Source organism: Periophthalmus magnuspinnatus, chromosome 11, assembly GCF_009829125.3.
Source record: "Periophthalmus magnuspinnatus isolate fPerMag1 chromosome 11, fPerMag1.2.pri, whole genome shotgun sequence".
NCBI lineage: Eukaryota > Metazoa > Chordata > Actinopteri > Gobiiformes > Gobiidae > Periophthalmus > Periophthalmus magnuspinnatus.
Window position 1 is genome coordinate 2668798 of NC_047136.2, and position 71953 is coordinate 2740750.

Sequence of the window (71953 nt, forward strand, 5' to 3'; positions counted from 1 at the left end):
TCTGTAACCCTCTCCGTCTCTCTCTCCCTCTGTTTCTCTCTTTCAGTCTCGTGACGATGTCGTTTATATCACGACAAACGTCTGATCCGGCGCCGGCGTCTGGACGGGTCACATGAGCGATTCCTCCACTCCTCCTCCTGACAGTTATGACCAAGGTGCCCTTCCGAAACGCCACGAGAGCCTCGTTCGGCTCTAACGGGGGGAGTAACGGCCCCTCGCGCGCGGCCGCCGTGACGTTAGCGACTACTGCGCTCATTAGAGAAACGCTCGGTGACTATGGAGATGCGCCCGTCTCGGAAAATCGAATTTGTAAAACCACAACAGAAGCGTAGCAATTAGCATAGCCCCCGGTCGGAACGTGTGGGCGAGAATAACGCGGCTAATGAGTGTTTTTGCTTTAATTAGCCGAGTCCGAGCTGAACACAAAGACACGGCGTCGAGTTAAAGTGGACGCGAGGTGATGCCGTTCATAATCCCGGTGACGTTTAACGCGCTCACGGCTTCGTAATCCACCGTGATCCTGCTGTTCCTGGGATCGGAGTGAATGGAGTAGTGGCTAATATTAGCTCGTAACCTTTAGCCGCCGCATATAAACGCGCACTTAAGCCGCGGTTGTATTGTTGTGATTCATTAGAGCAGTGCGTTTAAAGGGGTTATATTTGTCTGTCCTTAAAGGGATGTTTCCATCTGGGGCTAATGTGCAGTGATGTGCCTTTTGATTTGACCTACTTTTTTAAACTTTTGCTCCCTGGCACGAGCTTCTACTTCAGAATACAATGATTTACCGATGTTATTTAACTGCGAGATGTGAGTTTTAATCACGCAGAAGTAATTTAAACAGGTTCTGTCTGAAATGTTTTGATTATGAAACGTGGGCTTCACTTTAAAGGAGAATTATTATGTAAAATATCGTTATAAAGCAGCGTTCTCATCATTAACTTACAATTTTCAGCAGGTCCGTCGGCAGAGATTTGGGGGCCCAGAGTAAGAAACGTCACATGGGGCCCCCCCTTCTAATATAAATTCATAGGAAGAGAGTTCATTTCGGGGCCCAGGAAAACAGACCGTTTGTCCCTCCACTGTTGCCTCTTCTGATTTTCACCTACCCCCTAGCTCCACCCACTTCTCTGTTGTTATTTAAAAAAAAAACAAAAAAAAACTCTAAGTCATACATAGGGTTAAGAAATGTCTGGTAGTAATTTTCAATGCTAAAAATAAATTAATAAAAATCTACTCAGTGCTATGGCAAAACACCACCCCCATTTCTATTATTATTATTATTATTATTTATTTATTTTTTATTTATTTATGATGAATAAAATGTAAAATCTCTGTTCTAATGTCGTTTCCTTGTCACAAACAGATCTGGAGTTGTGTTTTGTTTCATTCACACAAGTTTAAGACACAAACAAACCTGCAGATTTAGACTGAGCTCTTCTCTCAAACTGAAAACACTCCGTTCCACCTTGTGATGTCATCATGTGGCGATACAGGAAGTGCTCCACTGTGTTTTTAAACTCCACACACCTTCATTTCTAGAATCATTTGGATCGTTTCAGCTTCTGGAATTGTCAATCTACAACTGGACTAAAGGTAAAAGGAGCTGTTAAACTACCACTTGATGACATCACAAGGTGGAACGTCGCGTTTTCAGCTTTGGAGATGTTACAGACTAATAATAAAGTGCGACTCAAACATGTGTGAATGAAACAAAACACAACTCCAGGTCTGTTTTTCATGGGTTAACAACATTATAACACGACTTAACGCTCACAATAGTCCATTTTGCGTAAATATAATATAATATAATTTGAAAACTACCACTTGATGACATCACAAGGTGGAACAGATGTAGATGTGAATGAAACAAAACACAACTCCAGGTCTGTTTTTGAGGAAGTAACAGCATTAGAACATGATTAAAAGCTCATAAGAGTCAATTTTATGTAATTTTTCTTTGATATTAAATTCCTTAAATAAAATTATTATACGTCCTCTTTAATTTTTTTGAATGAGAGAAACTGTTGGACACAGAGCCGGTATAAAAGCGCGAGCTCGTAGAAAATCCCCTGCGTTTAAAGGCATTGTACCACACTGGGGGCTTGAACCGCGCCGTCGGGTTTATTGTGCTGAATAATCTCATAAACACGGCTAAGAGGGTCCCAGCCACGTCTGTGGAGCGGAGCAGCTTTCAGGGCTCGTCTTTGTGCTGGTGTGAGAGGGAGGAAAAGCTGCAGGAGATTAGAGCGACTCAAGTGATTTTTGTGCAGAAGACGAGGCCCCGACAAAACAAATACACGGATTAGAGTTTAGTGTAAACCCTGGACAAATAATGTGGAAATACAAGAAAACACAGAATGAGCAGCAGAGGAGGGAGTAAAAGTACAGGTACTCCAGTAAAAGTACAGATACTCCAGTAAAAGTACAGATACTCCAGTAAAAGTACAGATACAGAGGGAAAGGTACTCAAGTAAAAGTACAGATACAGAGGTAAAAAGGTACGAGTAAAAGTACAGATACAGAGGTGAAGTTACTCAAGTAAAAGTACAGATACTCGAGTAAAAGTACAGATAAAGAGGGAAAGGTACTTGAGTAAAAGTACAGATACAGAGGTAAAAAGGTACGAGTAAAAGTACAGATACAGAGGTAAAAAGTTACTCGAGTAAAAGTGTTACATGACAAAATGTATTAAAGTAAAAGTATTTAAATACCTGTTTAAAAATGTACTTTAAGAGAAAAAAGTAAAAGTATTTCTCAAAAGTGTTGCTTAAAGTGTAAACGTAGAGATATTGATTTAAAATGATTCATATTTTGGTCACAGTAAAAATGCAAATCAATTTCTTCATTTTTCTTATGAATTTTTTTTTTTTTTTTTTTTTTGTTTTGTTCAAAGACAAAGTTCGAACTCGAAAACTTTAGTCAGGATGTAGTGGAGTAGAAAGTACAGATACTACTCTCAAATAAAAGTAAAAAAAGTACCCACTGTAAAATGTATTTACATAAAGTACAGATACCCAAAAATTCTACTTAAGTACAGGACTTTACTACTTTTACTTTGTGACCTTCCACTACTGAGAAAAACAGATGTCAGGGGAATGTTGCACCAAAAACTTTAATCTCAGAGTTGTGGCCTAAATATGGACAGATCATTATTCACAGTTTAAGACAGATGCCCTCCCTGACAAAAAAAAAAAAAAAAAAAAAAACCCTTTAGCCCAGAATATCCACCGACACAGCACTTTACCACCTTTAAGTCACTCAAACAAGAGAGAAATGTGAGAAAATGTTAACGCCTGTGTGAGAAAAGTGTATAAAGTGTGTGGTGAGGGGTTTTACAGACAAAAACAGAGAGAATAATGTAAAAAATAAAGCTGATACTTCGCGGATATTTTTAGAACGTGACCCGCGCGGTAAATAATGAAAACCAGCTCATATCCGTGTTCCCGCGCAGGTGTTTCTTTAAAGCCACACCTGCCCTGACCACAGCTGACCAACAACATCAGCACTTTCCTCAGTCGAAATTTAGTCTGACCGCTATAGTGCACTTTAAAGATTCACCTGCACCTCTCCACATCCAAGCTCCGAGTCGCCACGGACAACGACGCCGCGGCCGACGGTACCAGGTGTCACGGCAACTCTTACTCTGATTGGTAACAGTCACACAGCGGCGGCGTTTTGATACCAGGACACAAGAGAGCGGCTCATAGCTCCCAGCACGACCACACAAAAGTTTAAGACACAAACAAACCTGCAGATTTAGACTGAGTTCTTCTCTCAAACTGAAAACACGCCGTTCCACCTTGTGATGTCATCATGTGGTGATACAGGAAGTGCTCCACTGTGTTTTTAAACTCCACACACCTTCATTTCTAGAATCATTTGGATCGTTTCAGCTTCTGGAATTGTCAATTTTCTACTGGACTAAAAGTAAAAGGAGCTGTTAAACCAGTTGAAAACATCCACTTGATGACATCACAAGGTGGAACAGAGCATTTTGAGCTTTGGAGATGTAACAGACTAATAATAAAGTGCGACTCAAACATGTGTGAATGAAACGAAACAACTCCAGCTCTGTTTTTCATGGGTTAACAACATTATAACATGACTTAACACTCACAATAGTCCATTTTGCATAAATATAATATAATATAATTTGAAAACTACCACTTCATGACATCACAAGGTGGAACAGAGCGTGAGACAAAAGTTTGGACACTCCCTCTCATTTAGTGTTTTTTTTTCCCTTTATTTTTACCACTTTCCACAGTTTATATACACAGAAGCATAGACTGTGTACATAAATGGACATAGCTAACGTGCTAGCCGCCGCGTTCCAAACAGGAAGTGATCATGTGCTGCACTTCCTGCTCCTGCTCTAACCCCTCACTCTGTCCCTGCCACATCAGGACTGAGATGTGATTTCGTGATATAAAGGCGAGTTGGTTTGTGTGAGTCTGTTTTGTTTTGCTAACAGTAGCCTAGCGCGCCCCGTTCATTCATAATGAGCAGTTAGCATTGGGTTTTAAACCTGGTTTTCTCCAATGGTGTTTAGACAAATTCTATGAAACTTATATCGAGTATTTTGCAAACTTATATCATGATAAAGCCGCTGTTGTAATGAATATTAAGCCTTTACTTTGTTTATATGAATGTTAATGGTTGTGAGCTCAAACACACGTGCACTTTGTACAGTAACCTGCTCATGATTAATGCTGCTCCGGATTGTACATTGTGTTGAGGTTTGTCATTATTCATTGATGATACGGCTGGAAGTGCAACTGCTACAGATTTGACTGAAATTCAGATTGTGTGTTCACTGAAGTTTGTTCACTGAGGCTCATGGTCCTGTGTCTCATTCTCAGACGACGAGCCACAGACAAAACCTCGAGCCTAAATCTGGAGACTTTTCTACAGTGAACTGCACCTGCTCTGTCGGGCCAGTAGGAGGCGCATCATAGACACTATTTTTTGCCTCCCACCCATACTCCACCCATACTTCACCCCTACTCCACCCCTACTCCACCCATACTCCACCCATACTCCACCCATACTCCACCCATACTCCACCCATACTCCACCCATACTCCACCCCTCTCATATCTATTAGATTATTGAGTTAACTGTTTAATTTAAATCACATTTAGTTCTTTTGCTCCAAGTTTCCCTTTAAGCTTGAATCATTCTGTAACTTTCATTCTTTTCCAAAGGTTTGTTAAGGTCAATCAAATAAAAAGGTAAAGTTGTACAAAACTAAAATGAATTCAGTAAAAGACTGAATCGCTCTGCACTGCACAAAATAAAGTCTCTTCTATGTGTTTGACCCTGAATCCATTGTGTTTGTGCAGGAGTTGGGTAAATCTTACCAGTTCTGATGAAAACTACAGTGTCCAGTAGGGGGCGCACGGCTCCTGGCGGTGCACAGTTCAGAAGTTTCACACAGGTGCTTCTCAAAGTTCTTATTTGGATTCCTTCAAACCACACTTTAAAGGCCTATGATTAAAAAAAAACATAAAATATGTATAAGTGCACAAAATACATTGCTAGATAGTGTTAAAATTAAGAAAATTGTCATTTTTGTCTTGGTTCTTGATAAGAACGTCCGTCGCCAAAATGGCGGACACGACAGGGACAAGTCTGGACAATGAACTTGCAAAGCTTAACACATTTTAGCTTTAAATGCACCATGGGCTTCACCATAAACAAACACATGAATAAACTGTTTTTGCATTTGCATGAAAAGATAGTTACACTGCACAAAATAAAATAAAATGTATTTTCAACTCACCAAGTCCAGCTCATCATAAAAAAACAAAGCGTTTCCAAACAGGGACAGGTTGGAAAAACAAAAAAATAACCTCATCTCACGTTTTTATCTTAGAAAAATAACTTTAATCAACTTTAGACTTGTTTTTCTCTCTCCTTCTCTCCTTCCTGCAGCAGCTCTGTGTTCTGTCTGTATCTCCCTCCTCAAACACGGGAGAAAACACTAGAACAATCTGATTGGCTCCACATGGTCACGTGGTTCACGCAACAACGTGAATTTCAAAATAAAAGTATAGACATTTCAAAACGTAATAAACAGATTAATTTATACATTTGTAACCCTTTAACATACTTTTACATGAAATAAAGTATTATAGACTTTTTTAAATTAATTTCTAACCATTTCAACATATTTATTGACTTTATAATCAAAGCATTTATTACTGTTTTTATCAACATGCTTTTACTTTGAAGATCACACTCCAGGCAATAGTCTCTGCATTTATCACATTAGAGCCACGACATTCGAGAAAAAGAAACATCGTCACAGAGCAGCTCCACCTGCAGCTCCACCTACAGAGACCCTCACCACATGGACCTCCACCACATGGACCTCCACCACATGGACCTCCACCACATGGACCTCCACCACAGAGACCTCCACCACAGAGACCTCCACCATAAACACCTCCACCATAAAGACCTCTACCATAAAGACCTCCACCACAGAGACCTTCACCACATGGACCTCCACCACAGAGACCTGAATATTGTGATTTAAAATGTGTAAATTATATTATAAGGATCGACGGGGCTCACACACGGGGCTCACACACGGGGGTCACACACGGGGGTCACACACAGCTCTGTTTAACTGTGTCCGGTACAGGCTTCTCTCCAGTGACTTGTTTTATTCATGAATTTCGGCCGCGCTCTCGCCGCCTTCTCGCCGCCTTCTCGCCACCTTCTCGCCGTTCTGAGCTTTGGGCTTTGGGGGAAGTGTAAATCTTTCAGGAGAAGTTGTAGTTTTCTAACACAAAGGTGACACAAGGACAGAACTGGACATTCAAACACAGAACACGTTTATAATCCCACGTCTAATTTGTGATGTTTTCAGACGAAGGGAGAAACATCGCTCACATCGGGGTTTGTTTCTCTGAATGTCGCCGCTGCCCTGACACGGCGGCCGCTCTCAGCACAAACATGTCATCGTTTACAGGGCGACGGTGACTCAGTGGTTAGAGCGATGTCCCCCCAACCCGAAGGTCAGAGGTTTCCTGATTCCCATTAGGACCAGGTTCTGTTGTCGTGTCCTTTGGCAAGACACTTCACTCACAGCGTCTAGTGTGAAAGTGACGTGTGTGTGAACGACGGGAGGTCAGATCAGCAGCCTCCATCAGTCTGCCCCAGGACAGCTGTGGCTACAACAGTAACTAAACAAGGACTAAACTGGGACTGAACCAGGACTAAACCAGGACTAAACCAGGACTAAACCAGGACTAAACCAGGATTAAACCGGGACTGAACCAGGACTGAACAAGGACTGAACAAGGACTAAACAAGGGCTAGACCAGGACTAAACCAGGACTAAACAAGGACTAAACAAGGACTAAACCAGGGCTAAACCAGGACTAAACAAGGAGTAAACAAGGACTAAACCAGGGCTAAACCAGGGCTAGACCAGGACTAAACCGGGACTGAACCAGGACTAAACCAGGACTAAACAAGGACTAAACCAGGGCTAAACCAGGACTGAACCAGGACTAAACCAGGGCTAGACCGGGACTAAACAAGGACTAAACAAGGACTAAACCAGGACTAAACAAGGACTAAACAAGGACTAAACCAGGACTAAACCAGGACTAAACAAGGACTAAACCAGGACTAAACCAGGACTAAACAAGGACTAAACCAGGGCTAAACCAGGACTGAACCAGGACTAAACCAGGGCTAGACCGGGACTAAACCAGGACTAAACCAGGACTAAACCTGGACTAAACCAGGACTAAACCAGGACTAAACCGGGACTAAACCAGGGCTAAATATTATATTTTTCTATCTTTTCTCTTTTAATGTTCCTTTTTTGATGATTATTTATGTTTTGATTTGTTGTATTGTGACTTTAAACTTTCTTATTCTGTAAAACATTTTGAATGACTTTGTGGACCAAATGTGCCGTACAAATAAACGTGCCTTTCCTTAATATCATTATCATTATTATTATTATCATTATTATTATTATTATTATTATTATTATTATTATCATCATTATTATTATTATTATTATTATTATTATTATTATCATGATCACAGCAGAGACCAGTTTCAGGACAGACTCTACAGACAAAACTCTTTTTTTCCACTTTTATGTTTCTTGGTCAGTTTGGTCTTGTAGCGCTGGAGCTTTCATCTGGAAACAACATGATTATCCACTCCGCTCTGAAACATGTTTTAATATTTCATTTAATAAACTGTGTAGAGTTTATATGGGACAGAGTCACTTCAAAGACTCTTTTCTCCAAATGTATTTTCTCCAAAGAGACACAAGAATCAGCTCTGAAAGTATCAACACACCAAACTATACGAGATTTACATGATTCAGACGGAAGGATTTTATTTTAATTTATTTTTTAATATTTAATCCCATATATTTAAAGGTTTATTCAAGATTTAACTCCAAAAAATGAGATGAAATTTGAATCTTAAGGCAAATTTTCAGTCAGATCTCGTTTACTCAAATATTAAATAGGACCAAAACTCTACACTCTGTATTTTTTTTAGGATCTAATTTATCCACAAAAAGAAGCAAAACATTTAAACCCGTCTCTTTTTTTGTCACTGTTTTGAATGTCACAAAAATAGTTAATTTTGCTCATAATTTTTACCCATAAAATCCTTGATATGACAAAATTGACATGATAAAAAACTTATAACACATTTTTTTCTTACATTTCTGTGACTAAACCGCAGGAGAAAATTCAAGTTGATATTTCTAAATTTAGACTTTTCCCTGTTCACCTGCAGCGTCTTTTCTCTCACAGAGTCGATGCTTTTGGACCACGGTGTTATTCTGCAGAAGACGTCTCTGCCTCGGATTTTTCTGTCTATTTTCACAGATCTTTGCAAAAAACACTATTACACAAGCAGAATGGATCAAGTGTTTTGCTCATTGACACAACAACAGCACAAACTCATGGGGAGTCATGTTTGTGTCTCCTCCGCTTTTTTGTGGACGACTTTTTCATAATAAAGTGACATCAGTTTGTCTTCAGACGTACTGTAAAAGCATCATCATCATCATCATCAGGAACCAGGAAGTAAAGCTCGTGCACTGTTAGCGCTCTCGTAGCTGTTAGCGCTCTAGTAGCCGTTAGCATTACTTCGTCCATTTTTTTTAAGTTTTTTTTGTTATTTTGAGTAATTTTTATATATATTTTTTATTTTTTGGTTATTTTGAGTTTATTTTTTCCATTTTCTCTTTTTAGTTATTTTGAGGTTTTTTTAATTTTGAGTTTATTTTTAACTTTTCTTAGTTATTTTGAGGTTGTTGTTTTTTTTGTTTTTTTTATTTTGAGCTTATTTTTGCCTTTTTTGTTATTTTGAGTTCTTTTTTTATTTTGAGTTTTGTTTGGGTTTTTTTTAGTTTTTTCTAACCTTTTTTTATTATTTTGATTTTTTATTTTTATTTTACTTTTATTTATTTTTTTGTTATTTTGAGTTAACTCGTCATTTTGGTCTTAAATGTTATTATGTATGTATGTTGTATGTTATTATGTATTAACCCTCTACATGATCCTGGGGTTTTTATTTCACTTTTGTGTCTGTAAATCAAGATATGAACATTAAAAACAGACAAATCAGGCGCTTTCTTTCTCCAAGGTCTTTCCCGCTAGCTTTAGCAACAGATTTGATTGACAGCGTTGCTAAGCGCTCGCTCTCTGCTAAACCAGTGGTGCGGGTGGAAAGGGGCGTTACCTTCAACAGCCTCGCTCTGGATTGGCTCTTTGGTTGCTACGATACTCACGGTCGGAATTGTAAATATGGAACTCATCTCCAAATTCGCCGCTATAACCGCTCTAGCCTCGATGTGCCTCATTTGACTGGAGCTGAACGCCGTGGGTGATGTCACACTCACTTAATCCACGTCTTTATTCAGTCTGTGCGTTGGACAAAACTTCACTCTGGCGTCTGCTGTGAAAAATTGTGAAACATAATAGATATTTACTGTATACATCTTTTTTTATTTAAATTTTTCACATTTTTAAGGCAGTAAATTGCTAAATCATTTCCTCTTTGTGTAATTCCTGTGAGGAGTTTTCCACACACCTGTTCTGCGGCGGCGTGTGGACAGGAGAGGCCACATCCACCTTGCGGAGGTCGTATTATGTAATTCACACTGACCGGTCCAGGGGAATCCATTAATCCTCTCTCTGTGTGAACTCGAGTTAACCAGGACGAGACTCACCAGATTAGACTTCAGCCGTGTGGGAATCAGTGTAAAAAAACGTGTTGGCTTCACCGCCATGCACCTCGGACTGTGACGGAAACGCATTTTTACACGTTGGTTTTAAGTTTCTCTGTCATATTAAAACACAGTGCAGTCGTGATGGCAAATTGGACCAAAAGATGCAGAACTCGGGAAATGTTTACAGTGTTTATTTACAGTTAGTGATAAATGTTACAGTAACGAGGATCGATCTGGCGACGAGCGGGGACGAGTTACGAGCCGGGATCCAGGGGCGGGACGTGGAGCCAGCGGAGACGACAGTGCAGGGAGCAGAGTGAGAGCCAGGGAGCAGAGTGAGAGCCAGGGAGCAGAGTGAGAGCCAGGGAGCGGGGTCGTGGAGTGCGGTGGACGTAGACGAGGTGATCAGAGCCAGGACGAGGAGCAGGGTGCAAGGCAGGGTCCAGTGACATGGAGCGCAGGGACAAGACAAGACAGTACCAGAGCCGGGAGCGCTGGAGCTGGGACGGTCTAGCAAGCAGGATGTTGACACGGATTCAGGTGCGCGCAGGAGGAGCCAGGAACTCCGCCCAGCTCCAGACTCAGGCAGGTGAGGGAGGGGAAGGAGCAGGAACACGTGGATTATAACACAATCTATAGAAGTGACCGAGCGAGCGTGAAATGAAGCTCATCGAAGCCGGAGCAGTTACAGCGGCTAATTTGGAGCTGAGTTACATGTTTAAAATTCTAATCGCAAGTATCATAGCAACCAAAGAGCCAATCCAGAGCGAGGCTGATGAAGGTAACGCTCCTTTCTGCTCACGCCGCTAGTTTAGCAGAAAGCGGGAACTTAGCAATGCTGTCAATCAAACCTGTCGCTAACGCTAGCAAAAGTGACCTCTGGGAAAGAAGGCGCCTGATTTGTTGCAGCGACTGACAGGAGGGACCGAAGAGACAAACTCGGGGAACAGTTTAACAATGTTTTCAGTTTTTAAATGTGCAAATAAACGTAGATCGATCAGGTAGTTGAGAGCGAGGTGTTTGCAGTAGTTCGGGAGTAGAGCGTGAGCGGCGGGGTCTGAGACGAGGTGAGCAGGGTCAGAAGCGGTGAGGTTCGTACCGGTTGTGGAGAGCTGGGTCGGAGACAGAGGAGCAAAAAACATCCAACTTAAAAAGAGTCACAAAATGCAAAAACATGAAACTGAGCCAAGCAGAGTCGTACCACTGTGGATTTATGGACGACCTGGCGCTGAGTGTCAGGTCCACGGTCCCCTTCTCCTCCCCAGGTGCAGCTCGATTATGGATTAGTTGCAGGTGTGAATGGGAGGAGCCAGAATCTCCGCCCAGCTCCAGCCTCTGACACAGAAAGGAGAAGGAAAACAGCACAACAAAAGGCAGGACAGACTGAGATCTTGACATTGTTTGTGTTATTAATGTTCACGTCTTGATTTACAGACACAAAAGCGGAAATAAAAACCCAGGATCATGTAGAGGGTTAATACGAACATTTAAGACCAAAATGACGAGTTTTTCAATGTAAAGTGAATTGGAGCCAGAGTCAATGGAGCTGGAAGTGTGTCTATGTTAACTTCCTATTTGAAACGTGGTGGCTAACAGGTTAGCTACGTCCATTTATATAAACAGACTATTGTGTATAAGCTGAAAAACATCCGGACTGTCACATTCACTGTAAAGACCTTGAAACCAGCCTGTTTTATTGACCTTGGCGAAAGAAGGCGCCTGATTTGTCTGTTATTAATGTTCATATCTTGATTTACAGACACAAAAGTGAAATAAAAAAAAACAGGATCATGTAGAGGGTTAATACGAACATTTAAGAACAAAATGATGAGTCTGACAGCAGCAGAGACAGAGAGAGGGGACACAAAAAAACTCAACTCAAAATAACAAAAAAAATCAAAATAACTAAAAAAAAAAAAAAAAAAAAAAAAAACACTCTCAAAATTACAAAGAAAAGTTAAAAATAAACTCAAAATAAAAAACAAATCAAAATAACTAAAAATAAAAAATGGAAAAATAAACTCAAAATAACCAAAAAATAAATAAATAAATAAAATAACTAAAAAAACAAACAAAACAAACCCCCCAAAATAACAAAAAAAAGTTAAAAATAAACTCAAAATAAAAAAAGAACTCAAAATAAATTAAAAAAAGGAAAAAATAAATAAAAAATAGAAAAAATAAACTCAAAATAAAAACCCCAGGATCATGTAGAGTTAATACGAACATTTAAGACCAGAATGACGAGTCTGACAGCAGCAGAGACAGAGAGAGGACACGGTTTTATCAATAGAAAGTGAATTGGAGCCAGAGTCGATGGAGCAGGAAGCGCACACATGATCACTTCCTGTTTGGCAGGTTAGCTATGTCCATTTACATATCCAGTCTGTGGTACAATGGCAAGTGGATCAAAACGGTGCATTTGCATTTAGATGATGTCGACGACAGAGGGGGGAGCTGTCAGTCACGTCCGGGGCTAATGCTGGACGTTTATATTAAAGTCTGACCTCACGTGTGTCGATTAACAGAACAGCACAGGTGAGGGTTTATTATAAATGTAAATATGTAAATATGTTCACACTATACGGGCTGACACAGTTTACAGTTTGGTTGCCTGGATCTAGAACACACTGGTCAGCTCTGTTTTCAAATGGGCGGGACTGACAGGTGGATTAGCCAATCAGGGACAGGCCGTATTGGGGGAAAAAAAAGGACAAAAACATCACACGGGGCTCAAAAACATGTTGGATTTCTGCAGAATCAAAGAGCGAAGCCTAAACTCTGTTAATCTGAGCTGAGGCAAATATGATTTTATTTGTAAATCACAGCTGACCAATGAGCTGCTTTGTTTCACACGCGTCGCTGAAATAAACAAATCCGATTGGACGATCACGTTTGACCAGAGTTGAGACGCAAAAGAAAACGTGGAGACTAGACTCTTTCTAATCCGTACGAAACGAACAGAGAGACAGAGCCAGAAAAGCGGTTTTATTAACGTGACTTTAAATTCGTACCTTAGTCTGAGAAGTTTTTGGTTTGTTCGGTATTACAGTATCTAAGTTCACTACGGTTTATCAGAGGACGATGAAGTACTCAGTTTTGTTACTTAAGTAAAAGTACAGATACAGAGGCGAAAGGTTACTTGAGTAAAAGTAAAAGTACCACATGTTGTTGTATATATCTACCTTTTTTTTAAGTTTATGCAGGCCCTTATTTGAATTTATAACAGCTATATTTCTACTTTTATTATTATTGTTCAGTGTTTTATGTTGCACTTTATCACCGAAGAAAGTTCCTAGTTTGTCAAGTTGTGTCTGTTTCTGATTCTGAAAAAAATCTGCTTAAGTAAAAGTATTTAAGTACCTGTGTAAAACTGTACTTTAAGAGTAAAAAGTAAAAGTATTTCACACAAGTGTTGTTAATTTAAAGCGTAAAAGTCGAAATATTTGATTTAAAATGACACATATTTTGGTCAACAGTAACAATATGAATCAGTTTCTTAATTTTTCTCATAAATGTTGTGTATTTATTTTTGTTTTGCTCAAAGTTGAAGCTTGAACTCGAAACTTTGGTCAAACATGGTAAAAATAACCCGTCAAATCAGATGAAAAGTACTTTTTACTTTTCAGTCCTGTTCAAAAACGTAGTGGAGTAGAAAGTACAGATACTGCTCTCAAATGTACTGAAGTAAAAGTGAAAGTATCCACTGTAAAACGCACTTGAGTAAAGCACAGATACCTGAAAGTGCAGTACTTTTCTACTTGTACTTTGTTACCTTCCGATGAGACAAAATGGCGGCTGTGACAAAGCAGAATTCTGAGCTCGGAGACGCACAACTTTTCAATTTAACTCAATTTAAGTTTATTTATGAAGCACATTGAGCTTCACGTAAAGTTCAGGTTGAAATCAGGTCTTGAGGAACATAAACGCTTGAGCTTGGACCGTTTACCGTCCACGTTCTTTCTTAATCGGACAAAAAGTCGCCTATTCTTCGCACGCCGGATCCGTTTAATAAGCTGCTATCCCAAAACTGTTTTCATTCACGTCTCGATCGCGGAATCCCAGACGCAATTTACTCTCATAAACCGCGTAATTATAAAAACGCAGAAACTTTTACCAAGGGAGGCAGAGACGAGGCGCGTTTGATATTCGCAGTTCGCGGAATGAAAGTCGTCCATTTCGAGCGAGGTGGAGTTCGGGCCTCGCCATTAGCGCTGATGCATTCGTCTGGCACGTCTCCAGCTACGAAAGGTTATTAAAGACGATGGACGCGCGATGGATCCTCCCACGGGCGCGAGCGAGCGAGCGAGCTGGGAGCGGGGGATGAGTTTGAGGGAGGAGTGGAGCGGGGGTTTTTTTCTTCTTTTATCCATTGAGTAGTACGATGGAGAGTGTGGGCTGCAGGTACGGCCTGAGTCACCACCGAGGGTCTGTGTTTGTGAGCGTGGGACGGACCGCATCAGGTAAATAACAGTGTCGTTAATGTAGAGCGCGACAGAATAGATAGAATAAGAGCAGGGTTTTGTGCGGATTCTTCTCGTCTGTTATTATCACGGTGAGTCACAGCACATTGAGAAATATTGTGTTTAAGTCTCTATAGTTATAATCTGTGACTCTGCAGCGTTTTGTTATAATTTACACGATTTAAATCACAATATTCATCTAAAACGACGTAATAAAAGACATAATCCGCTGACTTCCGCGGCAGAAAACTGACTTCCCTTTATTTTATTCATTTTTTCCCCATTTTTTTTCCAATTCCATTTGTTTCTCCGATTGTTTTTAATTCCAAATTTTTATACTTTTTAACAATTCAACTTTTTTTTTTGCCATTTTTCTTTCAATTCCACATTTTAATAACATTTTTTCCACATTTTTTTAATTTTTTCCTTTTTTTCATTTCAAATTTTGTTCAATTTTTTTTCATTTGCAATGTTTAACAAAAGTTTTTCCATTCAAATTTTTGTAATTTTTGTATTTTTTCAACATTTTTTTCCCAACTTTTTTCCAATTATTTTCAGTTTGAAATTTTTTTACCATTTCCATATTTTTTTCAATTCCATTTTTTCAATACATTTTTTCCCAATTTTTTTCAATTCTAATTTTTTTTCAATTATATATTTTTATATTTTTACCAATTGTTTTCAGTTCCACATTTTTACTATTTTTTTTATTCCATTTTTCGTCAATTTTCCAAAACATTTTTTCATTTCCAATTTTTTTCCTTTTTTTTCAATTCCAAATTTTTACCAGTTTTTTCCTATTCTAAATGACGACGTGACGCTGACGAATCCTATGAGTGTCACCGATTAAGAAAGTAAAACTGGAGAAGGAAGTGCGGACGTCACAGCGGAGGTTAAACGGGGGCAAAATGGCGTCTTGAAAATAGTGAATTAAAGATTAAACTCAAACATGAATCAGTCTAAATACAGAAGAAACGACTAGAACATGGTTAAAAAAAGTAGATTTTGTAGAATAAGCCGCTTTAAGAAGACGACCAGCTGTTAAAAACTATGCAGCTGATCAATAAAACCAAATCAATACGGCTGTGGATTTTAATTTAGGCTTGGACTCAGCGCTAATTAAAGAAAGCATTGTAATTATCGGTCGATTAACGTAAACTCATCTCTCTCATTTAAGATTGACAGAGTGAACTGTTTAAATGTTTGGCACTTTTTTCATCTGGTGCAACAAAGCGCAGACTAAACTGGAGCAGGGAATGTGAAGATTTTTGCCCAGAAAACAAAACTTACAGTCAACATTCAACATTTTTTCCACATTTTTTCTTTTTTTTTTTTTCAATTCTAATTTTTTTTCCATTATTTTTCAATTGCAATGTTTAACCAATTTTTTCCCATTCCAATTTTTTTTCAAATCCATTTTTTGTCAGTTCAAATTTGTCAAATTTTTTTTCCAATTATTTTCCAATTCCATATTTTTTTATTCAATTTTATTTTTTCCAATACATTTTTTGCCAAAATTTTTTCAATGCAAATTTTTTGGCAATTTTTTTTTCCAATTCAATTTTTTTTCAATTCATTTTTTCAATTTTTTTTTCCAATTGTTTTCAGTTCCAAATTTTTACCATTTTTTTTATTCCATATTTTTTCAGTTCTATTTTTTCAAATTGTTTTCAGTCAAAATTTTCCCCCCAATTTTGTTCATTTCCAATTTTTCCCATTTTTTTCCAATTCCAAATTTGTACCAGTTTTTTTCTCATTTTATTCTCATTTTTTTTCAATTCCAATTTTCTTTAATGCCAAATTTTCTATTCATTTTTTTTTTCTCCTCCGGTTTGCAGAGCCTAACTGTTAATCCTCTGGTTGGTGGGCAAACCCTTAACCCACTTCGCTCCAAACACGTCTGAAATGAATCTGTTCACACGGATCACGGCACAGAAATAAAAAACCTGCTACAGTTCAATTCCTGCACATTTGTTTTTCTCCATGATGAACATATTTATTTATATTTACATCTTAGACAAGCCCCATGTGTCGCCTCAAAATGCAAAACATGCAATAACACAACACGAGGCAAAAACACAACACACGCACAAACACCGCCGCCCGACAGTGATTAATGAGCTTTTGTGTTGTGCTGCGTAACACCACATCTGCCGCCACGAGCCTCCCCCGTCCCCTCGGCCCGTTATACAGTGACCGGTCCCACCCCGCCGCGCCCTTTTACCCTCATTATACCGGTGGCACCCGCTCCCACCCCCACGTATGACCCCTGCACACACACACACACACACACACACACGTCCATTATGTGAGTCCTAACCCCCCAGGACCAGACAGCCTCACGATCCAAACCCTCACGAATCTTAACGTCTCTATGGGGCTACGACCGCGGCCTCCGATAGCCCCTCCCCCCCGCAGGCTGCCATGGCGACTGCGCAGGACCCCGAGGCAGCTGCCCGACGCCGCCCGACGCCGCAACCTCCAACCTCCGACACGAAGCTCATTCTACAAACCTTAAAAACGCTCATACGCATAATTTTTTATCGGAAAAACTTTTTAAAAAATCAAATGCGAGTCGATAACGAGACAAGGCGTTGATCTCGTCTCGCAATGGTGAACGTAACAGACTGTAACATGGAACAGCGGAGTGTTTTGTTTCGTTTTAGGTTCATTTACACGTGGAGAGGAAGAATAAGTGAATTTAAAACACTAAAACAGGCGTATAGTGAGCGTAAAAGTCCGATACCACGTGATTAAATTGTGAAAGTAAAGCACAAACGTTTAAATATAAATATCTACTAATCCTCTTTACATGAACGATGTGATTACATAAGCACTTTACAGTCGTCTAAAAGAACGTTTGTGGCTTTACCGAGGTCTTAGCAACCAGCGGGTTTCAGGCTGATGAAAAGTTAGCGCAGTTGCCGTGGCGATTAACAACTTAAAACAAAATGTGGAATCGTTTGAACGGCGGAAAGTCGGCGAAATGTTGAGTAAAACTTAAACCAAATCGTCTTTATTGTGTTGCAAATACGTTTTTTTTTTTGTTTTTTTACCTAAATCATTCCATTTTTACCTTAACTAATTGTTAACAAAGCAGAGTCTGTGTCAAAATGGATAAATTGATTCGGTGAAATAAGTAAATCTATAAATATATGTCATATCCAGCTACTTCCTGTTCCACCTTGTGATGTCACCAAGTGGTAGTTTTCAATTTAACAGCTCTTTTTACATTTAGTTCAGTAGAAGATCGGCAAATCCAGAGCTGAAATGATCCAAATGATTCTAGAAGTGAAGATGTGTGGAGTTTAAAAACACAGTAAAGCACTTCCTGTATCACCATGTGACATCACAAGGTGGAACAGAGAGTTTTTTTTTTTTTTTGTCCAGGTTGAGAGAAGAACTCAGCCTAAATCTGCAGGTTTTGTGTGTTAAACATGTGTGAATGAAACAAAAAAAACCCACACAAATCCAGGTCTGTTTGTGGCTCGTGGCTTGGGAGCGGCACAGCTGACTCTCCGTGTGGGCGGAGCCATGTACCGGGATCACATCAAAAGATCCAAGTTTGGGCCAAATGGTGCAACAAAAGCCGAGCGCGTCTGTTTGACTTTTATGAGGACCTGACGTGTGTCCATCGGGATGAAAGAGACCCCGCCCCCTCCACCCCCGACACCCCCCGACACCCCCGCCAAGAGGACAATGGGGGTCGTTACGTGCACCAGCTGACGGCGGGAGAAATTATTCACAAAACACATTAACATAAAGCTTGACCACTTGGGACGCTGCCTATAAATCTCACGTACAGACATTTGGCAAAGCTGCTCCAAGTAGAAAGCGTTTTTTTGTTTTTTTTTTCGATTAGCAATTACCTCTTAGCATGCAGCCGCACACCCTCGCCACAAAAAAAAATGGAGAGTTTATTTTTAGACGCCCATTGAAGTGGCAGATCATTACAGCGCCGCGCTCGCTCCAGGTGTTTCATGGGAATAAACCAATCGGAAGAATCAGAATGTTCAAGAGTTTACACATTATAGCTATTTATAGACGCCGCGTCGGCCATTTTTTTTTTTTACATCGTTCTGGTCACCGCCGAGAAGGACTGAGTGCGCTGTGGGTTTTTGACAGGTAACATTAGCAAAGAATGAGTAAAGAAGCGACTGAGCGAGCGCGACGTCACCCACAGCGTTCAGCTCCAGTCGAATGAAGCTAATCGAGGCTAGCAGTTAGAGCGGCTAATTTGGAGCTAAGTTTTGACCACGAGTGTCGTAGCAACCAGAGAGCCAATCCGGAACGAGGCTGCTGAAGGTAACGACCCTTCCTGATCGCAACACTGTTTTAACAGAGAGTGGACACTTAGCAACGCTGTCAATCAAACCCGTTGCTAACGCTAGGGGGAGGGACCTCTGGGAAAACAAATGGAAACATAAAACAAATATTCGTGCTTGTAGTTCATTAATTTGTTGTTGATAGTTAAGATAGAGTTCACAGAAAGAATTCCATAGATTTCTTACCCCGGACATGTCGCTGGCTCGTCAGAAATTTTATTGAAAAATGTAAAAAATGGCCTAAAATGATTAAAAAGCAAAATAAAGAAGGAAGCAGCCGGAGGAATCAATGTTCATATTTTGATTTACAGACACAATCGTGAAATAAAAAACCCCAGGATCATGTAGAGGGTTAATACGAACATTTAAGACCAAAATGAGTCTGAAGCAGCAGGGACAGAGAGAGGACAAAAAAAATAAAAATAAACTATTAAAAAAAAAAAATAAATAACGCAATAACTTAAAAAAAACCCAAACAAACTAAAAAACAAACCAAAAAAATCAAAATAACAAAGGTAAAAAAAGAACTCAAAATAACAAAAAAATTGAAAAAATTGAACCCCCCCCCAAATAAACTCAAAATAACAAAAGAATGTAAATAAAATAAACTCAAAATAACTTTAAAAAATCCTAAAAAAAAGAAATTCTAAATAATCTCAAAATAACTTTTAAAAAAAACTAAAAAAAAAAACTTTAAAAAATTTTTTTTTTTTAAATCTAAAAATAACAGAACAAAACAAAAATCTAAATAAACTTAAAATAACTTAAAAAAAAAAAAAAACCCAAACAACTCAAAATAACAAAAAAAATAAAAACAAAAAATCTAAATAAACTCAAAATAACTAAAAAAAAAACCAAACAAACCCTCAAAATAACAAAAAAAATAAATAAAAAATGAACCCCAGGATCATGTAGAGCCGGTTAATACGAACATTTAAAACCAAATGACACAGTTTTTCAATAGAAATTGAATTGGAGCAAGAGTCGATAAAGTATCACTGATTAAGAAAATAAAACTAGACAAGGAAATGCGTACGTCTCAGTGGGCGCGTTAGTGTTTTTCATGTTTTGACAGTAAAAATCATTTGTTTTTAAGCATCTAGACTCAAAATGTCGGTCGATGGAGGTTTGGCCACATTATGTTTAAAGCCACAACTCCCAGTTTTGAAATTTGACCTTCTCTCAAAGACCTGGTCCTAACCGCGACATTAGCACTGTTAGCTCTGTTAGCCACTGTTAGCATAAGTAAACAGTGGTAATAGCATAATGAAGCACTTGCTGTTTCTCTGAAAGCAGCTCAGCGTGATCTCTGGGGCCTTTTCTTCTCTTTTGTGAAGTGCCGCAAGAGCCAAATTACATTCATTTGCAATAAACTGATTTCTGGGTTTCTTTGTGCCAAGATAACGCTAAAATTTACCTCCTTTAAAGGTCCTTTATTGTGCAAATTTGACTCTTGTAGCTTTAAGTCCTGTTGTAATGCAGTTTCCACCTCAAAAACAGACCTGGAGTTGTGTTTTGTTTCATTTTTTCGTTTTGTTTGAGTCACACTTTATTATCAGTCTGTCACATCTCCAAAGCTCAAAATGCTCTGTTCCACCTTGTGATGTCATCAAGTGGTAGTTTTTTCTTTAAGTTAACAGCTCCTTTTACCTTTAGTTCAGTAGTAGATTGTCAATTCCAGGTCTGAAATGATCCAAATGATTCTATAAATGAAGGTGTGTGGAGTTTAAAAACACAGTGGAGCACTTCCTGTATCGTCACATGATGACATCACAAGGTGGAACAGAGTGTTTTTCACTACACACAGTTCTCCCACACAGCGGCTGTAATGACCCGGATGGACCAAACATATTAAACAAGACGCAGGAGTCAAAACAGTTATAAAAAGTTAAATAGTTTTTAGTTTAAGTTCATTTTAATTAACTGTAAAATACAAAAAACCCCTCCCTGCCCATAGGTGGAGCTGATGAGCTGAACATAGATAAGAAAACCCAAGTAAGCAACAGTGTGGGTAGAAATGTCCTCTTTTCTAACTACTTTCAAGGTCACAGGTGTCCACAACTGTCCACTCAGCCTAAATCTGCAGGTTCGTGTGTTAAACGTGTGAATGAAACAAAAAAAACACAACTCCAGGTTTGTTTGTGACGAGGAAACATCATCAGAACTGAGCTCAGAGGAAGTCGTACTACGGCCCTTTAACGTTAATCCTTTAAAACACCCTCAGGCGGCGCCGGCGTTAAGACGTGAGAATGGTTTTCGATCGTTTTCTCAAGCTTTTGAAGACGAGCCATCGCGGTCACGTTCTTCTCTTCAGTGATGTCATGATGGAGGGCGGGGCCTTTGTGACTCTATGGAGGATTCACCCACAAATGTTCGACTTTCTCAGATTTTGAAACAGAAAAAACATGAAACTTTGTGCCAGTTTTTGTTTCACGTGGAGACGAGACTCAATTTCCAAACTCAATTTCGATATTAAGGAATAGACTCGATTGTCCGATACCACAATGACAATAAAAACACAAATTCTTTAGACAATATACTGTGATTTTCCACTTTTTTTTTAATTCATATTTTTATTAATGTGTGAACAAATATTACAATATACTGTCATTTAAAACAACATATACATTCACACCTTTTAAATTTTTATATATATAACAAAACTAAAACTTGAAAAGTAAATAAATAATATAAAATAATAATAATAATAATACAAAAAAAAAATTAATAATCACACAAATCCTGACTGTAAATAAATAAGAAGAGCATCACATAGTAAATAATAATAATAATAAAAAACATATAAATAATAATAAAAAACATATAAATAATAATAATAATAATAATAAAAACATATAAATAATAATAATAAATATAATAATAATAAATATAAATATAATAATAATAATAATAACAATAATAATAATAATAATAATAATAATAATAATAATAATAATAATAATAATAATAATAATAATAATAATAATAACTACACGCACAAAGAAAAAAAAATAAATGTGATTTTCAGCTTTAAATGTTTGTACTTCCCATTTATGGTCTTATATTTGTGAAAGATACAGTTCAAGATCAGTCTAAATCTTCAGGAAAGGTTCATTTCTGTCCTGTGAATGTGACTTTTTTTGTATCGATATCTGCGAAAAATGAGTATCGAGTTTTAGTATCGACCTGTCCTCCATTTTAAAGGTTCTATATCTCACAAAACTGACTCCTCTGAGGTTTAATCCATGTTCTAATGCTGTTTTCTCCTCAAAAACAGACCTGGAGTTGTGTTTTGTTTCATTCACACATTATTTATTTAGTTTATTATTAGTCTGTTTACATCTTCAAACCTCAAAATGATCTGTTCCACCTCGTGATGTCATGAAGTGATAGTTTTTTTTAAAGTCCTTTTTAGCTTTAGTTCAGTAAAAATTAGCAATTCCAGAGCTGAAATGATCCAAATGATTCTAGAAATGAAGGTATGTGGAGTTTAAAAACACAGCGGAGCACTTCCTGTATCGCCACTCGATGACATCACAAGGTGGAACAGAGTGTTTTTGTCAGTTTGAGAGAAGAACTCAGCGTGAATCTGCAGGGTTTGTGCGTTAAACATGTATAAATGAAACAAATGACTTGAGGAATTTGGCGACGACGGCCGTAATGCGCCGGTTTTGAACGACGTAACGCGATCTGAGCTCTGCAGTACCCGTCATCACCACTAAGAGGAGCAGATACTAGACGCTCACACGCACAGACGGAGCCTGTACAGATAATTAAACCAGAGGGAAATTAGAAAGACAAGGCCACCCCTCCTCCAACGCCATGAGTCAGAACTACAGGCCAGTCTGGGACGAGTGCAGCTTAAAAGGAATTATGAGGATAAAACTTGAGAATTTAAAGATTATATTGAGGCAGCTTTAGTTACCATGACGAAATTAGTTACAATCTTTAAATCAGGCCTGTTCTGCAAAATGGACTTTTCAGATGTTTAACCGTGTTCTAGTCGTTTCTTCTCATTGGACCTCTTTAGTTGTATTTGGAGTTTCTCGTTTCTCGTCTCCTCGTTCTCGTCTCCCGTCTCCTTGCTCTTGTCCCCTCGTTCTCGTCTCCTCGTTCTCGTCTTGTCCCCTCGTTTCTCGTCTTGTCCCCTCGTTTCTCGTCTCCTCATTTCTCATCTCCGCTCCTCCTTTCCTCCTCTCGTCTCCTTGTTGTCGTCTCCTCATTCTCGTCTCCTCATTCTTGTCTCCTCATTCTTGTCTCTCGTCTCCTTGTTCAAAGTCTCCTCGTTCTCATCTCATCTCTTGTCTCCTCGTTCTCGTCTCCTCGTTTCTCGTCTCCTCTCCTTCTTTCCTCCTCGTCTCCTCGTTCTCGTCTCCTCGTTCTCGTCTCCTCATTCTTGTCTCTCGTCTCCTTGTTCAACGTCTCCTCGTTCTCATCTCATCTCTCGTCCCCTCGTTCTCGTCTCCTCGTTTCCTCTCCTTTCCTCCTCGTCTCCTCGTTCTCGTCTCTCGTCTCCTCATTCTTGTCTCTCGTCTCCTCGTTCAACGTCTCCTCGTTCTCATCTCTCGTCCCCTCGTTCTCGTCTCCTCGTTCTCGTCTTGTCCCCTCATTTCTCATCTCCTCGTTTCTCGTCTCCTCTCCTCCTTTCCTCCTCTCATCCTCATTCTTGTCTCTCGTCTCCTCGTTCTCGTCTTGTCCCCTCGTTTCTCATCTCCTCTCCTCCTTTCCTCCTCTCGTCTCCTCGTTCTCGTCTCCTTGTCTCTCGTCTCCTCGTTCTCATCTCATCTCTCCTCCCCTCGTTTCTCATCTCCTCTCCTCCTTTCCTCCTCTCGTCTCCTCGTTCTCGTCTCCTTGTCTCTCGTCTCCTCGTTCTCATCTCATCTCTCCTCCCCTCGTTTCTCATCTCCTCTCCTCCTTTCCTCCTCCTCTTGTCTCGTCTCTCGTGACTGTGACGCACACGCCCACTGTGACACGCCCACTGTGACACGCCCACTGTGACGTCCGCACTTCCTTCTCCAGTTTTATTTCCTTAATCGTTGATACTCGTAGGATTCGGCAGCGTCGCGTCGTCATTTTGGTCCAAATGAACAAAAATCCTCTGCTCTAGTGCGACGTGCATCTGTCCATAGGGGGCGCCACAGCTACCCCAGCTTTTTGTTGTGATGACGTTTACGGCGACATCAGCTCCTATTGGACACCGCAGTTTTCTAACACAAATGTCAGCGGATTTGTTTCTTTTATTAAGTCGTTTTAGATGAATATTGTGATTTAAAATGTGTAAATTATAACAAAATGATCCACAGAGATGAGAACTATCAACATCTCCATCATCGAGTCTTTAGTACATGGATAAATATCTAAAGATTTGAAGCTCACAGTCCATTTTGTGTAATATAGGACCTTTAAATCTGAAATACGTGACACAATTAAACCTTTATCCGCACAAAACCAACACATCATCATCAGCACTTGTGAACTCACTCACTAAAACATAATTTGACAAGCTCACGCAGACCCTTCAGCACCGCAGCCGTAATTTTTGGCCAACCACGATAAACCCATAAAATCTAATGAACACATCATTTATGTGACAGGGGAGGCTGACAGGTGCACGGAGGCAGGTGCAGCGAGAGCGGAAAAAGGCACTAACGTCTTTATGAGCTAATTAGCAGCCGTCACAGACTCTCTCCAGCACAAGGACAATGGCCGACCCTGGTGTTTCACTGAAGCCTCTGGTCTCACACTGTAATGTTTGTGTCGGGTCAGATTTAAGGAGTTTCTACGACCGAAGAAAGTTTATCTGAACAGTACAATTTATACACAAAGTGATTCAAAGTAAATCACAGCACAATAAATAAAAACATAAATAATCATCACAAAATTAACATTTAGTCCCGGTTTAGTCCATGTTTAGACCTGGTTTAGACCTGGTTTAGTCCTGGTTTAGTCCTGGTTTAGTCCTGGTTTAGTCTCAGTTTAGTCTTGGTTTGGTACATGTTTAGTCCTGGTTTAGTCCTGGTTTAGTCTCAGTTTAGTCTTGGTTTGGTACATGTTTAGTCCTGGTTTAGTCCTGGTTTAGTCTCAGTTTAGTCCTGGTTTAGTCCTGGTTTAGTCCTGGTTTAGTCCTGGTTTAGTCCTGGTTTAGTCCTGGTTTAGTCTCAGTTTAGTCCTGGTTTGGTACATGTTTAATCCTGGTTTAGTCCTGGTTTAGTCCTGGTTTAGTCCTGGTTTAGTCCTGGTTTAGTCCTGGTTTAGTCCTGGTTCAGTCCTGCTTTAGTCCTGGTTTAGTCCTGGTTTAGTCTCAGTTTAGTCCTGGTTTGGTACATGTTTAGTCCTGGTTTAGTCCTGGTTAAGGTCTGATTTAGTCCTGGTTTAGTCTCGGTTTAGTCTCAGTTTAGTCCTGGTTTGGTACATGTTTAGTCCTGGTTTAGTCCTGGTTAAATCCTGATTTAGTCCTGGTTTAGTCTCGGTTTAGTCCAGGTTTAGGCCCGGTTTAGGTCTGGTGTAGTCCCAGTTTAATCCTTGTTTAGTCCTGGTTTAGTCCTGGATTAGTCCTGGTTTAGACCTGGTTCTAGTCCTGGTTTAGTTCTCTGAGCCACAGGACACATGTGCTCGTACTTCCTGGTTCTAGTCCTGACCCGAGCAGCAGTGTTCTGGATGTTCTGGATGTTCTGGATGTTCTGGATGTTCTGGATGTTCTGTTCTGTCTCGTTTGGAGAGTCCAGTGATCAGGACGTTACAGTCGTCTAATCTACTGGACACAAACGCAGGATAAGTCTGAGTCTGGTTTGGACAGTTTACCTTTGATTTTTGATGTTCAAGTCTGAGTCCATTATTACCTCTGGATTTCTCTCCTGATTTGAAGGTTTTAGAGACAGAGACTGGAGGCGACTGACACTTTCTCTGTGTTTCTGTGGGACAAAGACTCTGACTCTGACTCGAGTCTTGTCTGAGTTTATCTGGAGAAAGTTGTTTTTCCTCCACACACTGATCTGTTGATGCAGTGAGTGAATCCACTGGTTCATATTCACCTGCTGCAGTGAGACATAGATCTGACTCGTCTGCAGAGTTGTGGTAAGACACATTATTGCTGCGTATTAACTGACTTAACGACAACAACAGGGGTCCCAGGATTGACCCCTGGGGCACCCCACAGGTCAGGACCATGTGATCTGAGACATTTTCCAATTTTACCATAGACTATGTGGGTTTGATTACACTGAATAAGGAGAGGGCTATTATATATGGGCTCATGGTAGTTTGGGTATTATATTTGTGAGTAACCTGCCCTTAAAGAGTGAGTAACCTGCCCTTAAAGAGTGAGTAACCTGCCCGTAAAGAGTGAGTAACCTGCCCGTAAAGAGTGAGTAACCTGCCCGTAAAGAGTGAGTAACCTGCCTGTAAAGAGTGAAAAACCTGCTTTTAAAGAGTGAGTAACCTGCCTGTAAAGAGTGAGTAACCTGCCTGTAAAGAGTGAGTAACCTGCTTTTAAAGAGTGAGTAACCTGCCTGTAAAGAGTGAGTAACCTGCCTGTAAAGAGTGAGTAACCTGCCCGTAAAGAGTGAGTAACCTGCCTGTAAAGAGTGAGTAACCTGCCTGTACTGCTGAAGCGGTGGCTGATGGGAAATGCCTGGCTGCTCTAAACACACAGGGTTTAGCCTTTAGCTCAGCGCCGCTCCGCACACACTGTCCGGCTCATTGTCTGTGGAGAGCGCGAGGGCGTGCGGCGGTGTGAGGGAGGGGTGTTTCTATGGCGACCGCAGCGACAGAAGGAACCGGCCGCTGCCTCCTGACCCTCGGCGAGGAGGTGAAGGAGGCGAGGTCCCCGAGAGGAGCCGACTCTCCGGCCTCATCGGGAGACACGTGACTCAGCGGGCGGAGGTCACGTGAGCCGCAGCGGTCAGTCCAACCCGGCGCCGGTCAGTTAGCATTAGCATCACAAAGACATTATGCTAATAGCGTCAAAGGCAGGCGGCTCTGCTTTTGTGCAGCCTGCTCCAACCTAAGGGTCAAATTTTACATTTTCAGCCGCCGTCTCTGTAACATTTTCCTCTTTTATAACCAGAAATGTGGCCAGACGTGTTCAGGGACGTTTGGGAGAACAGATTCAGTAAGTCCGTACAAACAGGAACTCGAATTTAACTTGTAACTGGGTCAATCGCCAGCGTTAGGGAGAAAAGGCAGTGATGTGACGTTGGTGAACGAGTCGGCTCTTTGGAACGGCTCCTTAACGTGAACTGTGGGAATCGGATCTCGTTTTTTTAAAGATCCAAATACATTTTTCTTTCTAGTTTTTATGCATTTTTACTCCGATTAACACAAGAATCAAAACAAAAGCAGAGCAGGCCACACGAGTGAGAGCTTTGTGCAAAAAACAAAAACAAAAAACATATTTTGAACCTTCATAACATTTAGTTTATGAATTATTATTGTTGTAGTGAAGCGTTTTACTTAGATTGTGCTTAATTCCAAAGAGTAAACTCACTCTCTCTCTCAGTTAGAGCCATTTTAAACACTTCTCTGTGATTAGTTTTTTGATAAAATGAGTTCTTACATTGGCTTCTGTCACATAAATAAATAGTAAAAGAGCATTTGCTGTTTTTGACATGAACAGATCCAAAAGATTCACATCCCATAAAAGAGCCAAAAGCCCCATGTCTAGTAAACGAGCTGCTCAATCATCTGTTACTTTCCATTTTCAGATTTGTTGTATAAAAAGCCTCAACACTACACAGTTTATAAAAGCGTCTCAGAAATGTCTCAAAGTAAGATAATAGACTGTGTTAATAGTTTGAGTGGGTGGTCACCTGACACCTGGCGTCTTTCCTTCTCCAAACGTGATACCTGCAGAGCTCACGTCACCTGAGCCTTTGTGTCAGACAAGCTCCGCCCCCCCAGTGTCCCGTTTACAGCACGAAACCAGAGAACGACGAGCCCCAACGCTGGTCCACTGTGTCTTTAACACTCCACACACCTTCACTAGAATCATTTGGATCATTTCAGACCTGGAATAACTGCCAATGCACTACTGAACTAAAGGTAAAAGGAGCTGTTAACTTGAAAACTACCACTTCATGACATCACAAGGTGGAACAGAGCGTTTTGAGCTTTGGAGATGTTACAGACTAATAATAAAGTGTGACTCAAACATGTGTGAATGAAACAAAACACAACTCCAGGTCTGTTTTTGATGCGCTAACATTACAACATGACATGTATTTTTTTTTTATTGTATTTTTTAATTGTATTTTTATTGTATTTTTTATTGTATTTTTTTGTAATTTTGTATTGTATTTTTTAATTGTATTTTAATTGTATTTTTTGTATTTTTTATTGTTTTTTTATTGTATTTTTTATTGTTTTTTTATTGTATTTTTTAAATTGTATTTATTTATTTTTTTTATTATGCCTGCTCAAATAAACAATATTCATTCATTCATTCACTTAAAGCTACAAGAGTCAATTTTGTGTCATACAGGACCTTTAAATCAGATTAACTGTGTGATACTGGTTAAATTTGTGTTACTTTTTTAATCACTAATCTTTTATTTCCATCTGTGAGTTATATAAATTCACTCCAAACACATCAGGGGCTGAGACGAGACACAATTCCCACAAGATGAGAGTCCGGGTCAACGAGAACGAGACCAGGAGAGATTTTGACCTGATTTGTATGAAATAAATTGTATGATACAGTTTACAATTTTGTCCTGAGAATGTTTTTATTTAAATAATTTTATATTTTTATTGTTACTATAGCACTGTGTTTTGGAACTATAGCTTCTCAACTATCTCATCTAGCTAACTCACCTAGCTAAGTAATCTAGCTAACTCACTAACTCATCTAGCTAACTCATCTAGCTAAGTCATCCAGCTATCTTGCTAACTCATCTAGCTAAGTCATCTAGCTACCTTGCTAACTCATCTAGTACTGTGTTTTTGGAACTTTAGCTTCTCAACTATCTCATCTAGCCTACTCATGCACCTAACTTGCTAACTCATCTAGCTAAGTTGCTAACTCATCTAGCTGTCACCTAGCTAACTCATCTAGCACTGTGTTTTATAACTATAGCTTCTCAACTAACTCATATAGCTAACTCATGTACCTAAATTGCTAACTCATCTAGCTAAGTTGCTAACTCATCTAGCTGTCACCTAGCGAACTCATTTAGCACTGTGTTTTGGAACTGTAGCATCTCAACTAACTCATGCACCTAACTTGCTAACTCATCTAGCTAACTTGCAAAACATGGGGGGAAAAACACAACACAAGATCATTTTTGTCTCGTGGCCATTTTGGTTTTTGGAACAAGATCTTGTCCCATCCCGGCGTTTGAGTATATTTCAAAATTATTCAAAACTATTTCTTAACGGGCCCATATTACGCTGTTTTGTGTTGTTGTGTTGTTGTGTTTCTTCATCACAAACAGACCTGGAGTTGTGTTTTGCTTCATTCACACATGTTTGCGCAGCTTCATAAACACAACTTAAACCTCACGAGACTCCATTTTGTGTAACATCGGCTCTTTAAACACACAAACACACACACACAACATGAGTCATTTGTGTTGCTTCTCTCATAATCACACCTGTACACACACACACACACACACACACACACTGAAGCTCAAGTGCTCTTCAGGGACAGTGAAGAGCTGAGCAAAAGGCATTTAGTCACAGGAAAAAAAAAGAAAAAAATGGGGACAGAGGTTACCTTGGCAACGGAGGAGGCGGAGTCACGGTCGGGGAGTTAGGCCTGAGCGCTCTGGAGAGAGGGGCGAGCGGCGGAGAGGCGGAAACAGACAGTCACCTTGAGTCGCACAGAGGAGGAGTGTGAGGACGAGCATCTGCACACGTAAAACACACACGAAAGACACACATAAAACACCAAACATGTGGAATAAACCGTCTTGTTCTTTAACGTCACATGATCACGCCGTCATGTGACTGAAACGCTGCCCTTCACGAGTTTCCGCCGTGAGTCGTTTCCTCGTCGCAAACAGACCTGCAGATTTAGGCTGAGTTTTTCTCTCAAACTGAAAAAAAACAAAACACTCTGTTCCACCTCGTGATGTCATTGTGTGGTGATACAGGAAGTGCTCCGCTGTGTTTTTAAACTCCACACACCTTTATTTCTAAAAAAACATTTGGATCATTTCAGCGAATCTGGAATTGTCAGTCTTCTTCTGAACTAAAGGTAAAAGGAGCTGTTAACGTGAAAACTACCACTTGATGACATCACAAGGTGGAACAGAGCGTTTTGAGCTTTGGAGAATGAAACAGACTAATAATAAAACATCTCAAACACGTGTGAATGAAACAAAACACGACTCCAGGTCTGTTTTTGATGCGTTAACGACATTATAACATGACAGGACGTTTAAGTTTTGCGTAACATTGAGTTTTCCTGTAAAATCAGTCGTTTACCTGCTGATCTGAAGGTTGCCGGTTCGAATCCCGGATGGGTGAGTGGTTCCTTGACGTAAAGCTCTATATAAAAATAAGAGCATTTACCATTTACAAGTTTAATGTACAGACCGAGATTCAAAGACTAGACACAAAATTAGAAAAAATAAATCGTGTTTGAATATAAAGTTTAAGAAAAGAACTAAACCAGGACCAAACCAGGACCAAACCAGGACCAAACCAGGACCAAGCCAGGACCAAGCCAGGACCAAACCAGGACCAAACCAGGACCAAACCAGGACCAAACCAGGACCAAACCAGGACCAAACCAGGACCAAACTAGGACCAAGCCAGGACCAAGCCAGGACCAAACCAGGACCAAACCAGGACTAAACCAGGACCAAACCAGGACCAAACCAGGACCAAACCAGGACCGGACAAAACCTCCAACCAACTCACTTTGTCCTCAATAACTTACACGACCAGACATCAAATATATGAAGTATATTTGATGAAGTTATATGGGCTCATGTCGCAAAGAAAAAAGGTGAAATAACTACAGTTTTTTTTATATTTTACTTTCAAATCCTCAAAGTCTCCTCCTTTGCTTTGTCGAAAAATGTGTACTTTCACTTTTTTTCTTTACTACATAACTCCATGTATCTCGCGTCATATATTTGATGTCTTCTGTTTGTTTATAAAATTTAGAAAGTAGTAAAAAAAATCAGGTTTACGTCTTAAATTCTCCATCCATCCATTTTCTTCTGGTCTATCCGGAGGCAGCAGTTTCAACAAGGACTCCCAGACTTTTCCCGCTCCACACACACGTCCTCCAGCTCTTTCAGGAGGATTCCAGGGCGTTCCCAGGCCAGCCCAGAGACATAGTCCCTCCAGAGTGTCCCGGTTCTTCCCTCACTCCGTCTCTAAGGGAGCGTCCACCCACCCTGCGAAGGAAACTCATCTTTGGCGACTTGTATCTGTGATCTTGCCTTTGGACTCGGCTCCTTCACCACAACAGACCGACGCAGCTTAAACTCTGAGACGTGGACCAGCCCCAAACGGGACTTTTAAGAGACTCGGGACGCTTTCCACACCTGCGTCCTACGTCCTGCACGTCTGACTCACTCCCGCCTCATCTCCTGTTTCTATAACGTAAAGAGGTTTAGTAAATATAACCCATAAACGATCATACGAAACTAAACCCTGAAGCAGAATGTTCCCCCAAACATGTTCTGAATGTGCAAAATGATTAAAAACACAAATGTACGAGGGTCATTCAATAAATAAGGTGAATTTTTCGGTATAAGGGCTTACTTTTTCCCCGTTTTTCACATGGATTTAATTTCTTTCGCAGACAAAAAACAAAACAAAATGGAGAGTTTTGGATGAAGAAGCATGCTCAGTTATCACGTTTTTGTGTTGCTGAAGGTGCAAACCCGTTGAAATTCATAGGAGAATGTCACTGTGTCTGGTGTCACATGTTTCAGCCAAAAAAAAGTCTACAAGTGGCTAAATTGTTTAAAGAAGGACGGAGAAGTGTGGAGGATGAAGGCAGAAGAAGTGAGGCCTCCTGAGATGATCGAACCAAACACAGTTGACATTTTTTTTAATGAATTTCAACGGGTTTGCACCTTCAGAAACAAAAAACTTGATGATTGACCGCTGTTCAATCCTGGAGCTTCTTGGTCGGCCATCTTTGTTAATCGCCAAAACTTTTTTTTTATCTGCAAAAGAAATTAAATCCATGTGAAAAACAAGTAAAACAAAACAAACAACAAAAAAGTAAGCTTCTATCTGTATTAAAAGTCCTTATACCGAAAAAATTCACCTTATTTATTGACTGACCCTCGTAATTCATAAACAGCAGAATGAAACCGCTCAGTCGTTAGTTTTCGTCTGTAATGAGTCACACAAGTTATTTATTTGAACTTCTGTAGCTCAAATCTTTTCAAACAGACAAAAAAAAGAGTGAAAGGAAAAAGTAACATGATAAATACTGACCCCAAAATAATGAGTTCCAGTTTTCATACACTGAACAGAGTTAATACTGGAGTTTCTTTGCCGTTTGACCCACTGTCTCAACACAATGTTTAAAACAAATGACACATATTTGAAAAACCTGTGACACGGAGCATCTGGAATTTACAGCAACGATAAGAAAATAAGATGCTCTTTGTGGAAAAGATATAAAATGACCATATTTCGTCCCTCACAGCGGCTCGTTTCTGTAGCGTTTCCAGTGACCTCAGTGCAGAATTATCAGATCAAACTGTAAACTGAAGGTCGAGTCTGTCTACAAAGTGAATACAGAAGTAAACAGTGATCTGCCAAACACCTGACTGGTCAAATAGAACAAGATACAGGACGTCCATAAAGTGATTTAAAATGTAATCACAAAGGCATTTGATCAGATATATTAATCAGATTTGTTCTATTGTTCTCAGTGGTTGTATAAGTTTAATCACACTGGGGTTTGCATGTTCCTGAGTTCCTCAATCAAACATTTCCAGACCGTTGGATTAGAAGGACCAGCGCGTTCTCCAGATCTCACACCTCTGGGTTTTAAAAATATCGTGTGTGGAAGAAAGATACGGGACATTACTGAACTAAAGCAAAAGATACAGATGTGACTGAACCATTGATGGGGCTCAGCTGCAGAGAACACGCCGAGAAATCCAGTCCCATCTTTTCTTTTTATTGTAAAGAGACTTTACGGACACACTGTAAACATAAAATAGATATAATAGAACATTAAAATGACAAATCAAAGAACAGAAAGACATAGTGAACAAAGAGGCACATTTTACATTGTAGATTTATTTACAAAAGTCTTTTTACAAACCTCTAACAAATTACAAAAAGAATCCATCAGAACCTTTAAATAAGTGCAGCTGTAGAAACTTCAACTTCATAGAAAATACAGTAATGTCTCTGTTGGATCCACTGCGGCTCCTTCATGAGCGAATCAGTGACAAAGAGTTTTCACGTGTTTCTTTATCCAAATCTCTGAAGTGTTTGGCACCAGAGTCACTTAATAAAGCAAAGGCACCGACAGAACAAGTCAGTTTTGAATGTGGCTTTGCATTTGCTTTGACGTGTTCCCGGCGAGAGCGAGAGCCGAGTCAAACTGAGTCAAACCGAGTCAAACTGAGTCAGCTCTGAAAATGCACTCCACAGTACTGGTCTTCAAATACAGGAAACAAATCACATAAGTCACCAACCGCTGCCAACATCCGGGTGAACAGAGGATTTAAAGTTCAACAGGCTGTAGACGGGGTCACGAGGAGGGTGGGGTCAAGATGAGGGAGAGATTATGAAGATGGAGCGGTCACTAGGAGGAGGGTGGGGTCATTAGGAGGAGGGTGGGGTCATTAGGAGGGAGGGTGGGGTCACTAGGAGGGAGGGTGGGGTCACTAGGAGGGAGGGTGGGGTCACTAGGAGGGAGGGTCTTCTGCGCGCATCGCCTTATATTTGGCCATGTCTTCTGGAAACACTTTACTGAGTTCTGAGATTAAAAGGCTCTTGAATTTCTGTAACAGACAAATGAAAATGTGCACATTTAACTTTATTACACAATGACACTCACTGTTCTATGGATATATACGTTTGTGTGTGTATGTATGTGCTTATTATGAAGTTGTTGTTTTTTTCCTCTCTCTCTTATTTCATCATTATGACTTTCACAGATGTGTCTCCCTCTTTCACTTTGACAACGACAAACTTCACTTGATGTTTCTTTGTCACTTGTAAATATGCACTCCATGTTGTAAATAATGATGTTTGCAAAATAAAACATGTGCTGATCTTTGTAATAGTTATTAAAAATAGTTCAGTTATACCAATGTGTTTCACATCGTCGTCGTCTCTTACCGTCATGGTGTCGATTTTGCCTTTGACCTGCTCGTTTCTGGCCAGCGCTCTCTCCAGACACTCTTTCGTGTACAGCTGTGGGTTTCGCCCTTGGTCAATGTATCTAAAGATGAATATAAACTTCAAAAAATGTTCTTAGAGTGCGCTACTATAAACACTCCTCAATATTCCCATTCTTAGGTTTCAGGGGCATGAAAATGAAGTGAACAGTGTTTTTTCTTTTTGTTACCATCATCTACAGATATTAGCAATGACAATAATGTAAAGTGGAATTTATCAAGAGATAGAAATATCTTTTTAACAGTAAAATGCATTTGGGTTGGGAAAATATCCCTGAACTAAGAGTAAACTACAAGCCCCAATGACTTTTTCAAATGGCACTTGTACCATAGAAATTAATGATGCGAAAACTATTTCTTGATACATTTATGCACTGATTTCCATTAAAATACATTTTACCATAATAATAAATAGCATTGACATATGGTAAAATGATCTATGAAAACATGTGTTGGCCTTCGCTGTCTGTGAAAAGAGAACAGCACCGTATGAAATTATTTATAAACGACACAAAACCTGCCAGAATCCTTCACCTGTTTGTTAATCATTGATACGGAACATTTAATCCCAGATCACATGAGCATAAGGCTGAGGACGAGATGCAGCAGAACTGAGACGGGAAAGAGTCTTTTGCTTCACAAAAATAGAACACGCTTCAAGGAAAACTGAAACTGGATACTTTGGTGACACAGTCGCAATTTAATAATCTGGTAACAAACTTTTATACAAACACCTGCTGCTGTTTTTAATGTTTGTTTTAATGTTAATGTAGGTGGACTTGTTTGTTTTTCTGTTTGTATTGTATTTTAAACTTACACCCGTGATGAAGCGAGCCCAGGTGCTCTCATTGTGTTCTCCTGTGTAAATAAAGAAGAATAAATAAATCTAAATATGTCACCTATAAACAGGAAGTTGAAACAAATGGACTGACTGCATTGTAGTAGTTTGATGATTACAATCAAGTGAACTTTAAGCAGGGGGATTCTAACAAAGCAGTATTTCTTCACATTATCTTTTCCATTTCACATCCAGAGTAACAGATTTATGGTAAACTGATTGTCAGAATCTCCATGCTTAAAGTACATTTGGTTGTAATCATCATATGTCTATAATACAGTTAATCCACTTGTTTCAACTTCCTGTTTATAGATGACATATTTAGATTTATTTATTTATACAAGGGAACCAAATGCGAACACTTGGGCTCTATTTTTCCTAGGCGCCCTGTTTAAAATACAATACAAACAGAAAAAAACAACAACAAAAAAGTCCACAAACACCTCCAGAATAACAGATGTTAAACAGATTTATGTTAAACTGTTTGTTAACTCACTCAAACACCTTCAGAATAACAAATTTATGTTAAACTAACTCATGTAAAACACCTTCAGAACAACAGACAGATGTATATGTTAAACAGATGTATATTAAACACATTTATATGTTAAAGTGACTCATTCAAACACCTCCAGGATAAGAAAACAGATGTCCATGTTAAAGAGATTTATATATTAATCTGACTCACTCAAACACGTCCAGAATAACACACAGATGTATATTAAACACATTTATATATTAAACAGTTTGACTCACTCAAACACCTCCAGAGGGACGTTGATCTCGTGCAGCTGCTGACGACACTTCTCTATGTCCTGCAGTCCAGAAATCATAAAGTTCCTGTAAGAATGTCACACATGAGCACAAATCTAACGCTTCAGTTCGTTTTTAATCAGAATAACAGAGTTTAACTGACAGTTTCTGGTTGAGGCCCGCCTGGCTGCTCGGCTGAAAGTCGCTCACGATGATCCCGAGCTGACGAATATTCTCGATAAACTTCTCCAGATGCTCTTCCAGGTTGTCAAACTTCTCCGCCATTTTGTCTGACACTGTTAACTCTGCGATGTGACTGGAAAGAGAGCGGGGGGGAAGACTTTTGTGAGGAAAAATGCGTTTAAAGAACTAACAGCCGTTTCCACCGCAGAGACATTGTCAAACTGCTTTACGGCACGAGCTGAGCCAATCAGATGAGAGGAAAGACCCGCTCTCATAGCAACGGCAGCGGAGAGTGTGACGTCACGCGACAGAAGTGACTGAAAGTGTCGTGCGGTCGGTTTTGTGAGGATTACATTTGTTTCATGTTTTTTTAAATCAGTAGATTTGCTTTTTGAGTTTTGATGCTGTCACTTTTAAAGTTTGCACCGTAATATGACTCGACATGATGCACGACGGCCTTTATATGAGTGAAAACATCATTAACCCTGATTATTCAGGTGTGTGTGTGTGTGCTACATCACGTGATCTGTGCGGTTTAACTCTTCAAATCCTTCTTTTGTGGCTGTATTAAAGTCATTTAGCTTCAGTTCCTTTGTTGGAGCAGTGTGTTTATAGTCTGTGCCTGTATATTGTCTTGTCGGAGCCTTTATTTTGAAATCCACGGACTCGGGCCTGTTTTATTTTGAAGTGCCGGCGCGCGGGCCTGTTCCGGTCCGACTCTCTTGACTGGGTCTCCGGGGGTGGTTTGTCCTCGCTGCATTTAAACCGGAGCTGCCGCAGCAGCAGCACAAACAGAGCCTCCTCTCCCCGCGCACTGCTGCGGACACGGGCCCGGGGTTTGTGGCTCATATTTGGAATAAAACAATAAAACATCGGTTTATTGGATCGTGTGGAGCAGCGTCAGGAGCCGAAAGAGCCACAGAGACAGAGCCTGGTAAGCGCTGTGCGGCTCTCACAGAGGACATAATGGTGTTTGAGAGTCGGATGCCGCGGCTGTTCGTTTCGTGTTTTGCTTTTATTCTAAATGTCCTTTTTCCTGGTGACATCACGGTGTTGTTTTATTTCCAGATTTAGGCAGAGCTTTATTGATTTTTCTCTTGATTTGCAGAGTCCCTGAGGACACTGAGGCTGTGGATCCTCATCATTTGTGTAAATGTACCTGGGGATGCTGCGTTTCTCTGTTTCTTCTCTTTTAACAGTCTTTTGGCTCTGTCCGTCTATTGTTTCTTGCTTTGGGTTTTTTACCCTCGTAGACAGATTTAAAGATCCTGTGCGTCTCACTGCAGTGACTCACGTCAGCTCTGCTCATTTGTCCGCCACTCTTGGTCTTAAATAATGTGTTTTCTCCTCAGATGTGCGTGGAGATGTTGCACTGAGGCGCAGCGCGGAGGAGCTGCGGGACAAGGTGAATAATCCGCGCGTGTAAAGGTCGTGTGAGCTGCAGACTGTCCACAGGGGAAGACACTCGCCCCTGCGCGGGGACACCGGGGACAAGCAGAGATCTGTCTAAATTATGGCCACTCTACTGCGGAAAATCGGTCTGATCCGACTGCACGACCGAGACACGGAGGACCCCAAGCACCACCAGGGCTCTCTAAAGGGCTCCAAGGGAAACCAGAAGAACAACGCCAATAAACACTGTCAAACCGCAAACGACACCAACATCCTGAGCACCCCGGAGATTAAAGCCAGGAAACTGGACCAGCCAAAGGACAAGCAGGGCAAGGACGCAAAGGAGAGGCAGCAGACAGGAGGAGGAGGGAGTAAAGCCACCAGTGCCTCCTCCATACCCCCGCCTCACCGCCAGCACTGCACCCAGGTCCGGACACGCAGGCTCATGAAGGAGCTGCAGGAGATCCGGAGGTTAGGGGACAACTTCATCTCTGTGGAGCTGGTGGAGGACAACCTGTTCGACTGGAACGTCAAACTGCACCAGGTGGACAAGGACTCAGCTCTGTGGCAGGACATGAAGGAGACCAGCACTGAGTTCATTCTGCTTAACGTCACCTTCCCTGATAACTTTCCCTTCTCTCCACCGTTTATGCGCGTCCTCACGCCGCGTTTGGAAAACGGCTACGTCCTGGACGGTGGCGCCATCTGCATGGAGCTGCTGACCCCCCGGGGCTGGTCCAGCGCCTACACCGTGGAGGCGGTCATGAGGCAGTTTGCAGCGAGCCTCGTCAAAGGACAGGTGAGACTTTATCACTTTTATCACAGAAATGTACTGAGTGAAGTGTGTGGTGTGTGCGTCATTACGCACGGACGCATTTTGCGCAAAACAAGTGCGGGACGCGCAGAGTGAGGATGTGGATGTGTGTTACGTCACAGTCTGATTGTTTTAAGTGTAAAGAAAGAGTCTAGATCTGTGTCATAGAACTATGGAAATGAAAACAAAACAGTGTAATTAAATGACCGTACAGTAATACTGTACAGTACTGTAGTACAGTAGAGTATTACAGTACTATTGTAGTACTGTAGCACTGTAGTACTGTAGCACTGTAGTATTTTAGCACTGTAGTACTGTAGTTCTGTAGTACTGTAGCACTGTATTATTGTAGTACTGTAGTATTCTAGCACTATAGCACTGTAGTTCTGTAGTACTGTAGCACTGTAGTACTGTAGTACTGTAGCACTGTAGTTCTGTATTATTGTACCACACTGGGGGCTCCAGAGGTTTTCTCACCCTGGAGCTCATTATTACAAAGTCCCAGTGTTGTCATAAAAGTACTCTGTGCTGTGTACTGTAGCACTCGGCCTTATGCCTCTGAGATGAGGTGAATATTCTTCATCTTTAGGAGACTTAACAGCGGCCATTTCACGCACACCAGTGTCTCCTTTATGCAGCTCCACAGGCCGCCTCCTTTATCACTTCTATAAATCTGCAGGTTTATAGAACATTTCTGACAAGAGAGACCTGCTTTAGCTCCAGAAACACTGCAGACTTAATGCACTGCTGCAGTACACAGTGTATACAGTACACACAGTACACACAGTACACACAGTACATACAGTATATACACTGTATAGAGTACATACAGTATATCTGCTCCTATCAGGTCTACACACAGATCCAAACGTGTATCGATGGCGGCGCACATGAAGATCCCGCTGGTTTAGTGACTGACCCGGTGGCACATGGAGACTTAGTCGGACTGGATTATGTAATCCTGTCAAATCTGTTATTCACATTGTCAGCGCAGCGTTAGCATCAGTCTGGATGAAACTGTTGAAGTAAATGTATTTTTGAGGCCCACACTCTTAAACTAGTGACAGGGTCGTGTTTGTGCCCAGTCTCTGTTTCTGTCTCTGTTGTGTTTCGTTTCTTAGCGTCTGCATGTCCACAGCGTCCCCCTTTTGTCTTTTGACGTCAGCAGCGTGACAGTGTCGTTGCAGAGGACCTTATGTAAACCATCAGTGGATTCTCCTCGCTCTCCCCTCCCCCCGCGTTCACGTTTTTGTTCTTTGATGATATAACTTAACGAGGACGTGCGAGGGGCATTTATCGTCTATAGCCAAAGCAGATTATGTAAATTCAGCGGCTCCTGTCGAGAGAATCAGACAGAGGAAAAAGTGAAGGTTGTGTGTTTTTGTGGATGTGGAGGCAGCAGTGCAGCGCTCCCTCATTACGCTGCAGTGTCTGTAACGTTCTCCTCCAGTTTGCAGTGAAAACAATATTAATTAATTATCCCGGGAGAGTGGATTTCTTTGTTAAATTGTCAGTTCAGTTTTATTTGTATAGCACATTTAAAATACAACTTAAACTGCACAAAGAGCTTCACATAAACGATAAAACAAAAACATATACATAATGTCGAGCTCGTATTAAATACCAGGGAGAGGACGCTGTTTTTTAGAAGGAGAGAGAGAGGATCCGACAGGCAGAGGGCGCTGTTCCATTTTTGTTTTAGCTACACGACAGATGAAGCAAATATAGCGTCCTAAAAATATTTCACATATTTATATATCCTACGAGGACACTCTTTGACAGTAAGTGACATGTTTAGAAACCGGCTCTATTTTTACTTTTTCGTGCGCGGAGAGGATGTTTGCGGTTTATTAAAGCTCGATAAAAGACGTACGTTTACCGGCAGATGTCAGATGGCCGGGGACGCCGTGTGGGAGGAGGTTTCAAAAATAGGATTGTTCCACATCCCTTAAGTCTGTTTATCTAATCAAATATTTTAACAGTTCTGGAGTTGGCCAACGTGGTGAATTTGTTTTTGTTTTTTTTAGATGGAGTAGTTCGATATAATTGACAGCATCTGCATTATTGTTACGCCTTTTGTGTAGTTTTGCCTTTGTTTTTGCGGTGGTTGTAAATATAGAAGCTTTGTCTAAGCTCAGAAATTGATCTGTGTCGTCTGTGGCCTCGGCTGGAAACTGGAGCTTTTCCATTTACAACCATCACAGCGACGGACGTACGCGCCTCGTGTTTCGGTAATTTGATATTTTGGTTTGGTCGATTTGAGAGAAATACTTAAAAATGTTTATAATTCCTGTGTTTAGTGCTTTTAGTGATGGTTTTATTGTTAATATTTTGGAATAACTACACAATTTACAGCCTTGGTAAAGCACAAACGAAGACTTAATTCATGATTAATAACTAGTTTATTAAGACGTCCTGGTTCAGGCTTGGTAACTACAAATAAGGAGTGATCATGGGCGCACTTTCTGCTCCATCAACTCTGGCTCCAATTCACTTTCTATTGAATTGTGTCCTATTGTGTCCTCTCTCTGTGTAACTGCTGTTGTGAGACTCATTTTGGTCTTAAATGTTCGTATTAACCCGCTCAACATGATCCTGGAGTTTTTTTTGTTTTTTTTTGTTTAGTTATTTTGAGTTTATTTTGATCTTATTTTTTTTTTATTATTATTATTATTATTATTATTATTATTTTAGTTTTTTTTGTTATATTGAGTTTATTTTTTGAGTTATTTTGATGTTGTTTTTTTTTGTTATTTTGAGTTTATTTGGATTTTTTCTTTTTTTTTGTTATTTTGAGTTTATTTTTCTTTCAGTTATTTTGAGATTTTTCTCTTTTTTAAAGTTATTTTGAGTTCATTTGGATTGTTTTTTTTGTTGTTATTTTGAGTTTTTTCTCTTTTTTTTTAGTTATTTTGAGTTTATTTGGATTTTTTATTTATTTATTTTTTATTTTGAGTTTATTTTTTGTTTTTGATAAACTGTCCCCTCTCTCTGTCTCTGCTGCTTCAGACTCATTTTGGTCTTAAATGTTCGTATTAACCCTCTACATGATCCTGGGGTTTTTATTTCACTATTGTGTCTGTAAATCAAGATATGAACATTAATAACACATACGGTAACTACTCACTTTAGGGGTTAGGAGTTAGAGTGAGGGCATTACTCTGTAGTTAATGCCTAAACGAATCCTTCTTAATAACAATTTAAGTCCTTTTTCATGTTTATTAAGACTAATTAAGGTGACTCTGAAGTGCTGTACGTTTGCGATTTGTTTTCTCCCCGACAAAACCCACAATGTCGATGAAACGTTCTGCACCGACAAAGACGCCTACGAAGGTTTGAACTTTGAGAGAGTTTAAACGAGAGAGAAATGTGAGAAAATGTTAACGCCTGTGTGAGAAAAGTGTATAAAGTGTGTGGTGAGGGGTTTTACAGACAAAAACATAGAGAATAATGTAAAAAATAAAGCTGAAACTTCGCGGATTTCGCCTGTTGCGGGTTATTTTTAGAACATAAACGAGGGGCCACTGTATTATTATTATTAAATGATGATTATCTGCTGATGGTGTGTAGTTTACGGAGTCTCGCTGCAGCAGTTTTAGCCGTAGTAACATTATATCACATCTGATCACTAGTTTCAGCTGTTTCATGTTTGTTCCAGTCACATTTGTTCGGAATATTTTCATTCTCATTAAGTTTTCAAGTGTGCAGCTGTGGCAAAACCGAACACTCCAAACTTCTGTCGTCATCGTTTGTCAGTATCTGCTCAATCTTTAGTTAAACTGATCGTAAATGGTAACAATTTTTAGGGATTTTTTTTTATTTTTTTGTAGAGCCGATACCGATATCATGTTTGAGTTAAATCTTTAATCAACTATTTTCAAGACGCCATTTTGTTTCACGCCCACTGTGACACGCCCACTGTGACACGCCCACTGTGACACGCCCACTGTGACACGCCCACTGTGACACGCCCACTGTGACACGCCCACTGTGACGTCCGCACTTCCTTCTCCAGTTTTATTTTCTTAATCGTTGATACTCGTAGGATTCTGCAGCGTCGTCATTTTGCTAAAAAACAAACAAACGTGCTGCTCTAGTGCGACGTGCATCTGTCCATAGGGGGCGCCACAGCTACACGACTTTTTGTTGTGACGTTTTTTACGGCGACGTCAGCTCCATTGGACACCGCAGTTTTCTAACGCAGAAGTCAGCGGATTTGTTTCTTTTATTAAGTCGTTTTAGATGAATATTGTGATTTAAAATGTGTAAATTATAACAGAATGATCCACAGAGATGAGAACCATAGAGACACAAGCTCAATACGACTGATTTAAATCCATAATTAAGCCCACAACTTTATCTTCAGTTAGTTTGTGATCATTACTTTATTGGTTGCATATTTATCTAAACATAAATCCATATAACATTTTTGAGTCATTAGTCTCTTAAAAAATGACACAAGGAGACTGGAGCAGAGCAAAAAAACATCAACAACAACATGTTTATATAAATGGACGTAGCTAACCTGCTAGCCGCCACGTTCCAAACAGGAAGTGATCATGTCCTCACTTCCAGCTCCATCGACTCTGGCTCCAGTTCACTTTCTATTGAAAAACTGTCCCCTCTCTCTGTCTCTGCTGCTTCAGACTCGTCATTTTGGTCTTAAATTTTCGTATTAACCCTCTACATGATCCTGGGGTTCATTTTATTTATTTATTTTTTTGTTATTTTGAGGGGTTTCTTTTTAGTTATTTTGAGTTGATTTAGATTTTTTTTTTTTTTAGTTTGAGTTGTTTTTGTTTTGTTTTTTTAAATAAACTGTGTCCCCTCTCTCTATAACTGCTGCTTATTTATTTGTTTGTTTTTATTTTATTAATTTTTTTGTTATTTTGAGTTTATTTTTAATTTTTTTATATATATTTTGAGTTTATTTATTTATTTTTTAACTGTGACAGCAGCAGTTAAAGAGAGAGGGGACAGACTCATCATTTCTGTCTTAAATGTTCATATTAACCCGCTCTACATGATCCTGCGGTTCATTTTTTATTTATTTTTTTGTTATTTTGAGGGTTGTTTTTTTTTTAAGTTATTTTGAGTTTATTTAGATTTTTTGTTTTTTATTTATTTATTTATTTTTTGTTATTTTGAGTTGTTTTTTTTAAAAGTTATTTTAAGTTTATTTTTTGTTATTTTGAGTTTTGTTTTGTTGGGGTTTTTTTTATAAACTGTGTCCCCTCTCTGTAACTGCTGCTTGTTTTTTTTTTTTTGTTTGTTTGTTTTTTGAGTAAATTTTTTTATTATTTTGAGTTTATTTTTATTTTTTTATTTTGAGTTTATTTATTTATTTATTTTTTACTGTGACAGCAGCAGTTCCAGAGAGAGGGGACACACTCGTCATTTCGCTCTTAAACGTTCGTATTAACCCCTCCCCAGCTTCATTTGACCGGAGCTAAACGCCACGGGTGACGTCACACTCTCTCCGTCCACTTCTCCACGCACTCTGTACCCGCCCGTAATCATTTATCCTTCCGTTAACGATCACGTACTCACACCGAAGTACTTCCACCCCGTCCTGTCCGCGCGGATCCCCTTCAACAATCTGATCGTGATGACGCCCGTATTGACTCGTACGTTTATTCCAGCACATGTCGGCGTTACGCAATCCCTCCCCCGCCCCCCCCCCCCCCACACACAGCGACTTTCCCATGATGCAACACAACTGCTCTGCCCATTGACTGATCTTCATTCACACGATTAGCAAGCAGCAGCAGCAGCCACTTAGCATGAGCGCTTCAGAACGAGCCAAGACTGTACAAACACAACATGGCCGCTGTTCTCAACCCGAGGCGCTTTTGGGGTTAGAGATTCCACAGCGTTATTATTATTCGCGCTGAGATATCTTTACCGTTTGAGCGTACAGTGATCTTTGAGCGCATCGGCAGGCTGTAATCAGAATGGCTGGGGGCGTAGTGGCTCTAATTAACGCTCACTTTTGCCCTTTTTTCATGTCACAGTTGGACTTTTACACCGTCTTATACGCAAACGTTGGCAGGCTCGGTTTGCACAGCGCGTCCTCCTGTCTGACTTCGCTTTATTTGATCTGGCTCGGGGTCTGACACTCGTCGCTGTAAACAAGTCTGTCTTATTTAATATCACCGGCGCATTCTTGTAGCGGACAAAAGAAGAAGCGTTTTGTTGCGGGTAATAAGACTCAGCACGTTGTAGTTAATGGAATTCGGTTTGAAGGTCAGCGCTGCAGTTTAAAATGGACTTTTCAGAGCGTTTAAACAGGTTCTAGTTGTTTCTCGTCAACGTTTACTCGCCCGAAGTTGTATTTGGAGTGATTCATGTTTGAGTTTAATCTTTAATCGCTTATTTTCGAGACGCCATTTTGTCGATCTGGCCCCGTTTTCACCTCCACTTTGACGTACGCCCAACAATAATCACTGTATCGACGTATCATTCGGTAAATTATAAACAGAACAATCATTTTTGAGGGTCAATATTTATCGTTGGACTTTTTCTTCGTGGTCGTGGGGAATTTTTGTTTATTTTTCTGCTGTATGATCAGATTTGAGGCGTAGAAGTTTGGATTATGAACTAAAATGACACAAACTAATGTCGTAAGAGTCGCATTGCGCTGTTCGTTTACACAGCTTAACAGTAGTGTACATTTAGAATACTTTTTACGAATAATTCCGCTTTACGTTTCAGTTTTATCGATATATCAAACGTCAAAATGTGTTATCGTGACAGGCCTATAGTCGGCTACGAAAATAAGTGTTCGTTGCCATATCAGAAGCGACCAAAGAGCCAATCCGGAGCGAGGCTGTTGAAGGTAACGCCCCTTGCTTGACGACGCTTAGCAACCGTGTCGATCAAACCTGTTGCTAACGCTAGCGGGGAGCGACCTCGGGGAAGGACGTCGCCTGATTTGTCTGTTATTAATGTTCATATCTTGATTTACAGACACAATAGTGAAATAAAAACCCCAGGATCACGTAGAGAGGGTTAATACGAACATTTAAAACCAAAATGACGAGTCGATGATCACTTCCTGTTTTTAACGCAGCAGCTAGCAGGTTAGCTATGTCCGTTTACGTATACAGTCTATGGCTCTGGTTTTGCTTTCACAGTTTGTCCCATATTAAAACTTTACCTCATTGTTTAATATTGTCTCCCAATTACATTTTTTTTCTTGTATTTTGTGTTTTGCTTCAGTTAATTCTTCCAGATTATGATAAAAGTGCTTTCCGCTCACTTTGTCACTTTCTTTTGTAGATTTATTTTACCGAAACTGAATCCTCTGGTCTGATATTAGCTCATGAATATCTTTTGAATCAGTAAAAAGCTGCAGAACTCAGCCTGTCACGATAACACATTTTGAAGTTTGATATATCGCTGAAGTAAATAGACGATAAACGATAATACTGAAACTGATTTACGACACTGACGCAACCCAAGAGCAGATTTAAACCACAAAAACTATTCTAAATCTACGATATTGTTAAAAAATCATGAGCTGCAATAAATAAACAGCAGAATGAAACAGTTTAGTTGTTCGTTTGCGTCTGTAATGAGTCAAAAATCAACCAAAAATTTCCCAGTAGCGCAAAAAAAGTCCACACGATAAAAACGTCTGTGTTCTTCCTCTTATCCGTCTAAGCAGGGACTTCCCTCACCCCAGACATGTCCTCCAGTCCAGCCAATGTGTCTTAGGTCTTCCCCAGGACACAAGATAAATATTGACTATATAATAAAACATATATAGTGATTATCGACTCTACTATAAACTCTATACTTAGACAAACTGGAAAAAAAACTGCAGCAAATAGTTTAAACGATGAGAAACGTTGTTATTCAGCTTCTTGAGGAGGATTTTAGGATGAATTTTAATTTTTCAACCAGCGAAAAATCGAATTCATGCAGTTAGGAGAAACCTTTTAAGTTCTGTGGCGAAAGCTCTGATGTGGAATTAGGACAATTGTGCAACAGAAACGGTGTAACCTTAATCTCAGGACACTCAACACGGCCACGTCTGTTCTCTCTGGTTGTTTGTCGGCTCTTACTGTGTCATTAAATTAGGTCCAGTTTGAGTCGTTCTCCTTTTACTAAATAACATAATAGAAGTGATCATGGGCACATTTCTGGCTTCGTTGACTGGCTCCAATTCACTTTCTATTGAAAAACTGTGGCTCAGACTCGTCATTTTGGTCTTAAATGTTCGTATTAACCCGCTCTACATGATTCTGGGGTTGTTTTTTTTCGCTATTCTGTCTGTAAATCAAGATATGAACATTAAAAACAGACAAATCAGGCGCCTTCTTTTCCCAAAGTCGCTCCTGCTAGCGTTAGCAACAGGTTTGATTGACAGCGTTGCTAAGTGCTCGCTTCAAGGGCGGGAGGGGGCGTTACTTTCAACAACAGCCTCACTCCGGATTGGCTCTTTGGTTGCTATGACGCCCCTATAACACTCCCTTAGTCCACTTCTTTATACAATCTATTGATCACGCCCCCTGCTGGTGATGGTTACTAATTGTTCTGGAGAGATGCTACATGTTGGAATCCCACCGTGTGAGTCACAGTTTTGTTGTGACTGTCACTGAAAAGACGGTATTCCTCCAACACATTTTTTTTTTTTGTAATATAAATGGACATAGCTAACCTGCTAGCCGCTACGTTCAGCTTCGTCGACTGGAACTGCTGCTGTCAGACTCGTCATTTTGGTCTTAAATGTTTATATTAACCCGTTGTACATGATCCTGGGGTTTTTATTTCACTATTATGTCTGAAAATTCAAAATATGAGCATTAATAACAGACAAATCAGGCGACTTCTTTCACTGAGGTTACTCCCGCTAGCGTTAGCAACAGGTTTGATTGACAGCGCTGCTCTTTGGTTGCTATGATACGCCAAATATGGAGCTCTTGGTGATTTTCAATGCATTTTTATGATAATACAATACACCATTATGTGTTACTATTACTATGTCCTGCTTCCATGAGTCGCTCGTCGATACTGGTCCATATTTTGAATGTTTTCTCTTAGCAAAGATATTGAATGAGGGCAGTGTGTAGGCCTGTATGTAGGTCACGATAATTATTATATAGACTGATTGTTCAAAGTATTGTAGTGTTCTTCTGGTTGTTTATTTTCTGAACACGAGGGCTACTGTCGTCCGTAACCCAAACACCAGCAGCCTCAACTCGCTCGAGCCGGTCTCCAAAAACAGAACAGTTAGCGACGAGTGGAACCTTCACATCGACTTGTCGGCATAGCAACCAAGTGTCACATACAAAAGCAGTTACGCTGACAACAGTAAACAGTCACAGGGACAACAAAAGGAGTCAGATTATTACAGTGTGTTAGCCGGCTAGCTCTTATGGGGCTCAGTTTTTATCATGTTTACAGTTTATTTGGAATATTGGGGAGGATTATTGTTTTTTTTAATGTAATACGTTAAGGTTTGAGCTATAGAGAGTTGAAAAAGTCACTTCCAGGACTAATTCTTGGTTCATATTTTTTGCCTTTTTAATGACACTGTATTAAAAACGATGTTGTTTATTATTTATTATCGTGATATTTTTCTGTAGCGATGTATCAAGCTTCACAATGTGCTACCATGACCATAGACGGCGTAAAGAAGGTCAAACGAAGCTCGTCGAGGCTAGCAGTTATAGCGGCTAATCTGGAGCTGAGTTTCACATTTGTAATTCCGACCACGAGTATCATAGCAACCAAAGAGCCAATCCAGAGCGAGGCTGTTGAAGGTAACGCCCCTTCCCGCCCACACACCACTGGTTTAGCAGGGAGCAGGCGCTTAGCAACGCTGTCAATCAAACCTGTTGCTAACGCTAGCGGGAAAGAAGCCGCATGATTTGTCTGTTATTAATGTTCATATCTTAGTTTACGGACACAATCGCGAAATAAAAACGCCAGGATCATGTAGAGCGGGTTAAAACGAACATTTAAGACCAAAATGACGAGTCTCACACAGCAGAGGGCGCCACAGTTTTCAAAAGAAAGTGAATTGGAGCCAGTAGAATGCGCGCTCACGGTCACTTCCTGTTTGGGATGCGGCGCTAGCAGGTTAGCTCTGTTCATTTATATAAACAGTCTATGATCCCGACAGGTTTAGGCGATATTCTTGCTTTATTATTAATGTTCCAAACAGTAGCAGAAGGTAGTTTCGGTATCATCGTCGTAGTATTTTTCCGTAGAGATACACGTATGTCCCGGTACGTCCTGGTCTGGGGGACGGCTCCGGCAGCGCGTTACTTATTCAGTGGCGCGTTACGGTTACAGCTCGGGTTGCAGAGTCCCAGTACTGGCCTCAGATTTTGTACTGCACTGCACCACGCTCAGGACTCACCGTCTCACACAGTTTCATTAGCGCTGCGTCCAGTGGGAAGCCTCTGTTCCATTTTGTCTGTGCCAGGGAAACACTCAGGAAGCGGCGCAGTGTTTCAGGCTCTGTGTACAAACCAAACCAACAACTTGCCGGCATATTACGCATCGCAGCATATTACATTTTACCCAGCGAGCAGAAGACGGAGACAATTTTTAACTTATTTTTATTTACTTTGGGAGGCGTTTTGGGAGGCATGGCGGTCGGAAATCCGTCTCGGAGTCAGGGCTATGCAGTCGATTGGATTTTAACAGCGCCGGGACGATATTTGCACTTTTTATCGAGTCGGCTATCGGCGTTAAAGGTCCTATAGTACGTAAAATGGACTCTAGTGAGCGTTTAGTGATGTTATAATGCTGTTTCCTCCTCAAAAACAGACCTGGATGTGTTTGAGTAAGCGTTTGAACGGTGGAAAGTCGGCGAAAAGTTGAATAAAACTTAAACCAAATCATCTTTATTGTGTTGCAAATACGGTTTTTTGTTGTTTTTTTACCTAAATCATTCCACTTTTACCTTAACTAATTGTTACCAAAGCAGAGTCCATGTCAAAATGGATAAATTGATAAGGTGAAACAAGTAAATCTATAAATATGTGTCATATTCAGGCTACTTCCTGCTGCACCTTGTGATGTCATCAAGTGGTAGTTTTCAAGTTAACAGCTCTTTTTACCTTTAGTTCAGTAGTAAATAGGCAATTCCAGGAGCTGAAATGATCCAAATGTTTCTAGAAATGAAGGTGTGTGGAGTTTAAAAACACAGTGGAGCACTTCCTGTATCACCATGTGACATCACAAGGTGGTCGTTTCTTGTTGTCCGTGATCAGCTTTTTAATAGAGACGCCCGACAGTAAAAACATGGGATTTGAAACAGATTTTGAACCATCGTCTTTTTCACTGCAGTGATTCAAAGTCTGTATTGTTTATGTTCAAGAAATAAATATTGGAGCCATTTTATCAAAAGTTGGGATGTGAGAGGAGAAAAAGATTTGTATTTATTGCCATATCCATAGCCAAAAAAATATAAATATCTCAGTTGGTTGTGTTCGAATCCTGCTCTCAACGTAAACATCATTGGTTGAGCCGTGTTCCAAACAGGAAGTGAGCATTGGCGCGCTTCCAGCTTCATCGACTCTGGCTCCAATTCACTTTACATTGAAAAACTGGGGCCGCTCTCTCTGTAACTTTTGGTCATTTTGGTCTTAAATGTTCGTATTAACCCTCTACATGATCCTGGGGTTTTTATTTCACTATTGTGTCTGTAAATCAAGATATAAACATTAATAACAGACAAATCAGGCGCCTTCTTTCCTTGTGGTCACTCACCGCTAGCGTTAGCAACAGGTTTGATTGACAGCGTTGCTAAGGAGCATTACCTTCATTAACCTTGCTCTGGATTGGCCTCTTTGGTTCCTATAATACTCACGGTTGGACTTCCAAATATCCAACTCGACCTCTATAACTTTATACAGTCTGTGTGTCACGCCCCCTGCTGGTGATGCCTGGTTACTGCTCTGGAGAGATGCTACACGTCGGAATCGCACCGTCTGAGTCACGCCTTTGTCGTGACTGTCACTGGAAAGACAGTTTTCCTCCCACACTTTTCCTGCGGGCTCAGAAAAATAGAAAAACAGAGGAAGCCTACGTTTCCCTAGTCAATACATTTATAATTAGCGCTAGCACGGATTTGGAGCGCGGCGTGTACGTGGAAGCTCTTCACACACTGTATTTTCTTTCCGTTTCAAAGCTGTACCTCGTTTTATTCCCTTCTGTCTGTTCTGGGCGTTGTGCAAGTCGGCTATCGGCGTTAAAGGTCCCGTAGTACGTAAAAAATGGACTCTTGTGAGCGTTTAGCCATGTTATAATGCTGTTTCCTCCTCAAAAAACAGACCTGGATATGTTTGAGTAACGCTTTATTTTTACCCTGCTACATCTCCAAAGCTCAAAACGCGACGTTCCACCTTGTGATGTCATGAAGTGGTAGTTTTCAAGTTAACAGGTCTTTTTTTTTACCTTTAGTTCAGTAGCAGATTGGCAATTATTCCAGAGGCTGAAATGATCCAAATGTTTCTAGAAATGAAGGTGTGTGGAGTTTAAAAACACAGTGGAGCACTTCCTGTATTACATGATGACATCACAAGGTGGAACAGAGTGTTTTGAGCTGTGGAGATGTAGACAGACTAATAATAAAGAAACAAAACACAACTCCAGGTCTGTTTTTGAAGAGGAAACAGCATTAGAACATGGATTAAAGCTACAAGAGTCAGTTTTGTGTGATATAAGACATTTTAAACACACTCTGTTCCACCTTGTGATGTCATGAAGTGGTAGTTTTCAGGTTAACAGCTCCTTTTACCTTTAGTTCAGTAGCAGATTGGCAATTCCAGGAGCTGAAATGATCCAAATGATTCTAGAAATGAAGGTGTGTGGAGTTTAAAAACACAGTGGAGCACTTCCTGTATCACCATGTGACATCACAAGGTGGAGCAGAGTGTTTTTTGTTTGATAGAAGAAGAACTCAGCCTAAATCTGCAGGGTTTGTGTGTTAAACGTGTGTGAATGAAACAAAAAAAACACAACTCCAGGTCTTTTTGTGATGAGGAAAGGTCAGAAAATGGCGTCATATGGCTCATTTAAATATTCCAGAAAAGGCTGATATTTTGTTTGGCCCAACCAGCTGCTTAAATAAACATAAAGAATAAATTTGAACAGTTTATTATGCAGAAATGTGAGTTTACGTCTCTCTTATCCAGTGTGAGGTTCAAACAGGATTGTGGATCATTTATAGCCGAGTCAAACTGTAAAATTTGGAGAAAATGAGCAAAATCGGCCTAAAAATGTCGTCAGATCTCTCAGTCATGGGTTGCTCTTGATTCTAAACAATCGATATCGGCATCAACCATGAAAAATCGGCTGATATCGGTCGTTTCTTGTTGTCCGTGATCAGCTTTTTAATAGAGACGCCCGACAGTAAAAACATGAGATTTGAAGCAGACGTGAGAAATAATTAACAGTTTATTATGCAGAAAAGTGAGTTTACGTCTCACTTATCCAGTGTGAGGTTCAAACAGGATTGTGGATCATTTATACCCGAGTCAAAACTGTCAAATTTGGGGAAAATAACCGTGACGTTTCAAAGCTGTACCTCGTTTCTTGCTGCGGTCGGATGCAGGATTCCCTTCTGTCTGTTCTGGGCGTTGTGCGTCGTCTTCAGATCGGACATGGCGTCTTAAAAGCCCCTCGATCTGACTTTAAACGCCGAGCTAACGTTGGTCAAGTTGGATCCAGAGCGTCTGAAGCCGTATCCCCCCGCGGCTGCTGTCTGGAGCGTCTCTGCGTCGTTAAGAGCTTTGTTATTGGGTTTGCGCGAGCGATGAATGGGGTCACTGAGTTTTATCTATCTTATTTATACGGGGAGAGTCCGATCAAATACAAAATAATGCAAACAAACAAAACGATTAAGTAGATAAGTCCATTTAAATCATGATTATAATGAGCTCCGGGTGACTTGGACGAGCAGCCAAACGTCTTCACTTCAACAACTTTTTGTCTAGTTACAGATTCGAATGTTTCTTTTTACTCTAGATCAGACCTGGACGACTGAGGAATTACACAGACACGTTGAAATATAATCCATTTAGATCCAAATAAGCCTGTCAATGTCAATATTTGTTAAATGGAATGATGATATATTTTTGGAGGTTAGTATTTATCATGGGGACTTGTTTCTGTGTTTCATTATGAGTTTTTTTATTTTTATTTTTTTTTATAACCATATTGTACAGTTTTGGGGGTAATTCTGTTTTTTTTTTTTGTCAATGGCATAATTTAGTTTGAATATTATCGTTTATCGTCTAAATTTTCTTAAATCAGACGTGTTCTGCAAACTGGACTTTTCAGATGTTTCTCCATGTTCTAGTCGTTTCTTCTCATTGAACCTCTGAAGTTGTATTTGTAGTGATTCATGTTTGAGTTTAATCTTTAATCCACTATTTTGAAGACGCCATTTTGTCGATCTGCCTCCGTTTCACCTCCATAGGGGGCGCTGACAGCATGCGGCGATTTGGACACCGCAGTTTTTCTTTAATATTGTGATTTAAACTTCTGTAAAATGTGTTATCAGGCTTTTATACAAACCTGTTGTGCTAAACATTCTCTGAAAAAGATAATACTTGTTAATCGTGACCACATTTGTACAGTATTAGTTATTTAAGTGTTGGATGTTGGTACTAGACCCAGGCCTGTCACTATAATCACAATACTGACCCATCGTTCAGTATTTAAAAGTTGGACTAATGTTTTTTGGGCCTCAGTATTTATCATGAGTATTTTTTTCTTTGCAAACGTGGAGAGATTTTGGATATTTTTGAGCTGCAGACGGTTGAATGAGTCTCTTTTATGGCTAAATACTACTACTTTATTTAATGCAGCCTTGGACTGTACATATAAATATATATAACTTGCTAGCCGCTGCGTTCCAAATCAGAAGTGATCACAGGCGCTACTGGTTCCATCGACTCTGGCTCCAGTTCAGTTTCTATTGAAAAACCATGTCCTCTCTCTGTCTCTGCTGCTTCAGACTCATTTTGGTCTTAAATGTTCGTATTAACCCTCTACATGATCCTGGGTTGATTTTTTTTTTATTATGAGTTAGTTTGTTTGTTTGTTAATTTGATTTTTTTGTGTTATTTTTTTGTGTTATTTTTTATTTATTAATTTTTTTTTTGTAATTTCTATTATATATTTAGTTATTTTGAGTTTATTTTTTAAATTTATTTTCTTTATTTTTGTTTAAGTTATTTTTAGTATTTTTTGTTTTGTTTTGTTTTTTGTTGTTTTTTTTATATTTAGATTTTTAGGTTTTTTTTAGGTTTTTTTTTTTTGTATATTTATATTTGTTATTTTGACTTTTGGGGGTTTATTTTATTTTTTGTTTTTTGATAAACTGTCCTCTCTCTGTCTCTGCTGCTTCAGACTCATTTTGGTCTTAAATGTTCGTATTAACCCTCTACATGATCCTGGGGTTTTTATTTCACTATTGTGTCTGTAAATCAAGATATGAACATTAATAACAGACAAATCAGGCGCCTTCTTTCCCGCTAGCGTTAGCAACAGGTTTGGATTGACGGCGTTGCTAAGCGCCCGCTCCCTCCTAAACCAGTGGTGCGGGCGGGAAGGGGCTTTACCTTCAACAGCCTCGCTCCTGATTGGCTCTTTGGTTGCTATGATACTTAAATAATCTTGTATTATTTAAATCTTAATCAGTGACATAAAGTAATTTCAGTTTTATTGTGACATTTCTCTGTTGCGTTTGTTATCGTGAGAGATCTATGTGGGTCTTTTCTTTGCACTAGTCTTATTTTTTTCTTATTTTTTTGTAATTTTAAGGCAATCTGATGACACTTCCATGACGCATTATAGACGCTGAAGCTAAATGAAGCTAATCGAAGCTAACGATTAAACTACGTAATCGCGCTGTTCATTTACTGCAGGCCACATTTTTTTCCAATATGCTTTGCTTCATCCTGTTTTAGGGTTTAACGTAAAAGTAGCTTAAATATTATCGTATATCATGATATTTCTCGATAGCGATATGTCGTACTTCAGATTTTGTTATCGTGACGGGCCGATCGGGACTAGAATGTTCTTTTGAAACAGGAACAAGACAACAACTGTGTGTCTCTGGAAAATCATAATTAGAACACGTTTTTCGTTAGGAGTGTGTACTTTATACTTTATACTTTATACTTTGTACTTTATACTTTGTACTTTATACTTTATACAAAAATGAAATGAGGCAAAACTGATCCAGATGTGTCATGTAGCTGTTTTCCCTCATGTAAATACAGAACAACTTTGTATAAATCAAAAAAACATGACACTTTTCTGACTCTTTTCTGTCCTTTTTGTCTTCCAGGGCCGTATATGCAGGAAAGCTGGAAAATCCAAGAAAGCATTTAGTCGCAAAGAAGCAGAAGCCACCTTTAAATCCCTGGTGAAGACCCACGAGAAGTACGGCTGGGTTTCTCCGCCCGTGTCCGACGGCTGAGGGCTAACCCCCGCTAACCCCCCCCGCTAGCCCTTTAGCGCTAGCAGGCCCACCACAGCTAGCCCCTTTGACACGCAAAACGACACACCACGCTAACTCAATCTTCAGCACATCCCACTCCGCTCATCTCGGTGTGTTTGTATTATAATTTCGGGGACGTTTTGAATCCATTTCCATGACGACTTTGGGGAACGTGCGGCCATCTCCATTCTGTTTTGTCCTTTTAAGACTTTTAAGGCCGTTCATGGCGTGTGTTGTCCCCCGCTGGACGTTAGCTGGAAGTGCACATGCATCCGAGTATGTCTTACACTGTTTTTTTTGTGTTTTATTTTCTGGTAAATACACTTATGCACTTGCAGTTGAACAAATCAGACTCGATGGACTACAAACGTGAAAGACCACTGAATGACATATATCACCTCATCTCTCTATCCTCACCGATCCGGCAGCCATTTTTGTAGTTTTTTCCCCCGCATTTCCATATAAATGAACACTGTTAATGTTTAATAGACTGGCAGTCCGTTAGCGTACATTCATTCGCTCGCACATTCCCTCCTTTTTCTCTTTTCTTTCGGCCGTGCTGTCCCTCAACATGAAGATTGTAATTTCGCATCCTTTCTTTCTCTCTATTGTTCTATTGCCGTCTCTTGTGGCTAAACTTAGCGCTCACTGTTGCGTAGACGGATTTCGAAATGGGATGAAAAGTATGCTACGTGTTGCTTTTATGCAGAGACTTTGTATGATAACTAGAATGATTGTCACTATCTGCGTATACTCTTTTGTGTGTGTGTTAGCGTGTGTGCTGCAGAGGAAGAAGACTGTAATTCCCCATGATTTAGATACCAGATGGTACAGGGCTAACGTCGCGCGCGCGTCAACAAGGGAAGCTAGCCCTTTAAACAAACAAATGTGATTTACTGTGAATTTATTTGGTTTTTTGACTGCGTCCTGACCATAGAGTGTATATGTAAATGGACGTAGCTAACCTGCTAGCCACTGTATTCCAAATAGGAAGTGCGCTTTCTGGTTCTAGTTCACTTTCTATTGAAAAACTGTCGCTTCTCTCTGTAACTGCTGGTCTTTACACGTTCGTATTAACCCGCCCCACGTCATCCTGTCGTTTTTATTTCGCGATTACGTCCGTAAATCAACAGTTGAACATTAATAACGCCGTCTTTTCCCAAGGTTTCTCCCGCTAGCGTTAGCAACAGGTTTGATTTACAGCGTTGCTAATCGCCCGCTCTCTTCTAAACCAGCTGCTAATAGTTCGAAAAGGGGGTTACCTTCAACAACCTCGCCCCCGGGATCGGCTCTTCGGTTGCTACGATACTCGCCGTCAAAGGTCCAAATAAAAAAAACTCGGCTCCAAATTCGCCGCTATAACTGCTAGCCTCGATTAGCTTCATTTGACGGAACGCTGTGGGTGACGTCCACTTCTTTATACAGTCTATGGTCCCGGCTGCGTAAATGTAACTGCTACTACATAATCTTTGTCTCATGTAAACAAGTAAAGGTCAGTTCACTCCGAGTCATTCCGGGTCTGTACTACAAATGACCGCGGAGGGAAAATTGGTTTGGGCTTTGAACGATGGCCGACTGACAGCCAGCGCGGAGAAGAGCAATCCTGAGTGCTTTCATCTCCTCGCAAATGTCAGGTAGCGCACAAAATGGCCGCCCGTCGATTACTTAATAGTATCTAAGCCGGGCCCCTCGTACGGCTGTTCTATTAACTCCTAGCGAAAAAAGCATCGGTTTCAATCAGTGGACGTCCGCGCTAACCGTGCTCCTCTGTGTGTTTGTTTTCCTATCCGCCCCGTTAAATGTCAAAAGCGAAGCTGCTAATTGGTCTGACATTTTGGGTTGAGCGTCATTAGGCGAGGCGCAAGGGGGGATGCGGGGAAAGACGGGGTTTTTTGTCACTCCGCGCTCGCCGTAGTTAACGTGGAGGACTTCTGCAACGATCGAGCGCCGTTGTCTTTGCGTGTGTACTTGTTAAATCAAATTCATCGTCAAATACATGTGTAAAGTGTAAAAAAAAATACAAAAAATAAATAAAAATACCACGCCATCTGGTATGTAATCGTGCGGAAACGTGCTAGGTCTGTATGAATCCGGCTAGTCATTTCAGGGTCGTACGCCGTTCTCTTGGCTCTTGGAGAAAACGTATTGTTGCAAATTATCTCAAAAAGAAGATGAGTGTTTGAGAATACTTTGTGATATAGTTTAGATGGGTAGAACCACTGGGTGAAGTCTGATAATGTTGTAATATATCTGCATGTGGTCATGTGATTGGTAGCTAGCCTCTGTATATCTTTTTTCAAGAAAAGCAAGGGAAAAAAAAAATCAACAACTGGAGAAAACAAAAATGCAAAATGCTTCTTTCTATACTTCTAAATCTCTTTTGGATCCTGTACTGTATGTATATGCTTTATTTTACTTTCAAAAGCGTCTTACGAAAAGTCACATTGTGTTATCTGAATGTTTGTGTTTTTATTTATTTGTGGTTTGCCAAACTGAAGATTTGAAGCATGTCGCAGGTTATTGTCACACGATAACAAGAAGAAAACTAAAAACGAAACGTAGAGACGACGGGGGAAGGGTCAGGGAAAAAAAGCGAATCCACGTGTCCGCCGCGATGTCGCTACGGCCCCTCCCCCCCTCCCCCCATCGCGATAGCCCCCCGTTGGATTGTGGGAAATGCAGGCGACACGTTTGGGCTGGAGTCTCCCCTAGTCACAGATTGAATTTTTGAGATAAAGATGCTTCAAATCTCTGGATAAAGAACTATTGTGCATGTTTGGCCTTTAATCTGTCGCTACGGGCAACTTCAGGCCACGCGAGTGTCCGGTCGAGGCCAAGGTCTTAACGTTCGAAAGGTGAAAGGTGAAAGGTCAATGCAAGACCAAACAGGAATGTGCAATAAACGTTACAGCGTATTTAAACTGATCTGACTCGTGATTCTTTTGTTCTTTTCTTCATAAGTGTCATGTTTATTTAAGAACAAGTAAAAAGTCCCATATTTTAGTAGAATTTTCAGGTGTCTGTGCTTCACTTAAGTACGTTTTACAGTGTGTACTTTTTACTTTTACTTCAGTACATTTGAGAGTAGTATCTGTACTTTCTACTCCACTACGTTTTTGAGCAGGACTGAAAAGTAAAAAGTACTTTTCATCTGATTTGAGGGAGTATTTTTACCACGTTTGACTAAAGTTTCGAGTTCAAGCTTCGACTTTGAGCAAAACAAAAATAAATCCACAAAATTCAGAAGAAAAATAAAGAAACTGATTTGTATTTTTACTGTTGAACAAAATATGTGTCATTTTAAATCAATATTTCTACATTTACAGTTAAACAAATGAACAAAACGTGTGAAATACTTTTACTTTTTACTCTTTAAGTACATTTTTAAACAGGTGCTTTAATACTTATACTTAAGTAAAGAAAAGTCTACTCAAGTAAACTTTACAGTGGATACTTTTTACTTTTACTCCACTACGTTTTTGAGCAGGACTGAAAAGTAAAAAGTAGTTTTCATCTGATTTGAGGGAGTATTTTTACCATGTTTGACTAAAGTTTTCGAGTTCAAGCTTCGACTTTGAGCAAAACAAAAATAAATACATAAAATTCAGAAGAAAAATGAAGAAAAGATTTGTATTTTTACTGTTGAACAAAATATGTGTCATTTTAAATCAATATTTCTACATTTACAGTTAAACAAACGAACAAAACGTGTGAAATACTTTTACTTTTTACTCTTTAAGTACATTTTTAAACAGGTACTTTAATACTTTTACTTGAGCAGATTTTTTCATGTGATATTTTAACTTGAGTAACTTTTTGCTTTTGTATCTGTAACAAAAACAAAGAGACGCCACAAACCAAACACTTCGGTTCATTTTCCTCGATAGACTTAAATAAACACGTCGTCCTCGCTCTGTTCTGTTCGTAAACGAGTCGGACGCTCGGGCGGAGGTTCGGTTGTTAAATTTCTTCTCTTTGAGTCGGGGTAATTCATTCCGCCGACATTTTTATTTGCGCCGAAAAGAATATTTATGTGAATAGACTTTCAATTATAGAAGATGAAGGAACATTAATTTAAAAATCAAACTATTTTCCAGCCTCAAAAGTCAATTCAAATAAAAGAAAAGCCTTTAAACACGAAATAAACTTTACCTCTGTGTCCAGAGACCTGAAGGTTGGTGGTTCGAATCCCGCTATCGACGTAAACGTGATTGGTTTGAGCGGAGACGAATACTGTTGTTGTGTCCTTGGGCAAAACACTGTACTAACCCACCTCAGCCACTCAGGTGTGTGAATGTGTGTACTTCCTGGATGGAAAGTGCTGTAGAAAAATGGGAAAAATGTGATAATTTACCAATAGATTCAAGGCAAGTTTATTTGTACAGCACAATTCGTACACAAGGTAATTCAAAGAGCTTTACAGAATAAGAAAGACATTAAAATCACACAAATCAAAACATAAATAATCACCCAATCTGCAGCTCTCTCACCCACTCATTTGCCCCTTTAAACTCTCTCTCTCTCGCTCTTTAAACACTGTCTTGCTTAGTTTATGTCATAACGGGTGAGTGTAGCGGACCAAAGGATGCAGACTCGGGGAATATTTACAGGATTTATTGTAGAAAAGGGACAAGGTACAAACAGTGGGTGATCCGGAGGTGAGCAGGTGAGCAGGAACACAGGGACCGAGGACATGAAGGGACGACAGGAAGACAGGCAGACCAGACGGGCGTAGGGCAGAGCGGGCAGGAGACATCCAGGGCCGGAGCACGACAGGAACGCAGGGACGACAGGAACAAGAGAGGACGACAAACACAGCACAGACAAGGTGAGGACATGCAGACGATCTCGCACCGAGTGTCTTCCCCAATCTCCCTTTATCCATGGCAGGTGTGGTGATTAGCCAGATGGAGAGCAGGTGCGCGCGGGAGGAGCCGAGAACTCCGCCCAGCTCCAGGTACAAGCAGGTGAGGGAGGGGGAAGAGCACACAGGGAGGAAAACCAGGAACGGACAGTGCGGATCATGACAGTTTAAGAACTTTCCCATTACTTTACAAAAAACTTTCCTGTCACTTCTCAAATACTTTCCTGTCACTTTACTACGTCTAATAAAAGTCCGTCAGTCCGTGTTTCTTTTGTCATCATAAAATTACCATTAAAGGAGAAGAGGCAGAATAAAAACCTTTCAGTCGTCTGCACAGATAAACAGAACCTGGATTTAAACATTGTCAAAGTCGAGTCTGTCTCACATCTTCAGGAAGATTCAGTTTGAGAGAAGGATTCAGCCTAAATGTGCAGGTTTGTTTGTGCGTTAAACGTGTGAGAATGGAACAAAAACACAACTCCAGGTCTGTTTGTGACGAGGAAACGACATTAGAACACCTAATATTGACCCTTTAAAGTCCTGTGGTGTCGCTAAGTGAGCAGTCGAGACACTATCACTATATTTTTTTTCAGTTTTTTGGGAATACATAATGAGGATATTTTAGAGGCAAATGTACAAGATGGACGACTGGACGGGAGGAAGAAACAGGACACTCTCAGGGACTATGCCTCGGGATCCCACCGGAGGAGCTGGAGGACGTGTCTGGGGTGAGGGAAGTCAGGGAGAACACGGACAGATTGATGGAATGTACAAGATGCTTTGAACCCAATCTTTTTTGCGACATTATGCACTGTCCGGCCAAAAAAACAAAAAGTCTCCACCTGGATTTAACTCAGCAAATACGTCGTCTCCTCCTGCAGTTGGTCCGGTCGAGGTTCAGCAGAATGAGGTCAGCTGACACCTGAATATACTGAATGACCAGGTTATTACATCAGGGGATTTTTGGGCAGATTCCAAGACGACGATGTCAGAATTTATCAGGATTAAACTGTGAAAGAGAGAGACAGGAGCATGAGACAGAGAGAGAGAGAGAGGGAGAGGGAGAGGGGGAGGGGGAGGAAGAGAGAGAGAGAGAGAAACAGGCAGAGAAAGAGATGCACAGAGAGAGAGAGAAATAGAAGCAGCGAGAAGGAGAAGCGGAAAGAGAGAGACAGAGACAAAGAGAGAGATGCACAGAGAGAGAGAGAAAGGGGGAGACAGAGAGAGAAATAGAAGCAGAGAGGGGGAAAGAGAGAAAGATGGAAGCAGAGAGAGAGAGAAACAGGCAGAGAGAGATGCACAGAGAGAGAGAAAGAGGGAGAGAAATAGAAGCAGAGAGAGGGAGAAGCAGAAAGAGAGAGATGGAGACAAAGAGAGAGGTGCACAGAGAGAGAGAGGAAGAGAGAGGGGGAGACAGAGAGAGAAATAGAAGCAAAGAGGGGGAAAGAGAGAGAGAGGGAAGCAGAGAGAGAAACAGGCAGAGAGATGCACAGAGAGAAAGCAGAGAGAGAGAGGGAGAAACAGAGGCAGAGAGAGAGATGCACAGAGAGAGAGAGAAATAGAAGCAGAGAGAGGGAGAAGCAGAAAGAGAGAGACAGAGACAAAGAGAGAGATGCACAGAGAGAGAAAGGGGGAGACAGACAGGGAAATAGAAGCAGAGAGGGGGAAAGAGAGAAAGAGGGAAGCAGAGAGAGAGAGAAACAGGCAGAGAGATGCACAGAGAGAGAGACAGACAGAGAAAGAGAGAGAGAAAGCAGAGAGAGGGAGAGAAACAGAGGCAGAGAGAGAGATGCACAGAGAGAGGAAGAGAGAAAGGGGGGGAGACAGAGAGAGAAATAGAAGCAGAGAGGGAGAGAAACAGAGGCAGAGAGAGTGATGCACAGAAAGAGAGAGAGAGAAATAGAAGCAGAGAGAGGGAGAAGCAGAAAGAGAGAGAGAGACAAAGAGAGAGATTCACACAGAGAGAGAGAAAGGGGGAGACAGAGAAAGAAATAGAAGCAGAGAGGGGGAAAGAGAAAGAGGGAAGCAGAGAGAGAGAGAAATATGCAGAGAGATGCACAGAGAGAGAGAGAGAGAGAGAGGAAAGAGAGAAAGGGGGGGAGACCGAGAGAGAAATAGAAGCAGAGAGGGAGAGAAACAGGCAGAGAGAGAGAGAGAGATGCACGGAAAGAGAGAGAACGAGGGAGAGGCTCGACCATCATCAATGAAACAGGAGAAACATTAAAGCAACAACTGGACGTAAATAAATCTGTGACGTTGGAGAAGCAGAAGTGATCAAAGCTAAAGGAACAAACAAATATTAGAGTGTGTGACCTTTTTTTTTTTTTCATCCAGACAGTGTAGTTACATAATGACCCAGTTTGGAGCGGCGTCTGGCCTCGATGTTCACGTTCCGCTGATATCATAAAGACGTCTCCTGTTCACTTGAGGTTTGATAAGGCTGAACAAAACACTCTGTTCCCTGCACTATCTGCGTCTGCATCTACGAGCACAGAACAACACGGCTCTGCACAAAAACGAGGCGGAAAAGCGTTAAATAAAGTCGCGTTTACCTTGAAATCGGCCGCGTTCACTCCAAAGCGACCTTAAAATGACAAGAAAAAACAAGAAAAACATGTATAGTCCAGCGAAAAGTAGCTAAATGCATCAAAAATAAAAAAAACACAACCACACCGTAGATCACATGTGTCAAACTCAAGGCCCCTGGACCAAATGTGGCCCGCGATATCATTTTACGCGGCCCTCGACAGGGTAAATTAAAGGTATGATGGTCTTAAAATATCATTTTATCAGCAGATACGCAGTTACACAGACATATTTTTACATCTAAGCAAATGTATGTGTAATATTTGTAACTTGAATGAAAAATAAATACAGAAACGGTTAATTAAAATGTGAAAATGTGCAATAAACTGGATATAAACCACACACACAAATACAGAATAATGTATCACGTATAAGCAAAAACTAATAAAGAGTTTCAGAATTAAAATACCGCCACAAAAATGGTTGAAAAGTATTAAAGGGGATGTGTAAATATTTTGAAACACAGAACTTAAAGACAGAACAGATGAGACTGGGCCAATCAAACAGAGCTTTATATTTACTTGAGTGTTTTTCTTTTTTTTTTTACTCTTGGAACAACAAAAAAACATCTGACGCGCGGCTTAAACTGAGGGAGGATCATGAGATTCATAAGAAAAAGGTCAAAGGTCAAATAAAGTTACAGCGGATTTAAACAGACGTCACTCGTGATTTAGTTTTTTTCTTCCACAGTGTCGTATTTATTTAAATGTTTATAATGGAATGTTTTGTGAAAGGTCATGTAAGTGCAAGTAAAAAGTACTGTAGTGAAGTAGATTTAACTTTACTTAAGTACGTTTTACAGTGGATACTTCTCACTTTTACTTGAGTACATTTGAGAGCAGTATCTGTACTTTCTACTCTACTACATTTTTACACAGGACTGAAAAGTAAAAAGTACTTTTCATATGATTTGAGGGAGTATTTTTACTACGTTTCTGACTAAAGTTTTCGAGTTCAAGCGTCAACTTCAAAATTCAGAAGAAAAATGAAGAAACTGATTTGTATTTTTACTGTTGAATAAAATATTTTAAATCGATATCTACATTTACCCTTTAACAAGTGAACAGTACTTGTGTGAAATACTTTTACTTTTTACACTTAAAGCACATGTTCAAACAGGTACTTTAATACTTTTACTTAAGTAGATTTGTTCGTGTGATACTTTTACTTTTACTTGAGCTGCGTTAGTTCTTTATTTACAATATTATGACAAAACGAGTGAATGTGCCTGTTTTTCAAATATGATTATAATCGATGCTTTTCAGTGACATCACGCCGGGGGGGTTCTACATGTGTCTCTACGCCGGAATGTTCAGCAGTTACCATGGTGACACAATGTACACAGGAAGAGAAAATACAAAATGGATTTAAACAGCACATTTTCAGTTTAAGAGTCTGATTTAAACAAAAAGGTGAGAGCGGCTAACGGAAAAACTGTTGGCTAATGCTAATGCTAACGCTAGCTAGCTTGTGACTGTAATGTTTTAATATGAGAGACTTGTTCAACAGCACAAATCAGCTCACCTGTTGTAGTTTAGATAAATCAGATCTTTATGGAGAGATTGTGTTAAAACAAACCTCAGATTAAAGTCTAATAAACTTCAGACGGAGCAGTGCCTCCAGTTAGCACACAGATGTTTTTATCTCTGCTGCAATTATTTAAGTTAGATAAAAGACCAGGGAGAGTTTCTGTAGCATTAGTTCTTTGTGTAAGAGAAAGTTTGTGTGTCGCTGATGCCATTCGTCACCCCGCCCCCACGCCGCCCTAACCCCGCCCCAACCCCTAAGAGAGAGAGAAAGCAGAGAGAGAGAGAAACAGGCAGAGAGAGAGAGAGTAATGCACAGAGAGAGAAAGATGGAGAGAAATAGAAGCAGAAAGAAAGAGACAGAGACAAAGAGAGAGATGCACAAAGAGAGAGAGAGAGAGAGGAAGAGGGAAAGAGAGGGGGAGACAGCGAGAGAAATAGAAGCAGAGAGGGGGAAAGAGAAAGAGGGAAGCAGAGAGAGAGAGAAACAGGCAGAGAGATACACAGAGAGAGAGATACACAGAGAGAGAGACAAAGAGGGAGGCAGAGTGAGAAAGAGAAGCAGAAAGAGAGAGACAGAGAGAGAGATGCACAGAGAGAGAGAGGAAGAGGGGGAGACAGAGAGAGAAATAGAAGCAGAGAGGGGGAAAGAGAGAAAGAGGGAAGCAGAGAGAGAAAAACAGGCAGAGAGATGCACAGAGAGAGAGACAGACAGAGAAAGAGAAAGCAGAGAGAGAGGGAGAAACAGAGGCAGTGAGAGAGATGCACAGGGAGAGAGACAAAGAGGGAGGGGGAGAGAGAGAGACGTGCACAGAGAAAGAGGGAGAGGGAGAGAAATAGAAGCAGAGGGAGGGAGAAGCAGAAAGAGAGACAGAGACAAAGAGAGAGATGCACAGAGAGAGAGAGGAAGAGAGAGAGTTTAGACAGCGAGAGAAATAGAAGCAGAGAGGGGGAAAGAGAGAGAGAGAGCGAAGCAGAGAGAGAGAGAAACAGGCAGAGAGATGCACAGAGAGAGAGACAGACAGAGAAAGAGAAAGCAGAGAGAGGGGGAAACAGAGGCAGAGAGAGAGATGCACAGAGAGAGAGAGACAAAGAGGGAGGGAGAGGGAGAGAAATAGAAGCAGGGAGGGAGGCAGAGCGAGAAAGAGAAGCAGAGAGAGGGAGAAGCAGAAAGAGAGAGACAGAGACAAAGAGAGAGATGCACAGAGAGAGAGAGGAAGAGAGAGGGGGAGACAGAGAGAAATAGAAGCAGAGAGGGAGAAAGAGAGACGCTGATGCCATTCGTCACGCCGCCCTAACCCCGCCCTCACGCCGCCCTAACCCCGCCCTTACACCCTCACCCCGCCCTTATGCAGCGAGCGACACAAATATTTGGGTGAATGAGGTCGAAAGTGAAAAACTGCTGAGCCTCTGCTTCTGCTTCAACCTTCAAACTTGTGTCTTGCATTTTTATTAAGATTTATAGGTGAGGACGCACACCAGAGATTATACAACACACACACACACACACACACACTGTCAGCACCTGGTCTGAGTGTAGGAACGCACACACACACACAAACACACACACACACGCATACATGCACACACATAAACATACACATCTACACACAAGCATTGATACAACAAACATACACACAGACACAAACACACACACAGATACACCTAACCGTACACACATACACAAACACATCACAAACACACACACATAAGCATAGATGCACACACACATACACGCACACATATGACACGTCGCAAACACAAACAAACACACGCACACACATTATTGTTTGGAGACCATCTCTATACACACTACACATACACACTATTCCTTATGGGGACCTTGCAGTACCACACATGGACCACTAGGGTAAACACACTGTGCACATTTATCATGAAAATTGGGCTTCAGGGTCTTTTTTGATTTTGAGGGGAAAAAAATGCACTCGTCAAAAACAGAGCTGATTTTTCATTGATTTACCTGAAGGGACGTCCCCACAACGTCAGTCATATGTCAGGTTGTGGACCCTACTAAGATATAAATACACACAGACAAAAATGCGCACACACACACACACACAGAGACACACACGCACGCTCACAGACACGCACACAGATACACAGAGACACACAGATTCACACACACACAGAGACACATACACAGAGATACAGACACTCACACACACACATACACAGACACTCACACACTCACACAGAACACAATGACGCCGTGGACAATCCTCAGAGGACACCACACACACACACACACACACACCCCGACACACCCCCTCACACACACATACACACCCCCACACTCACACACACCCCGACGCACACACTCACACACACACACACATACTCACACACACATACATACACATATATACACAAACACACATACACACACACATATACGCACACACACTCACACACATACTCACACACACATACATACACACATATACACAAACACACATACACACACACATATACGCACACACACTCACACACATACTCACACACAAATACACAAACACACATACATACACACACATATACGCACACACACTCACATACACACATATACACAAACACACACACCCCCACACATACACACACACACACACAGTTCTCTAATCATCGCTGACATGTTCTAATTCGCTGGTTCCTGATCGTTCTGGCCTTTGTCAACTTGATTTTTCTACCTCCTCATTAAGAGCCACACACAGGGAACACAAGGACGCCATGGACAATCCTCAGAGACACCACACACACACACACACACACACACACACCATCGATGAGGCTGTGGACAATCCTCAGAGACACCACACACACACACACACACACACACACACACACCATCGATGAGGCTGTGGACAATCCTCAGAGACACCACACACACACACACACACACACACACACCATCGATGACGCCGTGGACAATCCTCAGAGACACCACACACACACACACACACCCCTACATACTCACCCCCACATACATACGCACACACACACACACACCATCGATGACGCCATGGACAATCCTCAGAGACACCACACAAACACACACACCCCCCCCGATACACACACACACACACACACACACCAGGGAGAAGCCGAGTGTCACGAGGATTTTATCTGAAGTGAATCAATGAATCAATCTGCTTTTGTGTCAATGACCTTGATAGTTAGAAAAGAGGACATTTTGACCCAGACTGTTTTCTGCTTTGGTTTAAACAGCCCATATAATAACTATGTCTAGTGAAAAACACACTGTTCCACCTTGTGATGTCATCATGTGGCGATACAGGAAGTGCTCCGCTGTGTTTTTAAACTCCACACACCTTCATTTCTAGAATCATTTGGATCATTTCAGCCAATCTGGAATTAGCCACTTATCTCGACTGGACTAAAGGTAAAACGTAGCTGTTAACTTGAAAACTACCACTTGATGACATCACAAGGTGGAACAGAGCAGAGACAAACTAATGATAAACGTGTGAATGAAACAAAACACAACTCCCAGGTTTGTTTTTGAGGAGGAAACAGCATTAGAACATGATTTAAAGCTCATAAGAGTCAGTTTTGTGTGATATAGGACCTTTAAATATGTATAAAAATATAGTAATAACGCAGTGTTTTGTTTTTGGCTCAAACAGGAGACTAAAAAAAAACATAATTTGATTGCGCGGTAACAGGATTAGATTCCCCGAAGGTTATCCCGTCACAAAACAGACGATGACACAGGCAAGGTGACTGCTCTGTTTGGGCTTATTCACTTACTGGGTTTAAAATGGAAAACTACACCCCCCGAAGGAGCTGCGACCAATTTATAAAGTGCATGCTGGGTAATGTAACGGCACAGTGGTCGGTGCAGATGTTGCGGTGAAGATGAGCTGATGTGAGGAAGATTTGAACTAGGCCAGTGATAAGTCGAGATGTTCATCTGAAAGTTTGGATGGATTTAAAAGAGAAAAATACATCGAGAAACTTCAGGGGAAAGTGATCGCAGGCTAAATCATAGACTGTTTATATAAATTGGCGTAGCTAACCTGCTAGCCGCCGCGTTCAAAACAGGAAGTGAGCATGGGCGTGATTCTGGCTCCGTCACCTCTGGCTCCAATTCACTTTCTATTGATAAACTGTGTCCTCTCTCTGTATCTGCTGCTGTCAGACTCGTCATTTTGGTCTTAAATGTTCATTTTAACCCTCTACATGATCCTGGGGTTTTATTTTTAGTTTATTTTTTCTTTTTCTTTTTCTTTTTGTTTTGTTATATTGAGTTTAATTTTTCCATTTTCTCTTTTTAGTTATTTTGAGTTCTTTTTTTTTTCAATTTTGAGTTTATTTTTTAACTTTTTTGTTATTTTGTGTGTGTTTTTTTTATTTATTTTGAGTTTATTTTTTTCCATTTTTTCTGTTATTTTGAGTTCTTTTTTATTTTGAGTTTTGCTTTGTTTGTTTTTTGGGTTTTTATACCTTTTTTGTTATTTAGATTTTTTTTTGTTAGTTTTTTTGTTTTTTTTTAAGTTATGTTGAGTTAATTTTTTATTTAAAAAAATTTTTTTTTTAGTTTACTTTTTCAATTTTTTGTTATTTTTTGTTATTTTGAGTTATTTTTTATTTTGAGTTTTGTTTTGTTTTGGGGTTTTTTTTACCTTTTTTGTTATTTTGATTTTTATTTTTTTAAGTTATTTTGAGTAAATTATTTATTTATTTATTTATTTTTGAGTGAGTTTTTTAACGGCTCCTCTTTATCTGAGGGAGTTACTGCAGCTCTACCCTGAGGTCACACCGTTTACAACTAGACTGAAAACCCACCTCTTCTCCCTGGCATTTAACACTAGCTAAACAGTATATCTTGGTGTTTTATTGTTCTGTTCGCTGTATATTCGTTTATTTTTGACTTTTATGTTGTTTTAAATGTTCTATAGAAATAAACTTGAACTAAAATGGCCTGTATATACACTAAAAATATCCATCCATTCATTTTCTTCCTCTTATCCGGGGCCGGGTCGTGGGAGCATCAGTCTAAGCAGGGACTCCCCGGACTTCCCTCACCCCAGACACGTCCTCCAGCTCCTCCGGTGACTACAAACACAGACTAACCGGTAAATCGAGAGCTTAGTTTAAATTAAATTAGCCGTACTTAGATGTTAAAGGACAGTTGACCCACACACACAACTAAAAGCACTGACCCTGCGGCTTCAAATCACTCCCGACAAAAAGAAGAAGAAGAAGAAGAAGCGGAGATTTACGCTCCCGTTCGGAATGTGTCCCTACGGGGAGCTAAAGATTCCTTAGAAAACAGGTTCAAATCTATAAGAGCCTGAGTGTTTATCGGGGGCAGTGTGAAGATGGACGCGCGAGGAGCCTATGGAGCCGTAAGAGGGTCAGCGAAGAAAGGACGGAGCCAGAGCCGACGGGAAAAAGCCTTCAAAAAGCACCGATGAAATATAGATGCGCACGGCACTCCACGATATATACGCTTCACACGGCTGTCTTCACAATGCATGAATTAGGGGAGGTGGGCCGGGCACGGATCAAAGATAACGCAGGATGTGTGGCTCGTGATAACTCCCACTGGGACCAACGCTACATAATGAGGCGGAATATGAAGCCGGGACTCGGGATTATGTCGGAGAAGGAGCAGAAGTCGAGCCGAGTCGAAGTGGGAATGTAACAGGACACACGTATGTTCATGTTCAGGAAGTGTAGGTCTTTAATAGGCTCTGTACACGGCGACATGCTAGCTATGTCGAGATTCTGCGGCTATAAAAACGTAAAAGTCTCCGGAAAAGTTGCGAAACGGCAAAATAACGGATCGGTTTTGTATTTTGTTTGAATCTGTGTCTGGGTTTTATCGTTTTCACTTATGGTTTGTAAAAGTGGTGGAATCATAGACTGTTTATATAAATGGACGTAGCTAACCTGCTAGCCGCCGCGTTCCAAACAGGAAGTGATCATGAGCGCGCTTCCTGCTCCATCGACTCTGGCTCCAATTCACTTTCTATTGAAAAACTGTGGCTCAGACTCGTCATTTTTGTCTTAAATGTTTGTATTAACCCGCTGTACATGATCCTGGGGTTCATTTTAGTTATTTTGAGTTTGTTTTTGTTTTTGCTTTTTTTTTTTTTTTTTTTTTTTTAGTTTATTTAGATTTTTTATTTTATTTTATTTATTTTTTGTTATTTTAAGGTTTGTTTGTTTTTTTAGTTTATTTAGGTTTTTTTTGTCATTTTACATTTTGTTTTTTCTGTTATTTTAAGTTTATTTAGTGTTTTTTTTTGTTATTTTAGTACACACTGTAAAACATACTTAAGTAAAACACAAATACCTCAAATCTTTACTTAAGTCCAGCGCTTCCACATCTAAGAAAAAACGATCGATTCATTCGTTTCTATTAAACAAAATTCCGTTCAAATCTTTATCAAAATCACCACATTTGAAGCTTTAAAGTCTCAAAATCTGCACAAAACACTTTTACTTTTTACTCTTTAAGCACATTTTTAAACAAGTAGATTTTTTCACGTGATGCTTTGACTTTTCCGTGAGTTTTTTTTTTTGCTCCGATAACTGTACTTTTACTTAAATCACATGTGTCAAACTCAAGGCCCGGGGGCCAAATGTGGTCCGCCACGTCATTTTAAGTGGCCCGTGAGAAGATAAATTAAAAGGCATGACTGTCATTTTAAAATAAATCTATATGTGTGCACTGACAATAAACTAATGAGATTTTCCCAACAAGTAGAACTGAGAAATATTTGCAAATAATCATCACAAAATGTTCGTGAAGAGGAAAATTGTCGGCGTGGAGGGAAGTTGGAAGGAAGAAAAGTGAAAAGGAATACAAGTTTGTGCTTTGAGGAGAAAGACCTGTGTGTTTTTTGTGTTTTGAGGCGGAGTCGATACAATCTACGTCAACATTTGTTTACATTTAGTGACATTTACTCTGCCGCACAGTCACATCTGGCCCTCGATGGCGGCCATTTTGCTGATATGGCCCTCGGTGAAAATGGGTTTGATGCCACCGACTTAAATAAAAGCACTGAGTAGTCACATCGGGAGTGGAAATACGTTGAGACAGTGAGGCTGTGATTGCGTTCCATACATTAAACATCCAGCTGCATCGGGCCTGTCCTCTCCTTCTTGGAAATCCGCCTCTTAAATAATAAACGCTCCTCCCTGTATATGGAAAACACAGCCCCTGATCCCACGGGAGGAGGACGGAGGCACCTGTGTCACTGAAAAACACAGAAAATACATTTTATTCACGACACAAAGCACCTGTGTGAGAGCTGATAGCGCCGAAGGAGATTACTGTTGTTTTTATCTGAAACCGTTCCGTGTTTTCCTCACGTCGGAGCGTCGGGGAATGATTGGAAACGTGTTGGAACGGTATGTTTTGAATGTAAAGTAGAAAAACACATTTATATTGAAAATACACGGGACGACGGCGGCATTTTCAGAACATTTATCTGTAGGAATTCAATCAAACTGGAAAAAAAAAAATCGGGAAACAAACGAAGCTCTTCACGTTTTCATGCAGCGCTTTTCACTTTAAATCAAGGAAACGTTCACACTTTAACGCACACATTCATACGCCGGTGTACGCAGACAGAGATTTGAACCGTCAACCTTCAGATCAGTGGGCAAACGCTCTACCGACTGAGCCACTGTCGCATCAAACCATGGAGATGTCAAGTGTTTTGCATAAACAAGTTTTCGTCCACTAAACAAGCAACAAAATCATAGATAAAAATATACACAAATACAATATACAGTACAACAAATACTCTTGGCTATACAGTGGTCCCTCGTACGTTCTAAAAATAACCCGCAATAGGTGAAATCCGCGAAGTATCAGCTTTATTTTTACATTATTCTCTCTGTTTTTGTCTGTAAAACCCCTCACCACACACTTTATACACTTTTCTCACACATTTTCTCACATTTCTCTCTCGTTTAAACTCTCTCAAAGTTCAAACCTTCGTAGGCGTCTTTGTCGGTGCAGAACGTTTCATCGACATTGTGGGTTTTGTCGGGGAGAAAACGAATCGCAAACGTACAGCACTTCAGAGTCACACTGAGATCCAACGTTTATGTAAATTTGTCTGAACACATTCTGTACTGGACAGGAGACACGGCACGGAGGAGACTGATGGACAA

The 71953-nt window shown here is 40.3% G+C and overlaps 2 protein-coding genes across 3 annotated transcripts; one reads left to right on the forward strand and one right to left on the reverse strand.

Moving 5' to 3' along the window:
* Positions 1 to 32873: 32873 nt before the first annotated feature.
* med10 (mediator complex subunit 10) lies at positions 32874 to 36370 on the reverse strand. Its single transcript, XM_055225151.1, has 4 exons — positions 36106 to 36370; positions 35946 to 36029; positions 34293 to 34395; positions 32874 to 33952 (listed from the first exon to the last, which is right to left on the reverse strand). Exons 1-4 carry the CDS (start codon positions 36225 to 36227, stop codon positions 33857 to 33859), a joined length of 405 nt encoding a protein of 134 aa, XP_055081126.1. The 5' UTR covers positions 36228 to 36370; the 3' UTR covers positions 32874 to 33856.
* Positions 36371 to 36427: 57 nt separating this feature from the next.
* ube2ql1 (ubiquitin-conjugating enzyme E2Q family-like 1) lies at positions 36428 to 57727 on the forward strand. Of its 2 annotated transcripts, none has more exons than XM_055225147.1 (3): positions 36428 to 36622; positions 37478 to 38316; positions 54653 to 57727. In XM_055225147.1, exons 2-3 carry the CDS (start codon positions 37639 to 37641, stop codon positions 54782 to 54784), a joined length of 810 nt encoding a protein of 269 aa, XP_055081122.1. In that variant the 5' UTR covers positions 36428 to 36622; positions 37478 to 37638; the 3' UTR covers positions 54785 to 57727. The 2 variants fall into 2 exon arrangements, with proteins under 2 accessions (XP_055081122.1, XP_033831073.1); XM_033975182.2 differs by lacking the exon at positions 36428 to 36622 and adding an exon at positions 36854 to 37059.
* Positions 57728 to 71953: the final 14226 nt, after the last annotated feature.

Excerpts from the sequence above, each read along its gene's own strand:
- med10 (XM_055225151.1), bottom strand. The coding sequence starts at position 36,227 with ATGGCGGAGAAGTTTGACAACCTGGAAGAGCATCTGGAGAAGTTTATC. Across the intron at positions 36,030-36,105 it reads GCGGGCCTCAACCAGAAACT|GAACTTTATGATTTCTGGAC; the intron begins GTCAGTTAAACT and ends ACATTCTTACAG. Across the intron at positions 33,953-34,292 it reads GCAAAATCGACACCATGACG|AAATTCAAGAGCCTTTTAAT; the intron begins GTAAGAGACGAC and ends TGTCTGTTACAG.
- ube2ql1 (XM_055225147.1), top strand. The coding sequence starts at position 37,639 with ATGGCCACTCTACTGCGGAAAATCGGTCTGATCCGACTGCACGACCGA. Across the intron at positions 38,317-54,652 it reads CGAGCCTCGTCAAAGGACAG|GGCCGTATATGCAGGAAAGC; the intron begins GTGAGACTTTAT and ends TTTGTCTTCCAG.